This window comes from Apodemus sylvaticus, chromosome 4, assembly GCF_947179515.1.
Source record: "Apodemus sylvaticus chromosome 4, mApoSyl1.1, whole genome shotgun sequence".
Taxonomy (NCBI): Eukaryota; Metazoa; Chordata; class Mammalia; order Rodentia; family Muridae; genus Apodemus; species Apodemus sylvaticus.
This window is the reverse complement of record NC_067475.1, coordinates 98,721,583-98,793,671: the sequence shown is the minus strand read 5'-3', so window position 1 is coordinate 98,793,671 and position 72,089 is coordinate 98,721,583. Positions and strand designations below refer to the sequence as shown.

Sequence of the window (72,089 nt, the reverse complement as noted above, 5' to 3'; positions counted from 1 at the left end):
TCTCCTCTCTGCTGGCATCATCATCTCTCCTCTGCTGATATCATCATCTCCTCTCTGCTGACATCATCATCTTCCCTCTGCTGACATCATCATCTCCTCTCTGCTGACATCATCCTCTCCCCTCTGCTGACATCATCATCTCCTCTCTGCTGACATCATCATCTCCTCTCTGCTGACATCATCCTCTCCCCTCTGCTGGCATCATCCTCTCCTCTCTGCTGACATCATCATCTCCCTTTTGCTGGCATCATCATCTCCCCTGTGCTGACATCATCATCTCTCTGCTGACATCATCCTCTCCCCTCTGCTGACCTCATCATCTCCCTCTGCTGACATCATCTTCTCCCCCTGCTGACATCATCATTTCCTCTCTGCTGACATCATCATCTCCCCTCTGATGACCTCATCATCTCCCTCTGCTGACATCATCTTCTCCCCCTGCTGACATCATCATCTCCTCTCTGCTGACATCATCATCTCCCCTCTGCTGATATCATCCTCTCCCCTCTGCTGGCATCATCCTCTCCTCTCTGCTGACATCATCATCTCCTCTCTGCTGACATCATCATCTCCCCTCTGCTGATATCATCATCTCCCCTCTGCCGACATCATCATCTCCTCTCTGCTGACATCATCATCTCCTCTCTGCTGACATCATCATCCCCCTTTTCCTGACATCATCATCTCCTCTCTGCTGACATCATCATCTCCCTTCTGCTGACATCATCCTCTCCCCTCTGCTGGCATCATCTTCTCCCCTCTGCTGGCATCATCCTCTCCCCTCTGCTGACATCATCATCTTCCCTCTGCTGACATTACCATCATCTCCCCTCTGCTGACATCACCATCATCTCTCCCTTGCTGACATCATCTCCGCTATGCTGATATCATCATTTCCCCCTGCTGACATCATCATCTCCCCCCTGCTGACATCATCCTCTCCCCTCTGCTGACATCATCATCTCCCCTCTGCTCACATCATCATCTCCCCTCTGCTGACATCATCATCTCCCCTCTGCTGACATCATCCTCTCCCCTCTGCTGACATCATCATCTCCCCTCTGTTGACATCATCATCTCCTCTCTACTGACATCATCATCTCCCCGGTGCTGACATCATCATCTCCCTTCTGCTGACATCATCATCATCTCCCCTCTGCTGACATCATCATCTCCCCTCTGCTGATATCATCATCTCCTCTCTGCTGACATCATCATCTCCCTTCTGCTGACATCATCATCTCCTCTGCCGACATCATCATCATCTCCCCTCTGCTGACATCATCATCATCTCCCCTCTGCTGACATCATCATCTCCCCTCTGCTGACATCATCATCTCCTCTCTGCTGACATCATCATTTCCTCTCTGCTGACATCATCCTCTCCTCTCTGCTGACATCATCGTCTCCTCTCTGCTGACATCATCCTCTCCTCTCTGCTGGCATCATCCTCTCCTCTCTGCTGGCATCATCCTCTCCTCTCTGCTGGCATCATCATCTCTCCTCTGCTGACATCATCATCTCCTCTCTGCTGACATCATCATTTCTCCTCTGCTGACATCATCATCTCCCCTCTGCTGACATCATCATCTCCCCTCTGCTGACATCATCATCTCCTCTCTGCTGACATCATCCTCTCCTCTCTGCTGACATCATCATCTCCTCTCTGCTGACATCATCATCTCCCTTCTGCTGACATCATCCTCTCCTCTGCTGACATCATCATCATCTCCCCTCTGCTGACATCATCCTCATCTCCCCTCTGCTGACATCATCATCTCCTCTCTGCTGACATCATCATCTCCTCTCTGGTGACATCATCATCTCCCTTCTGCTGACATCATCCTCTCCTCTGCTGACATCATCATCATCTCCCCTCTGCTGACATCATCATCATCTCCCCTCTGCTGACATCATCATCTCCCCTCTGCTGACATCATCATCTCCCCTCTGCTGACATCATCATCTCCCCTCTGCTGACATCATCATCTCCCCTCTGCTGACATCATCATCTCCTCTCTGCTGACATCATCCTCTCCCCTCTGCTGACATCATCATCTCCCCTCTGCTGACATCATCATCTCCTCTCTGCTGACATCATCATCTCCCCTCTGCTGACATCATCATCTCCCCTCTGCTGACATCATCATCTCCCCTCTGCTGACATCATCATCTCCCCTCTGCTGACATCATCATCTCATCTCTACTGACATCATCATCTCCCCTCTGCTGACATCATCATCTCATCTCTACTGACATCATCATCTCCCCTCTGCTGACTTCATCATCTCCCTTCTGCTGACATCATCCTCTCCTCTGCTGACATCATCATCATCTCCCCTCTGCTGACATCATCATCATCTCCCCTCTGCTGACATCATCATCTCCCCTCTGCTGACATCATCATCTCCCCTCTGCTGACATCATCATCTCGTCTCTGGTGACATCATCATCTCCCTTCTGCTGACATCATCATCTCCTCTGCTGACATCATCATCATCTCCCCTCTGCTGACATCATCATCTCCCCTCTGCTGACATCATCATCTCCTCTCTGCTGACATCATCTTCTCCCCTCTTCTGACATCATCATCTCCCCTCTGCTGACATCATCATCTCCTCTCTGCTGACATTATCCTCTCCCCTCTGCTGACATCATCATCTCCCCTCTGCTGACATCATCATCTCCTCTCTGCTGACATTATCCTCTCCCCTCTGCTGACATCATCATCTCCCCTCTGCTGACATCATCATCATCTCCCCTCTGCTGATATTATCATCTCCTCTCTGCTGACTTCATCCTCTCCTCTCTGCTGGCATCATCATCTCTCCTCTGCTGATATCATCATCTCTCCTCTGCTGACATCATCATCTCCTCTCTGCTGACATCATCCTCTCCCCTCTGCTGACATCATCCTCTCCCCTCTGCTGACATCATCATCTCCCCTCTGCTGACATCATCATTTCTCCTCTACTGACATCATCATCTCCCCTCTGCTGACATCATCATCTCCTCTCTGCTGACATCATCCTCTCCCCTCTTCTGACATCATCATCTCCCCTCTGCTGGCATCATCATCTCCTCTCTGCTGACATCATCCTCTCCCTTTTGCTGACATCATCATCTCCCCTGTGCTGACATCATCATCTCTCTGCTGACATCATCCTCTCACCTCTGCTGACATCATCCTCTCCCCTCTGCTGACCTCATCATCTCCCTCTGCTGACATCATCATCTCTCCTCCGCTGACATCATCATCTCCCCTCTGCTGACATCATCCTCTCCCCTCTCCTGACATCATCATCTCCCCTCTGCTGACATCATCATCTCCCCTCTGCTGACATCATCATCTCCCCTCTGCTGACATCATCATCTCCCCTCTGCTGACATCATCATCTCCTCTCTGCTGACATCATCCTCTCCCCTCTGCTGACATCATCATCTCCCCTCTGCGGACATCATCATCTCCCCTCTGCTGGCATCATCATCTCCTCTCTGCTGACATCATCATCTCCTCTCTGCTGATATCATCATCTCTCCTCTGCTGACATCATCATCTCCTCTCTGCTGACATCATCTCCCTTCTGCTGATATCATCATCTCCTCTCTGCTGACATTATCATCTCCTCTCTGCTGACATCATCTTCTCCCGCTGCTGACATCATCATCTCCTCTCTGCTGACATCATCATCTCCCCTCTGCTGATATCATCATCTCCTCTCTGCTGACATCATCCTCTCCCCTCTTCTGACATCATCATTTCCTCTCTGCTGACATCATCATCTCCCCTCTGCTGACCTCATCCCCTCCCTCTGCTGACATCATCTTCTCCCGCTGCTGACATCATCATCTCCTCTCTGCTGACATCATCATCTCCCCTCTGCTGATATCATCATCTCCCCTCTGCTGACATCATCATCTCCTCTCTGCTGACATCATCCTCTCCCCTCTTCTGACATCATCATCTCCCCTCTGCTGGCATCATCATCTCCTCTCTGCTGACATCATCCTCTCCCTTTTGCTGACATCATCATCTCCCCTGTGCTGACATCATCATCTCTCTGCTGACATCATCCTCTCACCTCTGCTGACATCATCCTCTCCCCTCTGCTGACCTCATCATCTCCCTCTGCTGACATCATCTTCTCCCCCTGCTGACATCATCATTTCCTCTCTGCTGACATCATCTTCTCCCCCTGCTGACATCATCATCTCCTCTCTGCTGACATCATCATCTCCCCTCTGCTGATATCATCATCTCCCCTCTGCTGACATCATCATCTCCTCTCTGCTGACATCATCCTCTCCCCTCTTCTGACATCATCATCTCCCCTCTGCTGACATCATCATCTCCCCTCTGCTGACATCATCATCTCCTCTCTGCTGACATCATCCTCTCATGTCTGCTGGCATCATCCTCTCCTCTCTGCTGACATCATCGTCTCCTCTCTGCTGACATCATCCTCTCCTCTCTGCTGGCATCATCATCTCTCCTCTGCTGATATCATCATCTCCTCTCTGCTGACATCATCATCTTCCCTCTGCTGACATCATCATCTCCTCTCTGCTGACATCATCCTCTCCCCTCTGCTGACATCATCATCTCCTCTCTGCTGACATCATCATCTCCTCTCTGCTGACATCATCCTCTCCCCTCTGCTGGCATCATCCTCTCCTCTCTGCTGACATCATCATCTCCCTTTTGCTGGCATCATCATCTCCCCTGTGCTGACATCATCATCTCTCTGCTGACATCATCCTCTCCCCTCTGCTGACCTCATCATCTCCCTCTGCTGACATCATCTTCTCCCCCTGCTGACATCATCATTTCCTCTCTGCTGACATCATCATCTCCCCTCTGATGACCTCATCATCTCCCTCTGCTGACATCATCTTCTCCCCCTGCTGACATCATCATCTCCTCTCTGCTGACATCATCATCTCCCCTCTGCTGATATCATCCTCTCCCCTCTGCTGGCATCATCCTCTCCTCTCTGCTGACATCATCATCTCCTCTCTGCTGACATCATCATCTCCCCTCTGCTGATATCATCATCTCCCCTCTGCCGACATCATCATCTCCTCTCTGCTGACATCATCATCTCCTCTCTGCTGACATCATCATCCCCCTTTTCCTGACATCATCATCTCCTCTCTGCTGACATCATCATCTCCCTTCTGCTGACATCATCCTCTCCCCTCTGCTGGCATCATCTTCTCCCCTCTGCTGGCATCATCCTCTCCCCTCTGCTGACATCATCATCTTCCCTCTGCTGACATTACCATCATCTCCCCTCTGCTGACATCACCATCATCTCTCCCTTGCTGACATCATCTCCGCTATGCTGATATCATCATTTCCCCCTGCTGACATCATCATCTCCCCCCTGCTGACATCATCCTCTCCCCTCTGCTGACATCATCATCTCCCCTCTGCTCACATCATCATCTCCCCTCTGCTGACATCATCATCTCCCCTCTGCTGACATCATCCTCTCCCCTCTGCTGACATCATCATCTCCCCTCTGTTGACATCATCATCTCCTCTCTACTGACATCATCATCTCCCCGGTGCTGACATCATCATCTCCCTTCTGCTGACATCATCATCATCTCCCCTCTGCTGACATCATCATCTCCCCTCTGCTGATATCATCATCTCCTCTCTGCTGACATCATCATCTCCCTTCTGCTGACATCATCATCTCCTCTGCCGACATCATCATCATCTCCCCTCTGCTGACATCATCATCATCTCCCCTCTGCTGACATCATCATCTCCCCTCTGCTGACATCATCATCTCCTCTCTGCTGACATCATCATTTCCTCTCTGCTGACATCATCCTCTCCTCTCTGCTGACATCATCGTCTCCTCTCTGCTGACATCATCCTCTCCTCTCTGCTGGCATCATCCTCTCCTCTCTGCTGGCATCATCCTCTCCTCTCTGCTGGCATCATCATCTCTCCTCTGCTGACATCATCATCTCCTCTCTGCTGACATCATCATTTCTCCTCTGCTGACATCATCATCTCCCCTCTGCTGACATCATCATCTCCCCTCTGCTGACATCATCATCTCCTCTCTGCTGACATCATCCTCTCCTCTCTGCTGACATCATCATCTCCTCTCTGCTGACATCATCATCTCCCTTCTGCTGACATCATCCTCTCCTCTGCTGACATCATCATCATCTCCCCTCTGCTGACATCATCCTCATCTCCCCTCTGCTGACATCATCATCTCCTCTCTGCTGACATCATCATCTCCTCTCTGGTGACATCATCATCTCCCTTCTGCTGACATCATCCTCTCCTCTGCTGACATCATCATCATCTCCCCTCTGCTGACATCATCATCATCTCCCCTCTGCTGACATCATCATCTCCCCTCTGCTGACATCATCATCTCCCCTCTGCTGACATCATCATCTCCCCTCTGCTGACATCATCATCTCCCCTCTGCTGACATCATCATCTCCTCTCTGCTGACATCATCCTCTCCCCTCTGCTGACATCATCATCTCCCCTCTGCTGACATCATCATCTCCTCTCTGCTGACATCATCATCTCCCCTCTGCTGACATCATCATCTCCCCTCTGCTGACATCATCATCTCCCCTCTGCTGACATCATCATCTCCCCTCTGCTGACATCATCATCTCATCTCTACTGACATCATCATCTCCCCTCTGCTGACATCATCATCTCATCTCTACTGACATCATCATCTCCCCTCTGCTGACTTCATCATCTCCCTTCTGCTGACATCATCCTCTCCTCTGCTGACATCATCATCATCTCCCCTCTGCTGACATCATCATCATCTCCCCTCTGCTGACATCATCATCTCCCCTCTGCTGACATCATCATCTCCCCTCTGCTGACATCATCATCTCGTCTCTGGTGACATCATCATCTCCCTTCTGCTGACATCATCATCTCCTCTGCTGACATCATCATCATCTCCCCTCTGCTGACATCATCATCTCCCCTCTGCTGACATCATCATCTCCTCTCTGCTGACATCATCTTCTCCCCTCTTCTGACATCATCATCTCCCCTCTGCTGACATCATCATCTCCTCTCTGCTGACATTATCCTCTCCCCTCTGCTGACATCATCATCTCCCCTCTGCTGACATCATCATCTCCTCTCTGCTGACATTATCCTCTCCCCTCTGCTGACATCATCATCTCCCCTCTGCTGACATCATCATCATCTCCCCTCTGCTGATATTATCATCTCCTCTCTGCTGACTTCATCCTCTCCTCTCTGCTGGCATCATCATCTCTCCTCTGCTGATATCATCATCTCTCCTCTGCTGACATCATCATCTCCTCTCTGCTGACATCATCCTCTCCCCTCTGCTGACATCATCCTCTCCCCTCTGCTGACATCATCATCTCCCCTCTGCTGACATCATCATTTCTCCTCTACTGACATCATCATCTCCCCTCTGCTGACATCATCATCTCCTCTCTGCTGACATCATCCTCTCCCCTCTTCTGACATCATCATCTCCCCTCTGCTGGCATCATCATCTCCTCTCTGCTGACATCATCCTCTCCCTTTTGCTGACATCATCATCTCCCCTGTGCTGACATCATCATCTCTCTGCTGACATCATCCTCTCACCTCTGCTGACATCATCCTCTCCCCTCTGCTGACCTCATCATCTCCCTCTGCTGACATCATCATCTCTCCTCCGCTGACATCATCATCTCCCCTCTGCTGACATCATCCTCTCCCCTCTCCTGACATCATCATCTCCCCTCTGCTGACATCATCATCTCCCCTCTGCTGACATCATCATCTCCCCTCTGCTGACATCATCATCTCCCCTCTGCTGACATCATCATCTCCTCTCTGCTGACATCATCCTCTCCCCTCTGCTGACATCATCATCTCCCCTCTGCGGACATCATCATCTCCCCTCTGCTGGCATCATCATCTCCTCTCTGCTGACATCATCATCTCCTCTCTGCTGATATCATCATCTCTCCTCTGCTGACATCATCATCTCCTCTCTGCTGACATCATCTCCCTTCTGCTGATATCATCATCTCCTCTCTGCTGACATTATCATCTCCTCTCTGCTGACATCATCTTCTCCCGCTGCTGACATCATCATCTCCTCTCTGCTGACATCATCATCTCCCCTCTGCTGATATCATCATCTCCTCTCTGCTGACATCATCCTCTCCCCTCTTCTGACATCATCATTTCCTCTCTGCTGACATCATCATCTCCCCTCTGCTGACCTCATCCCCTCCCTCTGCTGACATCATCTTCTCCCGCTGCTGACATCATCATCTCCTCTCTGCTGACATCATCATCTCCCCTCTGCTGACATCATCATCTCCTCTCTGCTGACATCATCATCTCCCTTCTGCTGACATCATCATCTCCCTTCTGCTGACATCATCATCTCCCCTCTGCTGACATCATCATCTCCTCTCTGCTGACATCATCATCTCCCTTCTGCTGACATCATCATCTCCTCTGCCGACATCATCATCATCTCCCCTCTGCTGACATCATCATCATCTCCCCTCTGCTGACATCATCATCTCCCCTCTGCTGACATCATCATCTCCCCTCTGCTGACATCATCATCTCCTCTCTGGTGACATCATCATCTCCCTTCTGCTGACATCATCATCTCCTCTGCTGACATCATCATCATCTCCCCTCTGCTGACATCATCATCTCCCCTCTGCTGACATCATCATTTCCCCTCTGCTGACATCATCATCTCCTCTCTGCTGACATCATCATCTCCCTTCTGCTGACATCATCATCTCCTCTGCCGACATCATCATCATCTCCCCTCTGCTGACATCATCATCATCTCCCCTCTGCTGACATCATCATCTCCTCTCTGCTGACATCATCATCTCCCCTCTTCTGACATCATCATCTCCCCTCTGCTGACATCATCATTTCCTCTCTGCTGACATCATCCTCTCCTCTCTGCTGACATCATCGTCTCCTCTCTGCTGACATCATCCTCTCCTCTCTGCTGGCATCATCCTCTCCTCTCTGCTGGCATCATCCTCTCCTCTCTGCTGGCATCATCATCTCTCCTCTGCTGACATCATCATCTCCTCTCTGCTGACATCATCATTTCTCCTCTGCTGACATCATCATCTCCCCTCTGCTGACATCATCATCTCCCCTCTGCTGACATCATCATCTCCTCTCTGCTGACATCATCCTCTCCTCTCTGCTGACATCATCATCTCCTCTCTGCTGACATCATCATCTCCCTTCTGCTGACATCATCCTCTCCTCTGCTGACATCATCATCATCTCCCCTCTGCTGACATCATCCTCATCTCCCCTCTGCTGACATCATCATCTCCTCTCTGCTGACATCATCATCTCCTCTCTGCTGACATCATCATCTCCCTTCTGCTGACATCATCCTCTCCTCTGCTGACATCATCATCATCTCCCCTCTGCTGACATCATCATCATCTCCCCTCTGCTGACATCATCATCTCCCCTCTGCTGACATCATCATCTCCCCTCTGCTGACATCATTATCTCCCCTCTGCTGACATCATCATCTCCCCTCTGCTGACATCATCATCTCCTCTCTGCTGACATCATCCTCTCCCCTCTGCTGACATCATCATCTCCCCTCTGCTGACATCATCATCTCCTCTCTGCTGACATCATCCTCTCCCCTCTGCTGACATCATCATCTCCCCTCTGCTGACATCATCATCTCCTCTCTGCTGACATCATCATCTCCCCTCTGCTGACATCATCATCTCCCCTCTGCTGACATCATCATCTCCCCTCTGCTGACATCATCATCTCCCCTCTGCTGACATCATCATCTCATCTCTACTGACATCATCATCTCCCCTCTACTGACATCATCATCTCCCCTCTGCTGACTTCATCATCTCCCTTCTGCTGACATCATCCTCTCCTCTGCTGACATCATCATCATCTCCCCTCTGCTGACATCATCATCATCTCCCCTCTGCTGACATCATCATCTCCCCTCTGCTGACATCATCATCTCCCCTCTGCTGACATCATCATCTCCTCTCTGGTGACATCGTCATCTCCCTTCTGCTGACATCATCATCTCCTCTGCTGACATCAGCATCATCTCCCCTCTGCTGACATCATCATCTCCCCTCTGCTGACATCATCATCTCCTCTCTGCTGACATCATCTTCTCCCCTCTTCTGACATCATCATCTCCCCTCTGCTGACATCATCATCTCCTCTCTGCTGACATTATCCTCTCCCCTCTGCTGACATCATGATCTCCCCTCTGCTGACATCATCATCATCTCCCCTCTGCTGATATTATCATCTCCTCTCTGCTGACTTCATCCTCTCCTCTCTGCTGGCATCATCATCTCTCCTCTGCTGATATCATCATCTCTCCTCTGCTGACATCATCATCTCCTCTCTGCTGACATTATCATCTCCTCTCTGCTGACATCATCTTCTCCCGCTGCTGACATCATCATCTCCTCTCTGCTGACATCATCATCTCCCCTCTGCTGACATCATGATCTCCTCTCTGCTGACATCATCCTCTCGTGTCTGCTGGCATCATCCTCTCCTCTCTGCTGACATCATTGTCTCCTCTCTGCTGACATCATCCTCTCCTCTCTGCTGGCATCATCATCTCTCCTCTGCTGATATCATCATCTCCTCTCTGCTGACATCATCATCTTCCCTCTGCTGACTTCATCATCTCCTCTCTGCTGACATCATCATCTCCCCTCTGCTGACATCATCATCTCCTCTCTGCTGACATCATCATCTCCTCTCTGCTGACATCATCCTCTCCCCTCTGCTGGCATCATCCTCTCCTCTCTGCTGACATCATCATCTCCTCTCTGCTGACATCATCATCTCCCCTCTGCTGATATCATCTTCTCCCCTCTGCCGACATCATCATTTCCTCTCTGCTGACATCATCATCTCCTCTCTGCTGACATCATCATCCCCCTTCTCCTGACATCATCATCTCCTCTCTGCTGACATCATCATCTCCCTTCTGCTGACATCATCCTCTCCCCTCTGCTGGCATCATCTTCTCCCCTCTGCTGGCATCATCCTCTCCCCTCTGCTGACATCATCATCTTCCCTCTGCTGACATTACCATCATCTCCCCTCTGCTGACATTACCATCATCTCCCCTCTGCTGACATCACCATCATCTCTCCCCTGCTGACATCATCTCCGCTATGCTGATATCATCATTTCCCCCTGGTGACATCATCATCTCCCCCCTGCTGACATCATCCTCTCCCCTCTGCTGACATCATCATCTCCCCTCTGCTGACATCATCATCTCCCCTCTGCTGACATCATCATCTCCCCTCTGCTGACATCATCATCTCCCCTCTGCTGACATCATCATCTCCCCTCTGCTGACATCATCATCCCCTCTCTACTGACATCATCATCTCCCCTCTGCTGACATCATCATCTCCCTTCTGCTGACATCATCATCTCCTCTGCCGACATCATCATCATCTCCCCTCTGCTGACATCATCATCATCTCCCCTCTGCTGACATCATCATCTCCCCTCTGCTGACATCATCATCTCCTCTCTGCTGACATCATCATCTCCCTTCTGCTGACATCATCCTCTCCTCTGCTGACATCATCATCATCTCCCCTCTGCTGACATCATCATCATCTCCCCTCTGCTGACATCATCATCTCCCCTCTGATGACATCATCATCTCCCCTCTGCTGACATCATCATCTCCTCTCTGGTGACATCATCATCTCCCTTCTGCTGACATCATCATCTCCTCTGCTGACATCATCATCATCTCCCCTCTGCTGACATCATCATCATCTCCCCTCTGCTGACATCATCATCTCCCCTCTGCTGACATCATCATCTCCTCTCTGCTGACATCATCTTCTCCCCTCTTCTGACATCATCATCTCCCCTCTGCTTACATCATCATCTCCTCTCTGCTGACATTATCCTCTCCCCTCTGCTGACATCATCATCTCCCCTCTGCTGACATCATCATCATCTCCCCTCTGCTGATATTATCATCTCCTCTCTGCTGACTTCATCCTCTCCTCTCTGCTGGCATCATCATCTCTCCTCTGCTGATATCATCATCTCTCCTCTGCTGACATCATCATCTCCCCTCTGCTGACATCATCCTCTCCCCTCTGCTGACATCATCATCTCCCCTCTGCTGACATCATCATTTCTCCTCTGCTGACATCATCATCTCCCCTCTGCTGACATCATCATCTCCTCTCTGCTGACATCATCCTCTCCTCTCTGCTGACATCATCATCTCCTCTCTGCTGACATCATCATCTCCCTTCTGCTGACATCATCCTCTCCTCTGCTGACATCATCATCATCTCCCCTCTGCTGACATCATCCTCATCTCCCCTCTGCTGACATCATCATCTCCTCTCTGCTGACATCATCATCTCCTCTCTGGTGACATCATCATCTGCCTTCTGCTGACATCATCCTCTCCTCTGCTGACATCATCATCATCTCCCCTCTGCTGACATCATCATCATCTCCCCTCTGCTGACATCATCATCTCCCCTCTGCTGACATCATCATCTCCCCTCTGCTGACATCATCATCTCCTCTCTGCTGACATCATCATCTCCCCTCTGCTGACATCATCATCTCCCCTCTGCTGACATCATCATCTCCTCTCTGCTGACATCATCCTCTCCTCTCTGCTGACATCATCGTCTCCTCTCTGCTGACATCATCCTCTCCTCTCTGCTGTCATCATCCTCTCCTCTCTGCTGGCATCATCATCTCTCCTCTGCTGATATCATCATCTCTTCTCTGCTGACTTCATCCTCTCCTCTCTGCTGGCATCATCATCTCTCCTCTGCTGACATCATCATCTCTCCTCCGCTGACATCATCATCTCCCCTCTGCTGACATCATCCTCTCCCCTCTCCTGACATCATCATCTCCCCTCTGCTGACATCATCATCTCCCCTCTGCTGACATCATCATCTCCCCTCTGCTGACATCATCATCTCCTCTCTGCTGACATCATCCTCTCCCCTCTGCTGACATCATCATCTCCCCTCTGCTGACATCATCATCTCCTCTCTGCTGACATCATCATCTCCCCTCTGCTGACATCATCATCTCCCCTCTGCTGACATCATCATCTCCCCTCTGCTGACATCATCATCTCCCCTCTGCTGACATCATCATCTCTCCTCTGCTGACATCATCATCTCACCCTGCTGACCTCATCATCTCCCTCTGCTGACATCATCTTCTCCCCCTGCTGACATCATCTCTCCTCTGCTGACATCATCCTCTCCCCCTGCTGACCTCATCATCTATCTCTGCTGATATCATCCTCTCCCCTTGATGACATCATCTCTCCTCTGCTGACATCATCATCATCTCCCCCTGCTGACATCATCCTCTCCCCTCTGGTAGCAATATCACATCTCCCCTCTGTCGATTAGATTTGTCTCCCCTGAACTATTGGGAAACATTATGCAGAGAAGCGGGGACTGCAAAGGCCCCTCAGATGGCTCAGTAGCTGAGTGGCATGGGCAATGAGCAGGGTTACAGCACTGGCTATTTTCTACAGTGAATTCCATTGCCCATGTATTACACAGGCATGGTCTGTGTGCTGCACAGCCGCATGATTTTGTCTCGTGTTCCTGGTTGCAGGACTCTAAGTCTGCTCTGTCATTCCCACTCCTCTGCATTTTGGGATCTACTGAAATTGTATTCACAATTTTTTTTCCTGCTACATAAGTAGGAGTCCATTTCTACTGCTTAGAAATGAGAACATTAGATGATGGAATGACTAATTAACGTTTTAAGAAGCCTATGTTAGGTCCAACTCCCCCCCCTCCCCCCAAATAACCGATCAATTAGATTTGGTGTGCTGTGTACTAATTTGAAAACTCTGTATTAAATTACTAAAGTTGGGGGGGGATACACATGGAGCCCATTCCAGTTATATTTCCTTTTCCCACCTCTCCTCATTATCAAAGCAATGTCTTTTTGAAAGGGTATAGTTTTTGTTCTCATTATGTTTTACAGATGCTATATAGTCTGAGGGAAAATCAGAGTTTGGGGTGGGGAAAAAACTATTTCATAGAACACATCTAGTTTAAGGTCTTTTCCCCACTTTGGATTTTATTTTATTTTATTTTTGACAGACTTTCATGTAGACCAGGTTGGCTTCAACCAAGGGTGCCCCTTGAATTTCTGATTCTCTCACCTCCACTTCTTACATGCCTTTCTTTTAAAGATTTATTTATTTATTATATGTAAGTACACTGTAGCTGTCTTCAGACACTCCAGAAGAGGGTGTCAGATCTCATTACAGATGGTTGTGAGCCACCACCATGTGGTTGCTGGGATTTGAACTCAGGACCTCTGGAAAAGCAATCGGTGCTCTTAACCAGAGCCATCTCTCCAGCCCCCTTAGGTGCCTTTCTTGTAGGCATACGGTCCACTCCAACTTTAGTTTAAAATCTTGTAACTTTCACAATACAGTACCTGTGGCAAACTGGCGGGAAAATCCTTATTCCACAGTGCTGAGAGTAGTGGTGCAGCTGGGAGAAGAAAATGCTTGAGGGAAGACAAAGGAACCTTTCCTTTTTCTCCTTCAATACTCTTACAGACCAGCACATGTTCACAACAACCTAGAGACACTCAGCGTATGGGCAGTCATATAACTACCCTTAAAAGAGATACATTTGTTCGCTGATTTACTCACTGACAAGGCATTTCACTGGGCCTTTTAGATGTGCAGATACAAGAGGTGGCGCTCTTATCCCCTGCACTGTATAACCCTCCTCCACATTTCACCTGGGTAACACCCTGTGCAGTGTCACACTGGCCAAGAGATTTAGTTATGCATTCGTTTATCTACTTACTACCACACCCTTGGAGTTAATGTTTACCGGGATTTGTTTGGTATCTTGAGTCTAGAGAAATAAGCAGTATATAATCAGGTTCTATAAACTCAGATTATATTGGGAAAGATATATTCTCCTGGGTGATAGGTATATTAATTAGAAGAATGCACTTTAAAAAAAAAAGAATGCACTTAAAATTATGACCAAGTTATTTTTAAAATGAAGATTGTGAAATTATGCCTTTAACAATAGAGTGCTTGTATTCTTCAAAGACAAGATGTAATCTATTCATAATGTCTTTTATCAAAGCAAAACAAAATGCAAGAGCTGGCATGAATATGAAAAAAGAAAAATAAGGGAACTCCCAAACATTGTTGGGAGTGAAAACAAGTGTGGCTGTGTGGAAATTACTTGGATGTTCCTTTAAAAATACAAAATAGGTTTATCACACAGCTGTATCGCCCAGAGAATGGACCTACAGGAATGGAAATTGCCATAACTTTTAGATACCTGCATTCTCATGTTTATTGTAACACTCACTATCCACAGATCAAGTAGTAGAGGAATCAGTGTAGAGGAATTTTAATCCTGCTCTGGCAAGGGATCCTATCGTAGACCTTCTAGGTCGCTGTGATCTGGCTGGAATACAGACTTACCCTTAGTACATCCCTTTAATCCCAAACAAGGATGTCTAATTGAGGGACAAAGGGATGAATCAGAGAAAGATTCCACAGAATGAGTCAGAGATAAGACATGTCCAACTCTCTCAAGAAGCTGTGTAAGAGCAGTGCAGGGTGAGGGAGAGTGAGTTAGGAGTTGAGTCAGCTGGGAGTCCATGCAGTGAGTGCAGGACAGTGCAGTGCAGGGCAGTGCAGTGGAGTTTCTTCCCGAGGTCATGCAGGTCAGTGAAGGTCAGCAGAGGCGGTTGAAGCCAGAGAATAAGGAATCAGAAGATTAGAAATGTCCCCAGCGACAGCATACTGTGACATGCATAGCATCTGGGATCCTGAGAAACAGGAGACACATCCCTTCAGGGGACCCACCTTCAGAAATAAGGAACTGCCCACAGCAGGCCTGGATGGAGACATCTCAGAAGCCTGCAGGAAGCTCTTTGTAAAAAAGTTGTTCTCACTTCTCCTAACCTTAGCCCTGGCCAGGGGTGGTATGGATTTCATTAGTGTGTGACTGCTTTTCAGCTGGCCTTGGTGTGCATAGTTATTCTTTTATATCTGACTTTCCTACTCCCTTCTCCTTCTGCTCTGGTGAATTCTGTGAAACTATATGTTTCTTGATATAATTCTTCCTTTTTTTAAAAAAAACATTTTTTAATTGAAAAAGGAAGTAGAAGCATTTTATGATACAATTGAAGATTTACATGGAAACTATTTCTGATAAAACTGAAGAAATATATAGAAAAACATGTTAAAATTGATAATTTTCATGGAAAATTAAAGAGTAAAAGTCCCAAGTATACTCTTTCTTCTGTAAGTTGCTTTGATCAGGGTGTCTTATCACAACAACAGAAAAATAACTAAGACACTGTAGAAAAATATACATTAATAAAAATAAGACATGGGGCTGGAGAGATGGTTCAGCGGTTAAGAACACTGACTGCTCTTCCAGAGGTCCTGACATGGTGGCTCACAACCATCTGCAGCTCCGTTTCCAAGTGATCTGGTACCCTCTTCTGACCTCCACAGATACCAGGCATGTACATGGTATAGACATACATATAAGCTCATCTACATAAAAATACATCTAAAACAAAGTAAGTCCACATATATGGGATTGTCACAAAATAAATAAAAGATAAAAATCCTTCCTCCAATATTGAAAATAAAAAGAGTTTAGGGGAAAAGATGAGGCCTATAGGTAATTATCTTTGTATTTTCCCCATTGCCTAAACAACAGAAGAGATAATATGATACCTACAACTGAATCATCTAGCTGACATTAGAAACATGCGGCAAGATATAACCCAGCTGAAAGCCGTCAAGCCGCGGATTAAAAATCTGCTAGGTTCAGATTAAAATAAGGAATGTTTGGCAGAAGAAATGGCTCTGTAATGAAGAGTGCTTACCTCTCTTCCAGAGGACCCTAGTTCCATTATCAGCTCCCATGGGGGGGGGGCATGTCACAATTGTTTGGAACTTCAAGTCCAGGGATATTTGACACCCTCTTCCAGCCTCAGAGTCTTTACTTACTCTTACCTACATTATACTGTTGCAACTCTGATTACGAAATACATAGTATACAAGACTCAATCTATAATGTTTGCTTCTTTTTTTTTTTTTCTGGACAAAGAACACCTTTTTTTTTTTAAGATTTATTTATTTATTTATCTATTTATTTTTTGTTTTTTTTTTGAGACAGGGTTTCTCTGTGTAGCCCTGCCTGTCCTGGAACTCACTCTGTAGACCAATCTGGCCTTGAACTCAGAAATCCGCCTGCCTCTGCCTCCCAAGTGCTGGGATTAAAGGTGTGTGCCACCACTGCCTGGCTTCCTTCCTTCCTTCCTTCCTTCCTTCCTTCCTTCCTTCCTTCCTTCCTTCCTTCCTTCCTTTCTTTCTTTTTTAAATGTAAGCACACTGTAGCTGTCTTCAGACACACCACAAGAGGGCATCGGATCCCATTACAAATGGTTGTAAGCCACCATGTGGTTGCTGGGAATTGAACTCAGGACCTTCAGAAGAACAGTCAGTGCTCTTAACCACTGAGCCATCTCTCCAGCCCAAAGAACACCTTTTTATATGTTACTAGTTAATTTTTTTTTTCCTAGAAGATAAATGTGAAGAACTCTAAGTCTGGCTGAGGAAATACTTTGGACTGTGAAGGCAGCATTCTGCCCCAATTCTGCAGATATACTCTTGCTTTCAAGGGCTGTCTGGCATCAGTTCAGCGGATCTCCTTTAGCTCCCCCTTTCTGTTTAGCCGTATTTTGTACCATCGTGTTGAACACAGCTGCTGAGTCATTTCTTAACGTCAGGAAGTTTCTCTCCGGGCCACTAAAAATAACAAAAACAAGCGAACGATCAATATAAACATTACAACATAGAAGGAGCTTGAAATATTAAATTGTTAAGTTGAATTTAACTTTCCCAGTCCATCAGCTATACTCTCCAATGATCCATTTCCTGACAGTCCATGCACTTGTTCTACAAACATGTGATTAATATCTGACCATAATTTCAATATTTGCTGAGTTACTATGAGTTAATAAATGTTTTCTAACCTAATCCCAAGGGAACAAGGCCTCATCGCAATGCACAGAGCTGAGTCATGTTCCAGTCATATCTTAATGAGAGCGCTGTCCTTGTAAGCTGACAACTTGATCCCCTTACATAACCAGGGCTGATTCTAAATCAGCGACTTCAGCGTGCAGCATACTCTCTACATGTCATTGAGTGTTTCACAATTTTTCTGAATCAGAATGTCACTCTAAAATATAAGGTGCAGTTTGGATGTGTTGACACAGGGCTACATCAGCAGTTGCAGCAGTGGGAGTAAAGGCATCAACTACCAACACAACAACCATCCTATAATCCTGTTCTTCATTCCATCCAGTTTTGCATATGAAAAAGCACAGACATGGAAAGAGATTCTTCCCAGGCACGAGCCACCTCTACAGGCATCCAGACACCAATCTGGGCTTAAAGTTCATAAACAATGACCTGAAGCTCAAATTATCAGGAACAAAGAACGCTTGGAATAAGACACATATCCTTCAGATTGATTCCGAGTACTTTTGTCAGTTATAAATGAGGAAGACTTAGAGACACCATAATATTATGAGATACATATTTTAAAAACTGTTGATTCTTTGTGACTCTCATATCATGCACTCCAATCCCACTCATGTCCCTGTCCCCTTCACATCTGCCCTCGGTCCTTGCATCACCCCCCAAGGGAAAACAAAACCAAACCAAACAAATCATAAATAATAGAGAAAAACGCAAAACGAAATAAAGTAAAAAGCACCTCGCTGCGGACGGAAACTGCAGTGTGCCACTGTGTGTCACACAGTATGCCCTTTTGTCCACACTTCTTTGTTTGTAAATGTTCTCTGCAGTGAGTCATTGGTCTAGTTCAAGGCCTCTGGCTTCTGCTACACTAGCAATACTGGATCCTCACCGGGACTCCTCTTGGATACCCTGTTGTTGCCTTGAGTCATGGACCTCTGCAGCTTTGGATCAATAGGACTGCCCATTCATATGCTCCAGCAGTTCATATATGGGGTAGGTGTTGGGGTGGGCCAGCTCAAAGCCCTGGATTTGGATCTAGGTAGAAGCTGACTTGGTTAGCCCTCCAGTTCTCCTGTACCCATGCTACAATGGCCGGCTCTCCTGCTTTACCCACTGAGGGACAGGGCCAGCTCTCCTGCTTGTGGCAGTGGGCAAGAAGCAGGGCCAACTCTCCCACCCTCCAGCTGATTCTCCCACGCCCATGCCACCAGGGCCAGCTCTATTGTGCTGCCTAGGCAGGGTTGAGGCCACTATCCCAAGCATTGTAGATGGGAAGGGGTGGGGTCAGCTCATCTGCTCTTATGTCCTTGGGGCCGGCTCTCTCATGCTGTTGAGGCAAGGGGCAGGGCCAGGTCTCCTGCTTGTAGCAGTTGGCAAAAGGTGGGGACAGCTCTCCTACCCTCAGGACAACTCTCCCACGCCCATACCACCAGGGCCAGCTCTACTGTGCAAGTGTGGGGCCTGCTCTACCAGGTGATGCAGACAGCAAGGGGTGGGGCCACCTCACCTGCCTGCCAACAGCCACAAGATAAGATACATTTAAAAAAAATAAGAGAGAACATAGTTTCATTGTTAGAAGTATTTTTCTATATATTCCTTTTCCAGGCCCAAATGTTACACAATGCTGATATTAATGACCAAAGATGGTTATAAGTAGCTCCTCCCTTCGTATGAAGAGAGGAGGTGCCATTCTCTCCCACGCCATACTAACCCCCCAGATCCATTGCTATGGGTGGTGATGGCATTTATTATGATAGAACTATCTTAATTCTGTGTCTTTCTGCACCTTTGGTGCAAGCAGAGTCTGTAGGTGCCCGTCTATGACATCACCACAGCAAGAATTAATAACAGCTCACAGCTCTGGTCCTCTACATCGTTCCCAAGGAATCCATTCATTTACCTCTGAGACAACAGGAATGTGGCAAGGGGGGGGGGAAACGAGGTGGGATGGAAAGATTATTAGTAATATTTCCTTTAAGCCTGTGATGGTTTGCATATGGTCAGCCCAGGGAGCGGCACTATTAGAAGATGTGGGGTCCTGTTGGAGTAGGCGTGTCCCTGTGGCTGTGGGCTTTAAGACCCTCACTGTAGCTGCTTGGAAGCCAGTATCCTGCTAGCAGCCTTCAGATGAAGATGTAGAACTCTCAGCTCCTCCTGTACCATGCCTGCCTGGATGCTGCCATGTTCGCACCTTGATGATAATGGATTGACTCTCTGAACCTGTATGCCAGCCCCAATTACTTTTTTTATATAAGCGTTGCTTTGGTCATGGTTGTTTATTCATAGCAGTAAAATCCTAACTAGTACAAAACCTCTCACCTATTAAAATGAATAGGTTCTTGTATCCATTTTTGTTCAATTATGAATAATATATAACTCTTCTTTATGTATAACTTTCAAATATGAACTTCACTTCCAATCCAAAAAGGAAATCCTCCTACTTCTATTTGATAAGATGAATTCAAATTTAAGCCCTCTTCACTGGGGAACAAAGACCCTCTATTCTTAGAGGGGCCTGGAGTCCAATCAGAGTCATCAGTCTAAACTGTAATAGTGTGGTGCTCCAGATGCGCCCCTTGGCTTAAAGGAGTGTTAGTAAGAAAACCTCTTTGCCTCATTTCCCTGAATAGTGGTGAGGGTTAACATGAGTTCAGGAGCCCACAGAAGACGGAGGAATCCCCCTCAGGGATTGGGAGTCCCCCCTCTGGGAATCCCCTCAGAGCTGGAGTTACAAGCCATTGGAAGTTGTTAATATGGGTGCTGGGTACTGAACTCTAGTCTTCTGCAAGAATAGTATGGGCTCTTAGCCACTGAGCCATCTCTACAGACCACTTCCCCGTATTTCTGTGGGTGCTGAGTATCCAGACTCAGATCCTCATGTCTGAGTGGCAAGCACCTTACTGATCCAGCCATCTCCACAGCCTCTAATTCTACGGCTTCTGTTGGAGTTCTTAGGACTCTCATGAATAGGCTCATAACATCTGCAAATCAGAATATTTTTATTTCTTCCTTTATTTGTATTCCCTTTATTATTTCTCTTGTCTTACAGCCCTAGCTAAAACTTCTAACACACTATATTAAAAGTGGAGAACATAAACACTCTTTGCCTGTTTTGGTAATTGGGCATATCTCTTAAAAAAAAGTAACCATAAATTATATGTTAAATTTCAATGTTTATTATAAATGTTTTATAGAACACATATGGTTTTATGGAGCTGGAAGGGTGGCTCAGTGGTTAAGAACATCTGCTACTCTTTCACAGGACCAGAGCTTGGTTCTCAGCCTCTGTGTTGGGCAGCTTAAAACCACACGTAACTCCAGGGCATCGGACGCCCTCTTCTGGCCTCCACATGCACCCGCACACATAGGGCAGACACTCACAAAGCCACACACGGATATGAATAAAAATATATCTGAGCAATTTTTTATGTTTTTCTTGTATCTTGAGATCCTGATGAGGTCACATATTACTTCTAGAAACTGTTCTTGGGATTTCCAACATAAACAATAGTGCCATTTGCTTTCGGAGGTAGCTTTATTTGTTCTCATTTAATTTTTTTTTTTTTTTTTTCTGAGACAGGGTTTCTCTGTATAGCCCTAGCTGTCCTGGAACTCACTCTGTAGACCAGGCTGGCCTTGAACTCAGAAATCCACCTGCCTCTGCCTCCCAGAGTGCTGGGATTACAGGTGTGCTCCACCACTGCCTGGCCTCATTTAAATTTTATGTAGATACTTTTAATTTCTTTTTCTCCTCTTATTGCAGTGGGTTGGACTCCTACCATGCTGACTAAGAGTGACAGGAATACATATTTTTACTTCTCCTAATCTTAGGGGACAGTATAGGTTGTCACTATTCTTTATTAAATTAGGGACACTTTTCTGTTTCTATTTTTTTTTAAAGAATTTTTATTTTACATGTCAATATATGTATTAGTTTTATATTTTGCTAAATGCTTTTGTGTTAGTTGGTATGAGTGTGTGCTATTTTAGCCTCTTAAATCCATTAATGGAGATAATGTGTTGATTCTTTAATACTGATAATATCAATCCAGCTGGACCATTCCTCATCAATCACAAATTAAGAATGTGCCCTATAGGTTTGCCTAAAGCTCCATCTTATGGAAGCATTTTCTTAACTGAGGTGCCTTCTTCTCGGATGACTCCGTGATAAAAATGGCAATATTGGGGCTTGAGAGATGGCACAGAGGTTAAGGAATTTGTGCTTACAAGGCCCATGCACCAGTTCCCAGCACCCACGAGGTGGCTCACAGCCAGGTTCTGCCCTCTGATCTCCTCTGGCATCCAGCATGCATTTAGTATAGATACACATGTGGGCAAAACACTCAGAATAAACCTAAAAAACCTTAGAAATGTTAGGGTCTGTCTTCCGTTTGAGACCAGTTTTTACTACAGTTGCTGATATATCTATTTCGTGACTCCACTTCTGAGAAAAATATGTCCGGATTATTTCTTTAAGAATAATACTTTTCTTTAATGAAAAACGTATTTTTTTCTGCTTATCCTTAAAAGAAGTACAGTGTTTGCAATATAGTAGAAAGTTTTCATTTTTTTTCTTTTTTTAATATCAATTGTTTAGAAAACAGCGATGTGATATTCTTAGGTTATCCATGGTGACATTTATAGTGGCCATTTTTTAAATTTTTATTTTATTTTCTGTATGTGAATGTTTTGCTTGCATGAATACATATGCACCAAGTTTGTGGCTGGCTGGTGCCCTCAGAGAGGGCGGCAGATCCTTTCCAACTGGAATTCTAAATGGCTGTGAGCCCACCTTGTGAGTGCTGGAAATTGAACCCAGGTCCTTTGTAAGAACAACTGCTTTTTAACCGCTGAACCATCTCTCCTGGAGCTGAGAAGAGCTTTTTAAAGGTATGGGGCGGGTGGAACCGGTGGGCCTATTACAGAAACCAAGTCGCTGTCTATAATCACCTTTCCGAGCCAGCTCAGCTCGCCCCGCCTCCCATATCCCTGCCCACCCCATAGGCCCCGCCCTTTGCTGCACGTGTCTTCTTTGACTCCGCCCACCCGCCTCTTCGTCCACCTCCTGCAGCACGCGGGATTTCCGGTTTTCCTATCGCGAGAGCTTCCTAGTGGCGTTGGGAGGCGGAGGTAACAGATAGTGCAGCCGGTCGGCGAGTTGCCGGCTGTTCGTGTACGTTGGCCTGTCACGCAGGTGCTGGTAGGTTCTGGGAGGGAGATCCGGCTCCTGCGCCAGCAGCGGCCAGACGGGGGAGCCCGCGTGGGCGCTGGGGCTCGGGTGCGGGGCACAGGCCGGCCCTGGCGCTGGGGAGGGCGGAAGGGCGGTGCGGGGCGGCGGCTCGCGGCCCCGGGTCACGTGTGCGGGACGCCTGTCCCCGAAACTCAGGAGACGGGACCAGATCTTAGTCTCACGGGTGGGTCCATCCCTCTGCTCCATAGGTCCCGAACCATGGAGTACATGACGGAATCCATTGACCGCAGCCCGGGACACATGTGAGTTGCCAGCCCTCCTTGATTGATCCCTTAATGTTTCCAGATCGCAAAGTATTTACTGAGAAAACTTTTCCTGGCAGGGGGAGACGTCCGCTAGGTCTTGATCCCATAGGAAGTCTAACCCATCCTAGGTGCGATGTAGGAAATAAGTGCTGTGAGAACAGTTCTTACCGAGAGGCGCGGCCGCGCGTGGGCTCCGGTCACGGGGACACTAAGCTTGTCGCTCAGCTCCTGTCCTGCCAGCCGCACGGTGCTCGCTCGGTGCCCACGTGCAGCCCGGGGCCGCCACCGGAAGGTGATTCGAGTGTTCCTGGGCAGCCGTGAGCCGCGGTGACAGCGGTTCACAGCCTTCTTCTGTGGAGTCAGCCCTGTCACGGAGCCCCGGTTGGCCTGGGATGCACTCTGTAGCCGAGGCTGACCTTGAGGGCCCGTTCCTTCTGCCGTAGCCTCCCAAATGTTGAGATTATGTCAGGCCTGCTTCACAATTTCTTTTTCCTGCCTCCAGTAGGCTAGAGTTAGAGTCCTGTAGCGTAGAGCATCAGTAGGGCATAGATGTGCTTCTTGGCCTGTATTTAGTCTATTTTTCCTTTTAAAAGTTTTTTAAGGGAAGATACTGGGTTTCATTATGTTTTTGTGTATATATGCGGGTCTGTATATTTAACATTGTACAGTGTTCGTATTTACCCTACCGTTGTGCTTATCTATTCTTTCTACCCCTTCAGGACCCCTTTCCTTAATTATCTCCTTTGTGTTTTCATGTAATAAATATATCTGCTGTTCATTGTGGGTCCCAGTGAAGGGGACCTACACATTGTCGAGACAGTGCTCAGAACAAAGAGGGCTTCAGTTAACTAGCCTAGTCAGATGTGTCTTAAGACTGGAGAGAAACTGATCTTATTTATGTATGTTGTTTCTTTTGGTTGTGTACTTTTGCTTTTGAGACAGTCTTACCATGTTAAGTCCTGCTTTTTGGGAACTCAGAGATCTGCCTGCCTCTGCCTCCCCAGTGCTGGGTAAAGGTCGGCACCATCACGCTTGACTGTCTTACATATTGTTGAAATGGAATGCACTTTAGTTTTTGGTATTGGTGTTATACTATTTGCATTGGTAATTTCTTTTTTTTTTTTCTCTTAGTTTTCCATTTAGAGAAGAGATGATGAGGGACTAGGATATTTCTATCATTTGCATGGCAAAGTTGCTTAGTGCAGTGTTGAAGCATTTTCAGAATTGATTTTTGCAGATGTTCCAGGGTTCTTCACTCTTGTCTTTAGATTGTCTTTTTCTGCCCCCTTTTCCCTCTTTGGGACAGGCTCTCCTTATGGAGCTCTGGCTGGCTTGGGACTCAGATCTATGCCCTGCTTCCTGATTGTTAGGACGAAAGAGATTTCCCACCACACTCAACTTGTCTTTTAAAAACAAACAAAGCAACTTATTTTATGTGTGTGTGCTTGGGTGTATGTGTGTGTGCCCAGTGCATGCAAGAGGCCACGGACATCAGCTGAGGGGTAGAGTCTCCTGGAACTGGAGTTACAGATGCTTGTGAGCTGCCTCTTGTGTGCTGGAAATTGACCTGTTTGCTAAAGAGCTCGAAGTACTTTGACCCATTGAGTGTCCCCTCCCCCACTCCTTTAAACAGTAGTCTTGAAGGCTTTGGTTTGGTAGGTTTTTTATTTATTTATTTATTTATTTATTTATTTGACTAGTAAATTTATAAAATATAATTGGAAAACTTTATGCTTTATTTTCTCAAGCTTGTGCTGTGAGTGTGGTGTCCCAATTAGTCCAAATCCTGCCAATATTTGTGTGGCCTGTTTACGAAGTAAAGTTGACATCAGCCAAGGTGTTCCCAAGCAGGTCTCCATTTCTTTCTGCAAACAATGTCAAAGGTACGTTACGTTACTTGTTTAGCTTCTTTAAGCTGGTGTTCATAGAGAGAGCCACTGTGGTATGCTGAGATTACACTGAAGTACACAGAAATGTGTTGTTGAGATTTAATTTTTACCTAGTTGATGTTACCAAGGATTTGGTAATTTGAAATTTTATACTGTGCTTTGTACTGTCCTACTAATCTGGAAAGGATAGTAAAAGATTTGCATAAAAGTAGAAGTGAGATACTGACTCTGACAGTAGAAGATGCCTTCTGAGAGCTGATGGTTCATTCCTTCTTCAGTTCCATTCCTTTAGTTGTTGGCACAAGCCGTTTACATCTATCAATATGTCTATTGAGAGACATAAACCTTGCCAGTGAATATAAAAATTATATGCCTGTGACTTCCCAAATAGGTTTGGCACTTGCTTTGTGTATGTGGAGGTTGTCTGTCGACCTCTGTAAGAATTCAAAATGTATTTCCCCAAATCTTTGCACATATATAAGCCCATAAATTTAGTATGCTATTTTAGGGAGTTTACAGTGTGTGAGCCTGTAAGTATGAGGCTTTTGGTCTGTTATAAATATTTATTATTAAATACATGGCAGGGTTTTATAAGTGCTAGACAAAGAAACAGGACACCTAGTTTCCTGTTGAATTTCCTAACAACTAGTTTTCTGTCATGCTTTGGTACAGTCTCAGGTTTCTCATGAGAATGAAGGGTTTTTATTAGATGATAAATAGTATTTGAAACACCCTTTGAAAATACTGTAAACAAATGGTTTTTATTGAACCTTGAAACAGGAAAATCAAAGTGTTTAACCATTTAATAATTATGACAAGAAAGCATTTACATAACTTGTGAAAATATCTAACAAACATCAATAACTACTGTGTACTAGGCCTTGGAAGACTGGGTTAAAAGGTTCTTAATTTACAGAAAGGATTTGTATTTTACTTTATGAAGTTTAAGTAATTCTGTTTTTTTCAAGACAAACTTTCTCTGTAGCCCTGACTATCCTGGACTATCCTTGCTCTGTAGACCAGGCGGGCCTGGAACTCAGTCTGTGTCTGCTTCCCAAGTGCTGGGATTAAAGGTGTGCACCACCATGCTTGGCTTACTGAGGTTTATTTTGGAAACTTGTGTTTTTCAGCTTAAAAACTGAAATGAAACTTGATGACTGAACTTTTGATATACAATTCTGTGTGTACTAGTTTTCCTATTTTTGTGTGAGAAAAACGTTTCTCAAAGATTTTAGAAGTATAAAATAAATAATTTTAGTTTCAGTTGAGATAATTCTTAGCTGTTGGTCATTGTACCTTCAAAGAAATTTTGGAAATATTGCCATCTTTACTGGGATTTTTTTTAAAAAATGTCTTTAATTACATATGTGTAGCTGTGTGCACGTTTGGTGTCCCTGAAGGCCAGGGCCATTGAACCCCTTAGAGCTAGAGTTCCAGGCACTTGGAGCTGCCCCACAGAGAGCTGGGGCTTGAGTCCCCGTAACTGCCCGGCTGTCTCCCCAGCCCTCCTTACTGGGGTATTGTGTTTGTTTCTTTCTGACGCTTACTGTTTATTTTGCATGTGTGTGCACGTTGCCACACTGCCTCGGTTCCACACTGGACCGGTCACAGGACGGTTCCTAGGGCTTGGCTCTCTCCTCTCACTGTGTGCACTCGGGTTGTCAGTCTGGCAGCGAGCCCTTTCCTCTCTGAGCCGTCTTCATCGCTCTCTTCATGTCAGTGTTTACTAAATGAAATGACACAATACGTAACATGACTCAGATAGGCTTTCTTCAACTCTTAGAAGATTAGGTTTGAACTAAAGACACTGGTCTCATGGACTTTTAATCTCTTTGGGTTAAAGTTTTAGCTTTGAGTATTACTCCTCTTTTAATATTCAGTATTGTTTCTGTCTATTAATGGAAATTGCTGTTTTTTTTTTTTTCCCTGAAAAGTGGCAAACTTTGGAATTGTTATCTTTCAGATATTTTCAGCCACCAGCATCATGGGTACAGTGTGCTTTAGAATCCAGGGAGCTTCTTGCTCTGTGTCTGAAAAAAATTAAGGCTCCTCTGAGTAAGGTAGGTCCGTCGTCACAGTTGCTGCTCTTTTTCACTGGTGCACTCATTTTCAGAAAATCCTTTGCTGTGAGTTTTTGCTTTATTTTGGTGGCTGTTGTTTGTTTTTTCTCTTACGTTCTTTTCCTTCTGTTTTTTGGGGCTGGAAATTGAACTGAAGGTCTTTGCCATAAATTGTCAGGTACTCTACCACTGAACCATTTTGCTAGTCTCATACAGTATTATAATACACAAATACACACACACACACACACACACACAACATACACACACTCTCTTACTTTTTATATTGACCTTTGTTGAGCAGTAGTATTTTTATTTTATTAGAACAATTTGTTGAGATTTTAAAATTTATTTCTGTGGATGCTTTGCCTGAATGTGTCTGTACATTGGGTATGTGCAGTGAGTGCCTTTGGATGGCAGTAGAGGGTGCTGGCTCCCCTGGAACTGGAGTCACAGATGGTTGTGATCTGATTTGTGGGTGCTGGGAGTCAAACTTGGGTTCCCTAGAAGGACAGCAAGTGCTCTTCCCACTAAGCCTTCTCTCCAGTCCTAGCTGTATTATGTTTAAGTTCTGAAATCTTTCAAGTTATAGATTCATCTTGCCCTTGGACTTTTTAATTGCACGGAGTGAAGCAGTACAGTCAGGATGACTAGAAAGGGAAAGGAATGCTCCCCTGATTTGCTTTTTCTTTCTTTCTTTCTTTTTTTTGTGTGTGAAAGTAGAGAATGGTAAATGGGTACAGAAGACACTGAAGTACCATATGGAAATTGGATTGGAGGAAATGAGAGGGAGGGTATCTGGAATTACATTAAAGGACAAAGGACTCAGTTGGCAGTTGCTTCTCTAAGAACAAGTGTGCTGAGTCTGTTAAGGGAACGCTGAAGTGGCTGTGAGGGTCTCGGCATGTTTGCAGATGGAGGCGAGGGCTTTAGGAAGAGGAGGCAGGCTGACTTAGTGCTCTGTGCATCTGTACATTCCCAGTAACTCCTGCAGATACTAACTGGGGGTGGGGTCAGGGTGCAGGGTGTGGGGCGGGGAGCGGGGGCGGGGGAGGGCGCGGTGCAGGGGCAGGTCAGGGGCATGGGGTGCCGGGCCGGGCCGACGCACAGGGGTAGGGGAAAGAGGGTGGTTCGGAACTGCTTATCATTCTGACTTAATTTCTTGACTACTGGGATTTGCTGTAGCTCACTCAGTCATATTAGGGGTTTATTCTTGAGTACTGCATCTGCCTTGGCTAGTCTTATTTATTCTCTCTTTGTTTTTGTTTTTGTTTTTTCGAGACAGGATTTTTCTGTGTAGCCCTGGCTGTCCTGGAACTCACTCTGTAGACCAGGCTGGCCTCAAATTCAGAAATCCGCCTGCCCCTGCCTCCCAGAGTGCTGGGATTACAGGCGTGCGCCACCACCGCCCGGCGCTAGTCTTATTCTCATCAGATAGTATTTGATAGAGTTATAATCTGCTTGCTCACACTTTTCAGTCTGTTATTTAATAGATTTTTCTGTGTTCCTCCAGACCAGTATCATACTGTCTACTTATGCATGTCATAGATGCCAGGAGGGGGTCTTTCTCTATTAAATCTTTTGTTTATTTGTATCAAAAAAATTTGAAATACCTAGCTGTTTAAGCTCGATACTTGGGTATTGTACTAGTGTATGTTCTCTTCCTCTTTCTAATATATAGGTATTAATGAAATCCTATAGAATTATCCTCTAAGTAACTCTAGCTTTGCTTATTTCTGGCTCCTCTTAGTTTGGGTTTCTACTTTGATTATTACAAAACCTCCATTCTTGTTCTTTCTGTTTCTTTATTCTAAAGCCTTGTTGCATTATGTTTAGTGTATCAAGAATAGCAAGCTGTTTTTAGCTCCTGATCTTGCAGTATTACAATTATGTAGTCAGTATGTGAACATTTCCCAAAAGAATGTCCATCCCTCTAGCCACAGACAGGATTTCTCTGCATAACCTTGAAATTCATTCTGTAATTTTTATTTTTTTTTATGGTCATTGATGTTTTGCCTGCATGAATGTCTGTGAAAAGTGTCAGATCCCCTGGAACTAGAGTTACAGACAGATGTGAGCTACCATGTAGGTGTTGAGGATTGAACCCAGGTCCTCTGAAAGAACAGCCAGTGCTGGGCTGGAGAGATGGCTCAGTGGTTAAGAGCACTGACTGTTCTTCCAGAGGTCCTGAGTTCAATTCCCAGCAACTACATGATAGCTCACAACCATCTGTAATGGCATCCAATGTCCTCTTCTGGTGTGTCTGAGGACAGTGATAGTGTACTCATATAAATAAAATAAATGAATTTTTTTAAAAAAAAGAACAGCCAGTGCTTGTAACCACTAAGCCATCTCTCCCCTAAATGTCCCTAAAAATCAAGAAGCCACAGACTAATGTAGAAAGGTATTAACTTGAGTAGAAGCTGATGTTTTTTTTTCTTTTGGTTTTTTTTGGATTTGGCTTTTTTCGAGACAGGGTTTCTCTGTGTAGCCCCGGCTGTCCTGGAACTCACTCTGTAGATCAGGCTGGCCTCAAACTCAGAAATCTGCCTGCCTCTACCTCCCAGAGTGCTGGGATTACAGGCATGCGCCACCACTGCCCGGCATGTGTGGTTCTTTAGGGTAATAAAGACACCAGTTCATTTTCTTATGAAAAAGTAAATTTCTTTTTGAAGACCAGTACTTTTTTTTTTTTAATAATTTTTTCCCCTCTGAAAATTCTTGCTTGACTCGATAGTAGTCATTGGCTTGTCCTTTCATTTGCTGCTATTGTTGCCATGGTTTTAGTGATAAACCTTTCCTTTTTTATGCTGATCGATTGTAATGACGTTAATCACATGTTCCTTCAAAGATCTTATGAGTCTTATTTAATTTTTTTTCCTTTTTTTACTCTTTCATACAATCCATCCTGACAGAAATTTCTCTTCTTTCCACTCCCCCAATTCCCCTGCCACCTCCTTTTTTCCCTAGATCCACTCCTCCTTCATTTCCTTTCAGAAAAGATCATGCTTCCCATGGATATCAGCTGAACATAGAATGGAATAACAAGATATAGTAATACTAGGCACATATGTCCATCAAGGCAGAGCAAAAACTCGGAGGCACTTCACACTCCCATTGTTAGAAGCCCCGCAGAAACACAAGCTAACAACCATAGATGTATGCAGAGGACCTAGTGCAGACCCATGCAGGCTCCCTGACTGTTGCTTCAGTCTGTGTGAGCCCCTGTGACCTGTTCAGTTGATTGTGTGGGCAATGTTCTCCTGCTCTCTTCATGCCTCTGGCTCCTGCAGTCCCCCACCTCTTTTCCAAGGGGTTCCTGGAATGCCATGGGAGGATCTGGTAGAGCTCCAATTTTGGCTTGCTCTCTGCCTGATGCTTGGCTGTGGGTTTCTGCCTCTATCCCCATTAGCTATGGTTTAAGCCTCTCTGATGTGAGTCTTTATTGAGGTATTCAGTCACCTTTCTACCTCTCAGGTGGGGACTTATATTTCCTTTTTCCCCATTATTAAAGGTTCGGCTTGTTGATGCAGGCTTTGTTTGGACTGAGCCCCATTCCAAGAGACTTAAAGTTAAATTGACAATTCAGAAAGAGGTAAGCTGTTCATTTTTTCTAAACATGGTTAAGGTGCAAATAGTGAGAATGAGACTAGTGTTAAATTATTTTATGGATTAAATGGCTTAAGAGGAAGAATATAATCTAAATCTTAGTCATTTGTTATCTTTTGGTCATTTGACATGATTAGGTGACTAGTAACTACAATTGCTCAGAATTAGTGTGTGCAGTAGTCTCTTTAAATTAAGGTTTTATTGTTGTTTAAGATAGGTTCTTACTAAGTAGTCCTTGGTGGCCTACAGCTTAGTAGACTAGGCTGGTTTGGAATTCAGAGATCCTCCTGCCTTTACTTCTGAGTGCTGGCATAAAGGTGCTGTGCATCGCCATGATTAACCCTTGGTTGTTTGTATTACCCATGTGTCCTTCTAAAAGTGAATTCTTTGTATGTCACATAGACATACATGTATATCATGTACATGTGTATACAACTTAAAAATGTTTTTAGATTTAGTTCTCAAACTCCGCAAATAGGAGTGAGTTTGAGTTTTTGATCATCCTGCTTCTACTTCCCAAGTATTGGAATTGTAGGTGTGTGCCAGCATGCCTGGCTTTGTGTGGCGATGAGAATCAAACCCAAGGCTTCAAGCACGAGGGACAAGCACTGTACAATCAAAACACCTTCCTACCTCCACATTATTAAAAGAATATGTTCACATTTTCATGAGGTAAACTTAAAAAGATAATCTAATCTTTAGAATTCCACATGTCCCTTTCTTAAAACACTAAGCATGGAGGACATGGCTGGGGTAGAGAGCTCGATCAGCGTGCATGAGGTCCCATATTTAACCCTTGGTTGTGCTCTCCCCACATACGTAGTATAACTTAGTTTTATAATTTTAACTTGGACTTATTGATGTTCTTAATGCATTTATAGAAAACATTTTTATTCTATTTTTAAATTAAAGTATTCACTATTGAACAACTAGGAGTGAAGGAGTGCAATTGCTTTCTTTTCCAGGTGATGAACGGTGCTATCCTGCAGCAAGTGTTTGTGGTGGATTATGTTGTTCAGTCCCAGATGTGTGGAGACTGCCACAGAGTAGAAGCTAAGGACTTCTGGAAGGCTGTGATCCAAGTCAGGCAGAAGGTACTGAAGACAGATGATGAGTGACTCCTGAATCTTGAATTTCATCATGAAATTCCATTTTCATTAGGTGATAAAATATTGTCAGTTCCCTAAGTCCTTTATGCATAACTGGAGTCTAGGTTAGTGGAGCATTCAACTTTGGAAATACATTTCTATTTTATGTGTTAGGTAATTTTTTAAAGGATGTTTTGTTTGAAAAATCAGTGCTCTATATCTGTAGATGATATATGTATTTATACTATATTTCTAAATGCTTTTTTTTGGAATGTAATTTATTGATTCTGTAATGCATGGATATTTAGACTCTGCACAAGAAAACATTCTATTATCTGGAGCAGTTGATTCTAAAATATGGAATGCATCAGAATACACTACGTATCAAGGAGATTCATGGTAAGTTCAAATTTAAAAGAATTTGAAACAGTATCAAAATTTTCTTTCAGTTACTCAAAATTATCTTTCTCAGAAGTTGAAATGGTTAAAAAATTCTTTAAAAAATGTATACAAATATATGTATAAGAAGAAAGCAATGTTAATTTTCTGTCTGCACTGTCCAGTGGTAGTGACTGTCCACACGTGGCTAATATTTGAAGTATAGCTAGCTACTTTAACTCAGGAATTGAATTGTTTTCTGTTAGCCAGTATTAAACTCATATGACATTAGTGGCTATTCTGGATAGTACATATCTAGAACTGTCCCATGTCATCCCTACACCCCTCCTGTATTCTGCCCTGATGTTCTTCTGTCCCATTTCATTTATTAAGCTTTTAGTTTATGATAGATGCCATTCTTTGTGCTTGGAATATAATGATATATTAATATTGATTCTTGTTCTCTGTGTTGCTTATCTTGCTATATAAAGAATAAGCCAAGTGACTCCACTAATGTGTTATAAAATACCTCAAAAATTTTATCAAATAAAGTAAATAAAGAGGGATGAACAAATAATGAAATGTCTGAATAGAATTTTAAAACTTGAAAAATCTCATAGTAGTTTATAAGATCTGCCTCAGTTTACTGTCTTTTGTTTGGTGTGTTTTCTGTGGTGGTTGGAATTGGCATGTGGGCTTTTCATGACTCTGTCTCTGAGTGACACTGCAGTCCAATAGCAGTCACTGTAGATGAAGCATACTTAAGTATTTGATGGAGATGCCATACATAGTGACTTTCGACTTAAACTATTATTTTCCTTATCTTGTATATTTGTAACTCAAAAATAATAATTGGAGCTGGAGAGATGACTCAGCAGGTAAGAACTGGTTGTTCCTTTAGAGGATTGGAGCTTGGTTCCAAGCACCCATTTTCAGTGGTTCAAAATCCACCTGTAATTCTAACTCCAGGGAGTCTAGTAATGCTTTCTTTGTCCTATTGGTACCTTGCACACATGTGCATAAACACACACACACACACACACACACACACACACACACACACAAAGACAAAGGATGTATTTAATAGTTTAAAAATTCAAAGCATGTGTAAATAAGGAGTCCCTGCCCCACTTTATCCACCTGTCATCTAAAGATTATGTAGTTCCTTAAAACAAAATACACTCTGAAAGTTCTAAGTAGTTGTTCTCATTTAGTGTTCCAAGACTTTGATTTTCTTTTCTTTTTTGTTTTGTTTTGTTTTTTGGATTTTTCGAGACAAGGTTTCTCTGTGTAGCCTTGGCTGTCCTGGAACTCACTCTGTAGACCAAGCTGGCCTCAAACTCAGAAATCCACCTGCCTCAGCCTCCCAAGTGCTGGGATTAAAGGCGTGCACCACCACTGCCTGGCAACTTTGATCTTCTTTTAACACATTTGGAAAACATTTACCAACAATGCATATAGTTCCACTTAATTATTTTTAATTGCTGTCTAAGAGTCCTTAGTCATTGGATATATAAATTGATATCTTTATTAATGGACTTACAGTTATTTTTTTTTTTTTTTTACCAAGAATAGCACTGAATAATTATTCATATGTTCATCCTTGTGCATGTGTAGTAGTTTTTCTTGGGAAGTGGTTTAATTCTTGAGAATTGATTGAAGGAATTGGAATTGCTGCACAAGAGAATCCGAATATAAACTTTGATGTCCTACAATAGTATTGGTGTACTTTTTCAGTGCTAATAAGCTTTCATTGTCCAGACACGTCCTGGTATGGATAAGAACTGGATTGGCCTTTCTAAGTTTTGGACAAGATAATGGCAGTTGTATTAATCTGTACCTCTTGATTAGTAATGAGGGCTAACGGCTTTCTTATGCATCTTAATCATTTGGTTTCTAATGTGAGCCATCTGTTGTTAGTTATCTTCGCTCACGGATCTGTTTTGCCGAGTTTTGCATGTGTTTTTAGGATGTTGGTTACCTTCAAGATGTAAATATAGTATTTCTTGAAGTCTTCTTTTCCTTTTCTCTTGTTTTTAAACTTTTAAAATATTTCGTGCAATATATTTTATTCATATTCTTTCCCTCTCCTGACTCTTCCTAGATACTGCCCTCCAACTTAATGCTCTTGTTCTCAGAACAACAAAGCAAAAGCTCACCAGCACTGCACTCCATTCCCTCTCAAGCACTGAGAGCATGCAGACCCGCATGCGTTGGAAACAGGGTCTGTGCGGCCCGAGACTGTCCTTGGACACTCAGTGCTCCTGCCCCATTCTCCTTAGTTCTGGGACTTTGGTGTGAGTGGTTGTTGAGGTTTCTAAATGATATATGCGGATGTGTATGCATAAATGTGTTTAGGGACTCTGTCCAGTTTTGTTATCAGTTAACTGGAAAAAGTTACAGTGTTCGCCTTTTTTTTTTTTAAAAGGTGTATTTATTTATTATATGTGAGTACACTGTAGCTGTCTTCAGACTCACCAGAAGAGGGTGTCAGACCCCATTACAGATGGTTGGAGCCACCATGTGGTTGCTGGGATTTGAACTCAGGACTTTCAGAAGAGCAGTCAGTGCTCTTAACTGCTGAGCCATCTCTCCAGCCCAGAGTTCTCCTGTTTTGTTTTCAGTGTTTATTAACTGGTTTGGAAGAACCTGTCCATTAAGCTACTTTGTTAGGCATCTCCAGGCATAAGTCATTTCCTTTCCCTTTAAGACACTGATTGCTTTCAGATAGTTCTCTTGAATAATTTTTCATGACATTTATTTATGAATTTATTTTTGTTGGGCCATATGTCACATGGAATTTAGGTAACATCTGTCATCTTCAGGCAGTTTTTGACCTTTCAGGCAAAGTTCTGACCTGTCTTTGAGGCTATACTGAAAGGCAGAAGTGCTGAGTTATATGGGAAATTTCTGTTGATGATTATGTTTGAGAAACTTCCTTAGTGTTTTCAAATGGCTGTGGTCCTTACATTCTTGACAGAAATGTTGGAAGGTCCCAGATTCTGTACTTAAATTGCTTACCATCCTGGTTTATAGACATTGCGGAGGGAAGTCTGTAGTGCTATCTTCCTGTGGCTTTCTTTTTCATTAAAGACTAATGATATGAGGCATATTGTACATATAAATGTATTGCTTGTATGATTTGCTTTGTTTTCTTCTAGACTGTCTTCTCCTTTTCTAAATGTTGTTACTTTTTATTGCAAACATGTATATCTTGTTTTCTTTTAAATGTATTTTCTGTATGTATGAATGTCTTGCCTGCATGCATATAAATGCACCACATGTTTGCAGTGCCCGCAGAGGCCAGAAAAAGACATTAGATGCTCCTGGAATTAGAGTCACAGATGTACACCATCGAAGTCCAACTTAATGGAGCAGAGTGTTTTACTGGGGTTCCTTACAGGAGTAGAAATGACTCAAGGTCAGCCGCATCACCAAAGCTCACCTAAGCATGTGTGATAGCTCACGAGGCTGGAAAGCAGGCATGTACTGCACATACTACACAGTCTGCAGGCAGGCAGCTCCGCAGATTGGAGAGGGTTTGCTCTAAACCTCTTCTAGGCAGTTGAAGTTACAAAAATATCCTATTTTTTATGAGTGTTACAATTTTAACTCATAGGTCTTAACTCTTGAATTGATGTGAAGTGCCTAAATTCATCTTTGTGGGGGGGATTGAAGAGCTACTTTTTCTCTATTTAAAAATGCCTTTAATTGTTAAGTTCTGTTGATTAAATGTAATAGCCTATTTCTGCAATCTCAAGTTTACATGAACTTAAAATTTTATGCTAGTTCCCTGTCTTAATATTTCTAGAAATGTAAGTTCTGTGACTTTGTTTATTTTCCTTGGTATTATACTTTTAATGGGTAAATGGAGTTCTTATTTAGGTACATCATAAGTTCTTAGCAGTAGATTTGCATTGGCCTGTTCCTTTGTTGACAGTGTTAAGTGATACTGCTCTGGGATAGATAGATATTGTTGTCCAGTGACTACTTTGTTCAGTCGCAGTATGTAATTTTTTTCATGCATGTCAACTACATGAATTTTTGTCATTTTCTTGGCAGATTGTTTCATTTATTACATAAAATATTCTTTTCCTTTTCTTTTGGCCTTGAATTTTGTTCTTGTGAATTATGAATCTTGTTTTTATTTGTTAACTTTGTCTCCTTTTTTTTTTTTTTTTTTTGCCAAACAAGTCTTAATTGATATTCTTAAACTATTTTGTCTATAATATTTTCTAATAGTATGTTTTCTTATGGACTTAAGTGATTTTGTGATATGATCATGTAAGAAAACCTTGTTTTGCAGAACTGTTTTTATTATATTTTTAGATGGTCTGGATTTTTATTATTCTTCAAAACAACATGCTCAGAAGATGGTGGAGTTTCTTCAGGGTACAGTTCCCTGTAGGTACGTTGTAACCTAAATTTGTAAGTCCAAGGATAAGGAAACAGGAGACATATAGGTCACATCTGTTCTTCAGGCTTAGGTAACTTACTTTGTTACAAATACAATTTTAGTATGCATATTTAAACAGTCATGAAACATGGAGTTACCCATTTTATATCAGCCAAAGAGTGCTGATGAATCTTTTGGTAGCTAAACCTAACTGTAGTAATAGGCATTATATTGCTGAACTATAGAGATGGGTAGAAGAGCTAGGCCTTCAAGATGGGAGAAATATTCATAAGCTGAGTTTATATTGAAAGGTAAGGTTAGCAGGAACAAAGACCCAGGAGGTACTTTAGTATGGCTTAGACTATAGTCATTCTGAAGAAGGTTTGAAATATGGGTAAAATTAGGCTTTGGCCTGTGTTCCATGTCTGTTGCTGTGATAAAATCAGTCTGACAGAAAGCAGCTTAAAGGAAGGAAGGGTTCATTAGGTTTACAGTTGTTATAGTCTACCATCATGGACTAATTAATCAGCGAGTCACATCATATCCCAGGGCAGAGAGAAATTAATGTGTCCATGCCTGCTCACCTGCTTGCTTGTTTATGCTCCTCTAGATTTCTTTACTTTAAATAGTTCAGGACCCTCTGCCTGGAGAAGGAGCCACTGTGGGCCTGGGTCTTCCCACAGCAATTTACTTAAGATGTCTTTCCACAGATATGTCCATAGACCAACTCAGTCCTTTCTGGGCTGTAGAAGATCCTTCTCAGGTGATTCTAGGTTATATCAAGCTGACAATTAAAGCTAACCACACCACCAGGAAGCTGTTTGAAGGCATTGACCTTTGATTGGATAAAACGAAGGTTATATAAGTATGGACCTGTCCCTTTCTATTGATAATGTTTTTTTTCTTAATAGATATAAAGCATCACAAAGATTGATCTCCCAGGATATTCATAGTAACACATACAATTACAAGAGTACTTTTTCTGTGGAAATTGTTCCAATATGCAAGGTACTTCTTTTCATGTAATTCTTATTTATAAGAGAATAAGTAATCTATTGTTTTTGATTTCCTATTGGCTGGCTAAACATTAAGAATAACTTCTTAGCCAGGCAGTGGTTGCACACACCTTTAATCCCAGCACTTGGGAGGCTGAGGCAGGTGGATTTCTGAGTTCGAGGCCAGTCTGGTGTACAGAGTAAGTTCCAGGACAGCCAGGGCTACACAGAGAAACCCTGTCTGGGGGCGGGGAGTGGGGGACTTCTTTCAGTGACTTCTAACATGTTCAACTTTGTTAAAAAGATTCAAAATATGTGTTTATAAATGGAATCCCCTTTATTTTGGTTTATTATGATGAAAAGATTGGGCTGGTGAGATGGGTCAGCCTTTAAGTGGTTGGCATGCTAGCCTGCAGCTTCAGTTGGATACCTAGAAGCCATGTAAAAGGAGGAGAGGACCAAGTCTATAATGTTCTCCTCTGATACCAACATGTAACGAACATGTTACGAACATGCATTTACACACACGATCTCTTTCTCTCTCTCTCTCTAAGGGCAGCTTTGACATCACAAGGTAATCAGTCTGGCAGCGAGTTGTGGCATTAGTGATTGGTATCAGTACTGAAAGCAGCTGACCAGGGGAGAAGGGCTGTTGCCAGTGATTAGAGAGAAAGAAAAGGGGGGAAATTATACATACACAGAGTGGTTAAAGCAAAGGCAGGCCCCAGTGTTTTATTTTTTTCTCTTAACCCCTTTCATGCCCCTTAAGACAAAGTTTTTCTGTGTGAGAAAATTACTTCATAGCTACAAGTTACACATTTTCTTTCATTCTTTCTTTTCTTTTCTTTCTTTTTTTTTTTTTCCTGAGACAGGGTTTCCTGGCTGTCCTGAACTCACTCTGTAGACCAGGCTGGCCTTGAACTCAGAAATCCACCAGCCTCTGCCTCCCAAGTGCTGGGATTAAAGGCGTGTACCACCATGCCCGGCTAAGTTACACATTTTCTAAAGATAATTACCACAAATACAAATTCTTAAAAAGCAGATTTAAAATTGTCACATGAGAGGAAATTACAACAGGATTGTTGAATATGTGTTTTTTGGAAGCATATCTAACTAAACAATTTTCATCTGTCTTTCTTTCTACATGCTCATTGTAATCCCAAAAGCAGTAATTCTTTTGTAATAAATTAACAAAGTTTAATCAGGCCAAAGTTTCCCTCTATGCTAAGAAGCAGGTCACTATTTTTGACATCTTGATCAGCTATACTGGCTAATCATGTTCTCCGTTCTTACACTTTGTCTTAGGGTTTCTCTGCTGTGAACAGGCACCATGACCAAGGCAAGTTTTATAAAGGACAATATTTAATTGGGGCTGGCTTACAGGTTCAGTCCAGTATCATCAAAGTAGGAATATGGGAGCATCCAGGCAGGCATGGTTTAGGAGGAGCTGAGAGAGAGTTCTGCATCTTCATCTGAAGGCTGCTAGCAGAATACTCACTTCCAGGCAGCTAGGGTGAAGATCTTATAGTTTACACCCTCAGTGACACACCTATTCTAACAAGGCCACACCTACTCCACACCTTCTAATAATGCCACTCCTTGGGCCAAGCATATACAAACCATAACACACTCATAATAGAGTTGCTTCTTCTTTACTTTTAACCTTTCTATTTCATGGTGTACTTCTAAAACCACCTCCCTAGATCACAAGACCAAGGAATGCAGGCTCAGCCTAGAGTGAATGCTTTCTTTGATTGTTAACTTGTCCTGAGCCTATTTTTCTCACTTTTACAGTTACGTTCTTGCACTGCATGAATTCTCACTGTGTGTTCCTTTCTCTCTTGTCTTGCTATAAGGAAGGGGTGCAGTCTATTCTTTTTTTTTTTTTTTTTTTTTTTTTGGCTGTTTCCTCCAAATTTACTTTATAAATTGGGTGGATATAAATTAATGAACAGAAATTAAGCAAGATATATGAGACAATTTAACAAACTGATAATCTAATTTCAGTATTTTCCAATTTCATTTTTAAATATTTCCATCATGGGATCCACTGGGAAACTAAGTAGTGTATGAATGCTTCAACTGAATGTCAATTAACTATTTGACATAATTTCTTCTATAACTCAATTATGAAGAACCTTCAAGAAACTTTTGTATGTAAAAAAGTGTTAGTCAAGTACTCAACACAATATAAAAGAACATTTCTCATTTGTAAAGTGGAGAGCGCTTCTGCTCATCATTTTTTAACTACAATGTCACTGAGTGGAAGGAACAAATCACCTCGAGAACATAAGAAAAAATAAACACATGCTAAATAGATAAGATATTACATCTTTACTAGAACATTTCTACCTCTAATCCTTCAGAAGTGTAGAGATTTAGAGTATTCTTACAATAATTGCAAGAAAAAGTAAAGGAGAAGTTCCTTTGTGATCGCAACTATGAAGTCTTGTGGTTATATAAATCCTGCTGCATTGGTGTACAAAACAACACATTTGCCTTTCCTGTCAGTCACCTAGCAAGACACTTTAACAGATACTTTTCTATGAAACAGACTAGATGTGTTTCTGTAACCTAAGCACTACAGTAACAAGAGATGCAGTATCCTTTTGCTATAGTTTCAGACGGTGGGAAAAGAGGTCACAGGAAAGAGAATCAAAACTGTCACAGCTGAGAAACTATTTCTCTACGTGTCATCATGGTGCCACCTTCATTTTTATATAGGCATGGTGGCATAGTTCAAAGCTCAAAACTTCAGAAATATTATTTGAATTTCAACGACTTGCAACTATCACCATATTAACAACCAAAACAATAAGATAAGACACACAGGACGGGGTTATCAAATCCACTTTGCTAGCCTTGTTTCCTGACACATCAACTCATTTTTAATAGAAAAGTGACAGTGCATCTCAGTTTGCTTACAAGTTAGGAGATCACTTTGAATTCTGCATTTCTTAACCGCAAACAGAATATAGCACTTACAACAGGTTATAAATAAACTGGCTTTCAAGCACGGAGCAAGCCCTAACGATGATAATACACTATTTAAAAAGAACTAAGGCAATGAATTCCATTTCCAGTGGGAAAAAAGAACTGCACAAACGAGCTTAAAACTACATTTTTTTGTGCCAGTGTTATAAAATGTAGCTTTTAATAAAACCTTGACCCGAATGTCAGTAACTTTTCAGAAAAGAATTTGGGTGGGAGAAGAAACTTACTTCCTAAGCTTTCTAAGGAAACTTTCCTAAGCTTTAACTCACACAATTTAAACATGTTCAGTTGCTGTAACACTTTACACAATTCCTATGTACTGGAGCAAGAACTAGGTCTAATAACAATTATACTTTAAACACTGGGTCAAGGCTTTACATGAAAATACCATCCATCCTACTTTCCCCCTGAATTTCTAAAATATCACATACTTTCTTCAACATCTACAGCCATGCAGGAATTTTAAGGAAACTTTTGTGCATGATCTTAATTCCTAATCCCTGGCTCTTTGGGCTCAGTGAGAAAAGATCAAAACCACCAAACTGACGGTTCCCTTGAAGTCAGATGGGAGACCCTGGCTCAGTTAGTCTCACAGGATGAGAGCAGCGCTGCATCAACTGGCTCCATGCAGGAGGGCCATGTGAAGGATCTCATCAACCAGTCATCTGTACAGTCCAGGTGACCGATGTGCATGCACGGCAGAAATCGAATCGGGTCCCCATAGACAAAGTCCATCAGACAGATCACACGCTCTCGGATCTTTTTTCTGATCCCTCTCTTCCAGGGTCATAAACTCCTTTAGGCAGATGCTGCCCAAGGCCTATTCTTTGAGCTGTTCTATAGCCGAGTCTGGTTAGGTGTAGGATGAGGACGATAGATGGGAACGGGAACTTGTTCCTGATCGGGCTCTGTCACCTTGTCAAAGCTAGCCCGTTCGGACTGAGACTCGTGAAGCAGGGAGATGTCATCCGAAGTCGGGGATTTGAGGCAGTTCCCCATCTTCTGGGGCTGGGGTGTATGCTTGAGATCTGTGCGGTGTCCTCAGACTGTTCATGCTGTCTGCAGGGCGATGTCTAAGCATGAATCGGAATGGATCAGGCAGGTAGCTGAGGTGTTTTAAAAGCTTCCTTCTCCTTTATCCTTTCAGAATAAAGTCCAAACTAGTAATGAGCATGCCCTACCCTCCCAACATCATAGCTGAGAGATTATCACATTGTCCAGTTCTTCCTAGTCCCACCTCCCTAATTCAAGCCACCCCACCCATCACTTCTCAAATTAACATTTGCAGTTGATTCTCAGTCTCCCTATTCACCATTGTCCCCTACCTTGTGCAGTCTATTTTTGATTCTGACTTTTTAAACTTTCTATCAACTGTCCTACCATACCAAGATTATTTATATTAAGCTAAATTTCCAAAAATTACTTATATCAGTAATTCTATAAAATCATTAAATCATCTAAATAGTATTATCTCAAGAACTTTCATCCTCATGTTGATCTGCAGAAAACTTGCCCAACAGAGTGGGCTGTCACCCAGGAAGTAATTTCACCAGGCTACAGGCAGTGAGGACTACTGGTATCCACTCAGACCAAGCCAAATAAACGAGTGTGGCATTCACAGTCACGAGAAGCACATTAGTAGCAAGAAGCACTCCTGGGATGAAGTCTCTAGGGCCATACCTTTGCAGAGTGCACCCCAGGTAGCCTAGCAAGTTTCTCCAGGGAGCTCACCTGCCCACTGTAGCACTTCTTACATGATGCCCATCAACATCCCCCAACCCCCTCACACTAAAATTAGCAAAGACAAGTTGATTGTAAATTTTAACAATCTCCTTTTATTAAATATTAGAATCCTAGTGAACACAACAATTCCATGACTTAACATTATAAGAAACGACAGTTAAAAGATAGCCATTTTGAAATATGTGTGGGTAAGAGTTTTGTATATGTACCTGGTGTATGCATAGATGTGGACGATAATATGAAAACAAGTGATGCTAGCTGTGTTCTAGCCAAAAGTAGTTACCGGAGTTCTACTTTTTGCCAGTCCTCATTTAAAAAAATAAAAGCCTGGACAATACAAATTTAGGTATGACCGCATATTTAGGCCTGTGTATTAAGTACAATGAAAGGAGATATAGTAATGTGGCATGTGTAGGTAATTAAAGAGTCCCTGTATATGCTGAACTACAGGGATTTACAAGTTCCTCATAAAATTGTGGTAGTATGTTATACTTAAACCTAATATATAGCATAGCATATATTATATATATGCTATGTAAATGGTTATTAGTCAATCTTATTTTTAAGGAAAACAAAGAAGAAGACTACCTGTTTAGTACAGGTGCAGTGCTTAATAAAAAAACATTGATCCACAGTTGGGTGAACTAGCACTTATGGAACACATGGATATAGAAGGCTGATTATATATTTGGGGAGCTCCTTAGTTCAGACCTAAGAGTTGGAGTAGCTGTTAATGTATAGTCCACTTCAGTGGAAAAGCCTTGAATGTGCAGTTTATTTTCAGTTGTTAAGGTCTTGTCTTTGATGGATTGGAACTCAGAGATTCTCTGACTTTGCTTCCCAAGTATGGGATTAGAGGTGTATACCACTATGCCCAGTCACTTGTATCTTTTAGTACAGTTAAGAAACATACAAGTAACTTTGTGGGTTATGTAGTATCTTCCATTGAAAATTGTACATGTAGATGTGACTTTTTCAGTCACTAAATCTTTGATCTTTAACTATAGACTCAAACATTTAGCTATTTTAAGAGAAACATATTTTCTATTGAAACTTGGTTTTGTGAAGATCAAAAGAAGTCAGTCACAAGGAGATTTAGAAAGTCACTGTATTCTTAATGTTATACTTTGATTAGAATATATAGTATATTAACATACAAAATGACAAGCAGGTATTCATATTACAATTAAATTGAAATGAATTTAACAAACACATGGATGTGGAAGACTGATGATAAAAAAGATACTTAAAAACATTTCAGGTGAGACAAATGGGCCCATCTTGAGACTGTGTAAAGTGTGTAGAGAAACCATAAAGTTCGAAGTTGTGACTCTTAATCTGCAGGTCATTTGTTGACCCAAGAATGAATGATAATCTCGTGGATCCAAGCATGGTAGTAGCATCCTGTAGGCTGAATCATGAGGCTTGGTAAATCTACATATGTTCAGACAGACAGTTTGGTTGGGCAAGGCCGATTTTATCAGGTTTATTAATGAGTGTTTATCAGAGGTTGCTAATTTAGAATTAGCCTTATTTTCAATGTTATTTCTTTTTGCTTAGGATAATGTGGTCTGTCTATCACCAAAACTGGCACAGAGCCTTGGAAATATGAGCCAGATATGTATTTGTATTCGAGTAACTAGTGCCATCCATCTCATAGACCCAAACACCCTACAAGGTAAGGTTTGGAACTAAATTTAGCTTTGGAACAAAATCTTAACAATTTTGGCCTTATGGTTAACAGTAATTGCTTTATTTATTTATTTATTTGTTTGTTTATTTATTTATTTATAGACATGGTATCATGTAGCCTAGGCTGTCCTTGAACTATTTTTATATTCAAGAATGACCTTCAGTTCCTGACCCTCTATCTCCCCAGCACTGGGATCACAGAAGTATGACATGATACCAACTTACATAGTACTGGAGATTGAGTCCAAGGCCTGGTGGATACTAGGCATGCATTTTTCCAAATAAGTTGTATCTCTAGTCCCAAATGTCATTCTTGATAATATTATTTTTGAAGACTAATAGTTAAAATTTAGTATTTTAAAAATAATAGAATTATAAAACATAGCCAGTTGGTGGTGGCGCACACCTTTAATCCCAGCATTTGGGAGGCAGAGGCAGGGGATTTCTGAGTTCGAGGCCAGCCTGGTCTACATAGTGAGTTCCAGGACAGCCAGGGCTACATAGAGAAACCCTGTCTCGAAAAAACGAAGAAAAAAAAAAAAAAGAATTATAAAGCATTATATTCTTTCTCTTTTAAAGAAACAATTTTGTGAACTTTTAGATATTTTATACTTTTATTCCTTTCATTATTATGAAAAATTTCAGCTTAATGCAATTTTTGTCACTAAGTCTTTTGCTAAGTCTATGTACAAGCATTGAACCCAGAGTCCTGTGCCTGTTAAACTGTATGCCTAGCCTGCAAGTTTTAGTTTTTAAACAGCTATATTAAATTTGGGGACATTTGGGCTGGGATTCATTGGGAAGCATAAGTTAAATTAGAATTTTAACTTTTTATCATTATTATGGGCCATTTTTAGGATATCATTATGTAAATCATTTTTTAAAAAAGGAAGACTCCATAGTTATAGAAGTTTTGGTATTTGTCTCCATCTTTTTCTTGTTTCTTATCAGTTTTCTGTTATTTTGCTATTTTTCAATAACCCAGTGATTATATCAAAACTAAGGTCTATTTGAAGTAATAGTAATTATCTGTAGAATGCAGAAAAGGGCATTCTTATCTGTTAGACAAAAGTAGGCTTTGTGTCTTACAACCTAAGCAGCTGAGGTGACTAATTGCTTTCTGCCATAAAATTTCAGCAAATGAAATCACCATCAAACTGACTGAATTTGTTCTGTGGCATTCAGATTGTAGTAACAACGTAAGATGTAATATGTTTGACACCTGACATTTCCCTTGTGCCATGGGGGGTTTGGAGCTCATGTATGGAAGTCAGTGATGACTTACCGTGACTTCAGTTCTTGTTGTCAAGTTACTTCCTGCTTGATACCTACATACTTCTGGTTAACACAGTAGATGACTCCGAATCTGTCAGTTATCTTGTTTTGAGCGTTCTGTTTATTTAGTTGCAGATATTGATGGGAACACTTTCTGGAGTCATCCTTTCAACAGTTTATGCCATCCTAAACAGCTCGAAGAGTTTATTGTGATAGAATGCAGCGTAGTCCGAGATCTGAAGCGCAGTGCAGGGGCTGGAGTGATATCTAAAAAGGTAGGCAGCATCTACCCGCTTTTACTCAGTTTGTGACAGTATCGTTTCAGTTCTTTTAAAAATTTTGGTTTTTAATTGTTGTTAATTATAAATTGTGGAGACCAGCTACAGTAAAACATCCATGAAGTTAGTTAGTGAGGGGCCAGAGAGATCACTCAGCAGGTAAAAGTGACCTCTAATGACCTGAATCCACATTACAAAGTTTTTCTCTGATCTCCAAGTGTGTACTGTGTGCTATGGCATGTGCCGGTGTCCCTTGTCATAACACTAAACACACACACACACACACACACACACACACACGAAATAAAATTTTTTAAAATGGAGTCATCATAGCAGGGTGTGGTAGTGCGTCCCAGCCTGGTCTACATGTCTAGTACCAGACTGACACCCTGTCTCACAAAAATAAAACAAAATTTAAAAGTGGACTCACTGTGGTAAGGTTGCTGGACTATAGACTACATTCTGATAACTTTTTTTCCTTTTGTTATGGGAAAAGGCCTTTTTCTTTTTTAATTAAAATTTTTTTAATGTTTCTCCTTTATTTTGTTAGAGGGGAACCAATTGGATAGTCTCTTGACTTTCAAATCATTACTAAATATGGAATCATCCATAGATATTTGTACATCATAGAGATCCTTTTGAGTTAATCAGATTATAACTATAAGAACTACATTTGGTCTATGAATAGATTTCTTTTTTTTGGTCTCAGAAGTGTTTTGAGGTTTTTTTCAGACTAGTATCTAGGTGTGGAACACACATTAAGTTACATGAATGTTGTACTTCTTAAATCTTTCTTCAGTCATAATGCCTCCCTGTCTTGTTATGATACCAACTTCTTAACCTGAAAGTGCACATATTTTGTAGAATATGCTACCTTTTGGATTTCTATTACTGTTAGTTTATAATGCTATTTGACTTCATTTATTGTATTTTCTCTAAATTAAAAGGGCATATACATTTTGGTAAACTAAACATATATATACATATATGTTTATATACATACACACATATACAGAGAGAGAGAGAGAGAGAGAGAGAGAGAGAGAGAGAGTTTCTCTGTGTAGCCCTGGCTGTCCTGGAACTCACTCTGTAGACCAGACTGGCCTTGAACTTAGAGATCCGCCTGCCTCTGCCTCCTAAGTGCTGGGATTAAAGGCATGCGCCACCACTGTCTGGCAAACTAAAATATTTCCTGAGAGTGTTTAAGAGATGCGTATTTTTAATTTTATTTAGGGGGGGGGGGGGCTGTGAATATGCACATTAGTACAGGTAGGCCTTCCAGGGCAGTTTGGAGGAGTTGCACAGAGGGTCAGACTCAGATCATCAGACTTGTTGCAGCAGAGTTTACCCACTGACCATCTCTCCAGCCCACTGGGTGTGCCTGTGTTTCAGGGTCAGTGATTTGGTGAAATTCATAGGTTTTTCTGAACTCTTGTTTCTTTTCTCTTTTAAGTCTTGGATCTTTCAGGCATTTGTTTAGACTGTTTTCTTGCTTTAGGATTCTTTTACCTTTTTAGTTAATTTTTTGCTCAGTCTGAGTTAGCCAGTCTTTACGAATTTCGTGTGAAAATGCTCTGTGTGTGTGTGTGTGTGTGTGTGTGTATACTTTTCAGGAGGCATGTTTTTTTTTGTTTTTGTTTTTTTGTTTTTTTTTTTTTCAGGAGGCATATTTTAATGTTTTATATAAGTTTTATATTGTTTTATGGTTTCCTTTGGAGTAATTTTCTGCATTCCTGATTTGGTAATTTGTTAGTTTTGACTGTTTTAGAATTCTGGAAAGTTGAAAGCTGTTTTCATATTAAATGAGAAAAAAGTCAGCATTATATTTAATTTTTCTATGAAATGATTTTCTTCTTTTCTGTAAAGCATACTCTTGGGGAAGTCTGGATCCAGAAGACATCTGAAATGAATACAGATAAACAGTATTTTTGCCGGACTCACTTGGGACATCTTTTAAATCCTGGAGACCTGGTGCTGGGGTTTGTTTTATTTTGTTGTATTTTAACTTGCCAGATAGCATTGCAGGCTTTCTTTAGAAGCCAATAAATATTTAAAATAGTAAATTTGTTAATTTCAAAAGATTTAAGAGTGTTTAAGAGCCTTTCAGCTTACTTTTATTATTGATAACTATAAACCCATGGATTGAGTAGAAGCCCATAGTTGTTCCCTTTGGGACATCATCTGAGTGTCATTTATTCAAAGATTTTTGGCAATTAAACATTGAATTTATTTTATATAGTTAGATAAATAGTTTCAGCTTTTGATGAGACTGGGTAGCTTTTATAGCTGTGAAAATACTTCACTTTTTGGAAACAGCTAGGGCTGAAGAGTCTGTACTGTTCTTGCAGAGGACCCAGGCTCTGTTACTAGTCCTCTTATCAGGCAGGTCATAGCCCCCAATAGCTCCAGTTCTAAAGGATCTAACACTTCTCACTTCCAGGCACTTACACACACGCAGACATACAGACACATAGACACAATAAAAAACTTAAAAAAAAAAAAAACCCAAACAACAACTGCAGCCTGTATGCTAGACATAATCCATAAAAGCAAATAACAATCTTTATGCATTTGAGGTCATCAGTGTGTTCTAGACATCTAGTGTGTTTTGTTCAGAGTTTGAGTTCCATTTACGAGAGAATGAAAGGTTATTACTTCTTGTATTAACTATGAGGGCTCATTCAGTTGAGTTGTGAGGTTAAGGCTGCTGTGTCTGTCTTATTTCTTTAACAAGTATATGGGAAAGAGGAGCAACAGTGAACAACGTACAGTGCAGTGTGACCCTGTCATGAAATATTTAAATTGTGTGTGTATGTTTTGCCTGTATGCATGTGTGTGCCTTAGTGTCCACAGTCTGGAAGAGGATTTTTTTGAGTTTTCAAGATAGGGATTCTCTGTGTAGCCCTGGCTGCCCTGGACTCACTCTATAGACCAGCCGGGCCTCGAACTCACAGAGATCTGACTGCTTTTGCCTCCATAGTGCTGGGTTTGAAGGCATGAGCTACTACTATGTTTCAGCTTCAAAGCATTTAACTTTTTCTTAGAAAGATAGATGTGTATGTACACTGCTATTAGAGAGTACAGTGAGTGACACACAAAGGATACTCCTTAACTCATTGTTTATATTTCAGATTTGATTTGGCCAACTGTAACCTAAATGATGAGCATGTCAACAAAATGAACTCAGACAGAGTTCCGGATGTGGTAAGGCTTTAGATTGGTTATCCTTGTTCCTAGTTAATTCTTAGGATTTATTCATCATGATCTCCCCCAGTCAAATTTTCGTTTTCATGGCAAAACACTTGATGCCACTAGCCTTGGTGGCATAGGCCTACAGTCTCAGGTACTCAGGACGCGGAGTTGGGAGGATCACAAACTCAAGACCTACCTGGATTAGCCAGTGACTTTAAATATAGTTTGTGAAAAAAAAGACCCTTCTCAAAAAAACCCAAAAATAGACAAGAAGACTTATAAAAATGAGGTGCTCACCTAGCATAAGGCCCTATCTTCCATTACCCAGTACTGCCAAACAGAACTGAAATGCTGGTGATACAATGCAAATAAATTTGTACTTAGAAATGATAACTTATAAAATTTTTTCAGACACAGTTTTAAATTATAAATTATATATTTTCTCTGCTTCACAGGACATTTAGAATTGAGGCCACTATTCAGTATTAGTAAAAATTAGAATTTAAAATAATCTTCTTAATGTCAACTCTTAGATAAAGTTTTACCTGTGAAAAGTAAAGAGTTGTAATATGGTGAGTTTAGAGTTCATAAACAGCAGTGAATGAAATGAAGGATAATAATCTTACTCCCACTTGCTTAATCTTTTTAGAATAATTATGACTTTCTTTATCTATGAGCAAAAATGAAGCTCTGGTAATAGGTTTCTATTTCATCGGTTGATAAATAAGTTAATAAATTTGAAAAAGGGTATGAAATAAGAATGGGTATTTTTTTTAGATTTATTTGTCTCACTTAATGTGTATGAATGTCTTTCCTGCATGTATTGATATGTAACAGGTGTGTGCAGTGCTGGTGGAGGTCAGAAGAGGGTGTCCAGGTCTCCTGGACCTGCAGTTACAGATGGTTGTGAGCCCCCATGTGGGTGCTAGGAATGGAATCCAGCTCTTTGGCAAGCGCAGCAAATGTTCTTAACCATTCAGTCCTTTCTCCAGCCTCAGAGTTGGTATTTCTTAAAGGTCACATGAGGAGATCACTGGTTTTCTTAAAAATGTTAAAACTATTTCACTAATACATATTATTATATGTTATAAAAGACTTGTACGTTTTCTAAGTGCTTATTACTATGAAAAACAAAGTGTCTGTAATGTTTCAAAATGGGCTGTGTGAATGGTGGCTGAAAATTGAAGTTTGAGGAGAAAACAATGCAGGTTTTGGGTATTAAAAGTTTAACGTTTAGTCGTTTGAAATTTTCAGTTAAATAATGCTCAAATGCATCCTCATACATGGTAAAAGTTTTAAAAGTTCTCTTGACACTGCCTCTTGACCTCTACACCTTTCTCCTGAAATGTAACTGCTGCCATCATTTCCTGGCATGTCCAAGTTTTGAGTTTTTCCCCCTACTGTGTATTTCAGTGTTTCATAACTGCATATATTTCTGTTTGCAGGTGTTAATTAAGAAGTGCTATGACCGTACCAAACGCCAGCGCCGTAGAAACTGGAAACTGAAAGAGCTTGCGAGAGACAGAGAAGTCATGGACACAGATGATGAAAGGTCCTGCTTTCCTGAACCCTTAAAAGTAGTTGCAAGGGGAAGCCTTAGATAATAGTTTTACACTGTAAAGAAATTGCTATTACCCAGTAGATTTTTGCAGTAAAAATTAACTTAGAAACTATAAATGGAATCTATATAAGAGAATCCATAAAAAGATATAATGATATTATTCAAGCTCAGTAATTATTTCCTGGGTCATAGTCTTTGTAATTATAGTGTTACTGTAAATAATATAGTTAAGAAGTTGAAGTATAATGAACAGTTACCTTGTGACTATCACAAATAGATGATTTGCTTATGTCTTAAGCCTAAAAAACTAGTGCACTCACATTAGATATTACTTTTCAGATAGTGAGCAGAAGTGAAAATGTTTTTTAAAACAATGTTTATTGAATGATTTAAATGTGGCCTTAATTCTGTGTGTGTGGGGTGTGTGTGTGTGGGGGAGTGTGCACATGTGTCTGTGTGTGGCCTGAATTTGTTTTGTTTTGAGATCTTTATTTTTATGTGTATGAGTGTTTGTCTCAATTTATATCTGTGCACCATGTGCATATAGTACCCATTGAGGCCAGAAGAAGGCACCTGGTTTTCTAGGACTACAGTTACAGTTTCATTGTCTTAGATTTAACATCACCATAATAACAGCAGTTATATAATATTGCAAGGAAATTTGTTTTCCAGTTTACCTACTTAATTAATATCCATATTTGAGAATACTATAATTCTTAGTGCAGTGCTCAAAGTTTCTTTTTCTTACAGGCAATATCAAGATTTTCTTGAAGATCTTGAAGAAGATGAGGCAATTAGAAAAAATGTCAACATTTACAGAGGTTGGTGCTTTAGGAGTATTGAAGTCATGTTGTAGATGGTATCAGTGAGGGTATTTGATGTCTTAAAACTTTGGTTTTCATAAGTGACTTCTATTTGTCTTATAAACTGTTGTAGTTGGACTTTTACCTAACAGATTATAAAGAGCAGTAACATTTATTAAATGTTGTTTGATATATATTTTATATGTAGTTGATTCTTAACCTGATCCTGTAAGTTGCTAGCTCTTGTACATTTAATCAGCTCATTCAGTATTTGAAAACTTGCTGTAGATAAGAGCGGAGAGCTTCCACTACTGCATGATTGCTTAGTAGTGATTATGTAGGCGTTATTGTGTGCATTTCCGTATTTGTTTATGGGACCAATTAATGTCTGCTTCCTTAGATACAACCATCCCTGTGGAAAGTGACACAGATGATGAAGGAGCACCCCGAATTAGTCTGGCTGAGATGCTTGAAGACCTTCAAATTTCTCAAGATGCCACTGGTGAAGAAGGTGCATCAATGATGTCATGATGAGTCATATGCTGTTTGCATATCTGTGGCCTCAGGAAGTTGGCAAAAACCTTTATTGTTTTTTTGTTTTGTTTTGGTTTTTTGTTCTTTGCCAGATGTTTGTTTCTAGTGAATTGACCATTAGATTTACAAGTTTCTGAAAATGGCCAACAGACCCTAGAAAGACATTTCTTTAGGCTCCTGCTTGAAACCAACAGCTTCGATAAACTGCTGGCCTTGATTCAGGGCCAACCTTTCTTGTGTACTACATGTATTCCCTTATATTTTGAAAGGAGAAAATTGACCTTAAACTTGAATAAATTGCTATTTTGATTGTTCACTTAAAGTGTTGTAAAGGTTTCATAATTTGATAGACTATAAGAGATTAGATGGAATATAATTGTGACTGATGTTTAGGCCACCTCATGTATGCAGTTTTATTGGCTTGATTATTAATATAGGAGGCACTGTAGTATTTCCATTACTTTAGATTATTTAGATGACTAAAAGTTAGGATTCTTTGGGTATTAACCAAATATTGGAGTATAAACCAACCTCTTACATTGGTTTTATTTTGATTGCCCTGTGAACATATAAAATATGTTTTTTAATTAACATGTTTTAAAGAATCCAAGATGGATATCTTACAGAGTGACCTATGTTTGGCTTTGTCATTTTTTCCTGTGACTATTTTATGTCCTTTTGGCAGTGGCACTCAAGTGATGCCAGACACGGTGCATTATCATAGGATGTTTGTGCTGCCATGAGTCCAGATGCTCCCAAACTTTGCGTTGTTTTCTGGCTTCTTGTTCTGACGACAAGCTCTTTTTTCCATGGAGAATTGTGTGTTCATTCACTTTTTTTTTTTTTTTAAATATTATTGTGGACTTTTAAGTCACCCCACAAAATCTAGTATGGTTTAATTATGTAGAATCATTATTATTACTTGTTCTTTTTAAAATAATAATAAAAAAATTTATTTTCTCTATGTGAGTACATTATAGCCGTCTTTAGACATGCCAGAAGAGGGCATTGGATCCCATTACAGATGGTTGTGAGCCACCATGTGGGTGCTGGGAATTGAACTTAGGACCCCTGGAAGAGCAGTCAGTGCTCCTAACTGCTGAGCCATCCTCCAACCCTATTACTTGCCCTTTTAAAAGTTCATTGTCAACATAAAGCCAAATTCACTCTGATATATCTGAAGGTTTAACGTGTGCAGATTATATAATCACAATCAAAGTTCAGGTCAGCTCTAACACACAAAAAATCCTCATTCTTTGTTTTTAAATTTTTTCTCTATTCTCTTAGCAATATCTAATCTGGTTTCTGAACTTAGTTTGCTTCTCCTAAAGTAAATGAGTGACATCACACAGTATGTGGGCTTTTTTTTTTTCCTCACTTAGCCTAGTTACTTGAGGTTCCCAAGTTAAATATATCCAGCATTTCCGTTTATTTCTGATAGTACACTGTAGAGTTGGACCACATTTATCCATTCCTATGTCAAGATACATTTGTTTTTAGCTTTCGATCTTAAAACTGCTATTAACATTTCTGTATAGGTTTTTGGGGTTGGGTTGGTTTGCTTTTGCTTTTTCCCTTAGTAAAGAATTAGAAGTTGAAAGTGAGTTTGTAGATACTTTATTGGTAGTATACTTACTTGGCATGTGTGAAGCCCTGGCTTTGATTCTCAGCAGGTGAAAAACAATGGCAACTTAGAATGGGATTGTTACATCCTGTAGTGAATGAATATTTAATCTTACTTTAACAAAGTGCCTGTGCCATTGGGTTTTCAGACGAGCAGTGGGTGAGGGTTCCAGTACTCTGTATCCTTGTCAGTGTTTTAAGATAAGCCTGATAAGTAATGATGGTATCTTTTGTGACCTTTTTTGAGTGTGTATGTGATAATGAGGACTGGTTAGGGCTACTTACTTTAGGCAAGTAGTCCAGCATTGAGCTATCTTTCCAGCCCTCTTTTTGTGATTTTTATGGGTATTTTCTTAGTACTATCTTTTCTTTTTTTTTTTAATTTTTAATTTTATTATAGTCAATACTATATATTTTTAAACCAATTATAACAATGATGGACATGTTATTAAATGAATATAAAAATATGAGGTCTTTTTATTTATTTGTTTTGTTTGTAGTAGAGCTTAAAATCTTGACTCTTACTGTGGTACAAACTCATACATTGTTATTTTAACAATGTTTAGACATTGGAGTTCATTGTAATAAGGCTGTACTTCAATGTCCCTCACATCACCGAAGGACTTTACCTCCATAGTAGCTAAGCTAAGAGTTGACAGTTCTGCTGTGCCAAAGAATAAATTGTAGGCACAATTATTTGGATACAGAATAACTGCTGTGGTCAAAGCTATTTGACTTGAGTGATTATCATCATTCTCAGCCCACAGGGAACAGGTCACATTCATTTAAGAAATGGCGTGCGTATTAAGATGGTTTGTCCATGAAGTCATTCACCAACTGTTTCAATGAACAATGGTTCTGCTTGGAGGGTGGCACAGACATAGGTGAGGGTAAGATTCTGGTTCATTGACTGTGATGATTTTTAAAAGCATTCATCTCAGAAAAAGAGTAACTTTTAAGGTCATCTTCAAAATTGATGCAATAATTATAAATATCAAGTAAAACATTTAGTCTTTTTGTTGTTCTCTTATAAGCTACCTCCCAAATTAACTATCTATGTTTCTTTTGGCTGTACAAATAATTTTAAAATATGTAAGCTGTTCTGAAAACCGTAGTATAGTGTAAAAAAGTATAGTATAGTATCAGATAAACAATCTTACTAACAGAGAGGCCAAGATAGGAGAAGCATGATTTCAAGACTATTATGTGGTACACAGCAAGACACTGTCACATACAAACAAGCAGAAAGTGTGTATGGATTGTACAATATTTCTCCAATTACCGAATTAGAGAGACAGCTAAGAAATTTATAATTCCTATTTTTGAATTTCAATTGATTAGGATAGGTTGGTAATACTAATTTTCATATTAAGAGATATTAAGGAAAAGTGATTGTTACTTCCTGTTATTTTTGTTGTTAGACGTAGAATTATGTTTTTTGAAGGATTACTTTCTTGCTTTTTCTAGGTGTAGTTTCCCTCATTGCGCTGGTGTTTTCCATCTATTATCCTTTGTAGGGCTGGATTTGTGGAAAGATAATTGTGCAAATTTGGTTTTGTCATGGAATATCTTGTTTTCTACGTCTATGCTAATTGAGAGTTTTGCTGGGTATAATAACCTGGGCTGTCATTTGTATTCTCTTAGGGTCTGTATGACATCTGCTCAGGATCTTCTATCTTTCATAGTCTCTGGTGAGAAGTCTGGTGTAATTCTTATAGTCTGCCTTTATATGTTACTTGACCATTTTCTCTTTACTGCTTTTAATATTCTTTCTTTGTTTGGTACATTTGATGTTTTGATTATTCTGTGACGGGAGCAATTTCTTTTCTGGTCCAGTCTGTTTGGAGTTCTGTAGGCTTCTTGTATATTCATGGGCAACTCTCTCTTTAGGTTAGGCAAGTTTTCTTCCATAATTTTGTTGAAGATATTTACTGGCCCTTTAAGTTGGGAATCTTCATTCTCTTCTATACCTATAATCCTTAGGTTTGGTTTTCTCATTGTGTGCTGGATTTCCTGGATGTTTCGTGTTAGGAGCTTTTTGCTTTTTGCTTTTTTTTTTTTTTTTTTTGATTGTAGAGTCAATGCTTTCTATGGTATCTTCTGCACCTAAGATTCTTCTATCTTTTGTATTCTGTTGGTGATGCTTGCATCTATGACTTCTGATCTCTTTCCTAGGTTTTCTATCTCCAGTGTTGTCTCCCTTTGTGATTTCTTTATTGTTTTTAGTTCAATTTTTAGATCCTGGATGGTTTTGTTAATTTCCTTTGCCTGTCCTTGTTTTTCTATAATTAAGGAATTTTTGTGTTTCCTCTTTAAGGGTTTCTAGCTGTTTACCTGTGTTCTCCTGTGCTTCTTCAAGGGAGTTATTTATGTCCTTAAAGTCCTCTATCATCATCATGAGAAGTGATTTTAGATTCGAATCACAGCTGATTCTTCAGCCCCAGCTAACCAAAACCACAGAATCTTCACAATCAAAACATGGCCCCTTTAAGAGTCTTTAATCTTCCCTCTGAAATTTCACAAGCCAGACCTCCATTTTCTGCAATGTTCTCAACATTATCTTCCAAGCTCCTATAGAACATTCCACAGATCTCTTCACACTGAATGGATCATCTAGCTCAAAGTTCCAAAGTCCTTCCACAGTCCTCTTCAAAACATGGTCAGGTTGTAACAGGAATGCCCCACTTCTGGTACCAACTTCTGTATTAGTTTGGGTTCTCTAGAGTCACAGAATGTATGGGCAGTCTCTATATAGTTAGGGAATTTGTCGATGACTTACAGTCTATAGTCCAATTCCCCCAAAATGGGTGGCAGCAGCAGCCGTGGATGGAAGTCCAAGGATCTAGCAGTTGCTCAGTCCCACGAGGCAAGCAGGCAAGGATGAGTGAGTAAATCTTCCTTCTTCCTATGTCCTTATATATCCCCAGCAGAGGGTGTAGCCCAGATTAAAGGCTGTAGGTCTCCAACAGAGGTTGTGGCCCAGATTACTGGCGTGTGGGTCTCCAGCAGAGGGTGTGGCCCAGATTAAAGGCGTGTGCCTCCATGCCTTTAATCCCAGATGATCTTGAACTCAGAGATCTCCTTGTCTTAATCTGAAATTCATTGCCACTATGCTTCAAGATCTCCATGCCCAAGATCCAGGTCAGAAACTTATATCTCTGAGCTTCCAGATTAGGATCATAGGTGAGCCTTCCAATTCTAGACTGTAGTTCATTCCAGATATAGTCAAGTTGACAACCAGGAATAGCCACTACACCTCCCAAGTGCTGGAGTTAAAGATATGTACCACCATGCCTGGCCTTTTGTCATGTGTTCAAATAACATGACCAGTTCCAGGAAGGCAGGCCTTGATGAAGGCAAGAGATCTGTCTAGATATCTCTTACTGTAAAGTAGTGTGATGAAAATTCTCAGTGAATTTTAATGAAGTTGAGGCTAGGGAAAAGGCATAATTTTCATTGATTTTAGGGGTTGGGTAGTCTGGGTAGCCACATTTCTCTAGCATGGCTGCTTGCTTTTAATGTGCTGGGGTTGGCACATCAGGTACGCTTCTCAGACATTGCTGTCTTTCAGTTTCATATAAGTGGGTACCTATAACTTCACAATCCTTCAAGTAATATGAAGTATTAAATTCTAGGCAGGGCTTGTGATGCAGAAAGAGAAATAATAGGGTAGAGATCAGTGGTATAGTGCCTGTCTAACGTGCTTGAAGGCCCTAGGTTCAGTCCACACCAGAACGAGACAGAAAAAGAAACCATTTTTTTTTTGAGTTATTTAACCTTCTACTTTTTGAGTGTGTGTGTGTGTGTGTGTGTGTGTGTTTGCGTGCGCGTGCGTGCGTGGCTTGTATTTTGTTAGGGATCAAACCCAGGGCCTTAAGCATACTAGACAAATTTCTTATTACCCTGTAAAGTGGCTCCTCCCCCTTTCCCTTCCTTCAGAAGAAAATCACTGTGTACAGCTCATAGCTAAGAGGTAGTGAGGTTTTCTACTCACTCCTTAGAATAAAGTCCAAAGACTGAAATTTATTTGCATGGAAGATTTGTCCTGTGTACTCTTAAATCATTTAACTCGGTACCGATTCATGGGTATGTCTTAGAATTATCCTAACTTTAGCCATTGAGAAGTCAATAACTTTCTGTACTCTTTTGTTTGGCATAATGTGTTTGTACTGAGCATTTTCTTTCATTTTGGAGTTACAAAATGCCAGTGCTTGTCTTGTGTATTTTACCCACTAGAGTCAGCAGTTGTCCCTAGATCTTAGTATACTTACTGGAAAACAGTTCAATAAACCATTATCTAGGCAGTAGGTATACAGGAATCCAGGAATCCACTTGACTATGCATATACCCCTGTTCTAAATACACACTTGATATCCTAAGACTATTACCCACATGTGTACACACACAGACTTCACCTTGCAACCTAGGCCCCTTACCTGCATTGAGCTACACACTCCATTCTAAACAGTGGGATACGTGTCTCCTGCCCTTAACAGCTATCAAATACACACATCCCATTCAGTCATATTCCAATTATATCCTGATACAAGAGGGTCAGATCTTGCCTAACCCGAGTTTTGGGGCTTTCCATAGCACTTTGATTCCCCATAATATGGCAGCCTCAGCTAACCCTCACCCACGGTAATTTGACTTGAAGACATTCAAGCAAGACATGTCTTGGCATCTCACCCACAGAAACTAAGATAGCAAATGCAATTTTAATTATTAAATCTGTGGAGGGTGGGCTATGACTGTTGCCTAGCAAAACTATTATATGTACACTCAAGGTCGCAGAGTTTTCCACCATCAGTATGCAAGGGTTTCTCTTTCTTGACTTTGCCAAATACTTTTATAATATTAGAGTTTTTAATTTTAATTTTTTGTCAGCTTGGAAGGTGATGAAAGTGGTATTTATTTTAATTACATTTGTTTGATTACATATTGAATAACCATTATCCAGATACTTGAGATTCCATTTCTGAGTGTTGATTTGAAGACATTTTTCATATAAATGGCTCTTCAGTTTTGGATATTGATATGTCCTGATGTTTGCCTTTCCTTGCTAAACAAGTTTCACTTTGATGTAGTTAACAGTCATATGTTCTTTTTGTTAAGATTTATATCTTATTAGGTAGGACCACTGTCATCTGAAATTTAGATTTTCAAATAGTACAAAAAGGCCTCTTTGTATTATATATTGTTAAGAATGTGGCTGGATTTACCAACCCTACATTTGACAGAGGGCCAATATCCAAGCTATACAAAGAACTCAAGAAGGTAGACTCCACAGAGAGCCAAATAACCTTATTAAAAAATGGGGTACAGAGCTAACAATTTTCACCTGAGGAATATCGAATGGCTGAGAAGCACCTAAAGAAATGTTTAACATCCTTAGTCATCAGGGAAATGCAAATCAAAACAACCCTGAGATTTCACCTTACACCAGTCAGAATGGCTAAGATCAAAAACTCAGGAGAAAACAGGTGCCGGCGAGGATGTGGAGAAAGAGGAAGACTCTTCCACTGCTGGTGGGGTTGCAAGCTGGTACAACCATTCTGGAAATCAGTCTGGCAGTTCCTCAGAAAACTGGGCATGATACTACTGGAGGACCCTGTTATACCACTCCTGGGCATATACCCAGAGGATTCCCCAGCATGTAATAAGGACACATGTTCCACTATGTTCATAGCAGCCTTATTTATAATAGCCAGAAGCTGGAAAGAACCCAGATGTCCCTCAGTGGAGGAATGGATACAGAAAATGTGGTTTATTTATACAATGTAATACTACTCAGCTATTAAAAACAATGAATTCATGAAATTCTTAGGTAAGTGGGTGGAACTGGAGAATGTTATCCTGAGTGAGGTGACCCAATCACAAAAGAACACACATGGTATGCCCTCACTGATAAGTGGATATTAGCCCAGAAGCTCAAAATACCCAAGACACAATTAACATATCAAATGATGCCCAAGAAGAAGGAAGGAGAGGGCCCTGGTCTTGGAAAGGCTCAGTGCAGCAGTGTAGGGGATTACCAGAACAGGGAAGTGGGAAGGGGTGCATTGGGAGGGAAGAGGGCTTATGGGACTTTTGGGGAGGTGGGTTTCAGGAAAGGAGAAATCATTTGAAATGTAAATAAAGAATATATCGAATAAAAACAATAGCAACAAAAAAGAATGTAGCTGGAGAGCTGAGATGCCCAGTGGTTAGAGAATTGGTTCTATTCCCCAATATCCACATAGTAGCTCACAACTCTAACAACCCTGTACTTGCAGTTCAGGAGATCTGTTACCCTTTTCTGGGCATCAGGCATACATGTGGCACACAGACGTAAATGCCAGCTAAACACCCATATACAAAATAAAAAATAAAAGTAGTTGAGAAGCCAGGTGCAGTGGTGCATGCCTTTAATCCCACCGTGGGGAGGCAGAGGCAGGCAGATATTTGAGTTCTAGGATGGTCTACAGTCTATATAGCTAGTTCAGGCCAGCTACCTATTACGCTGGTACAACAAACAAAATGTTGAGGGCTGGTATGTCCTGAATTCAATCCCTGGGGCCCACATGTTGAAAAGTTAACTCTGATTATGGAAGTATGCATAATAAAAAATGGTTGGGAATTACTTGCATAATTTGAATTTTCATGTGTGTTACCATGCTGTCTTGCTGAATACCACTGCCTTGTGCTTTATAAGTAATTTGAAACATTCACAGTTTGTATTAAAATGAAGTATATAGCCTTTGAGTAAGTGAATGGTGTGGATTTTGTCCTTCTGAAACTAAAATAATGAAATATGTTACCAAATAATAGAAATGTTTTCCTATCTTTTTTTTTTAAGCGAGCCCCCCCCCCCCCTTAGGCAATGGTTTTAGGGTTAGTTAGAATGTCCACTAGGTGGCAGTAGTGACCGCCTTTTGATACCAAAAGGCACATTACCAGTCTTCAAGAAACACTGGGGTTTGCAGCACCATTGGAGGAACAAAGATATGAGCCACGCAATACTTCCAGAGCTCCCAGGGACAAAACCATCAACCAGTTAGTACACATGGTGTTACCCATGGCTCCAGATGCATAGGCTGGACGGCCTTGTTGGACATCAAAGGGAGGAGAGGCCCTTGGTCTTGGAACGGTTGGTCCAGGAAAGGCTTGATGCTGCAGTGTAGGGGGATACCAGGATAGGGAAATGGGAGAGGGATGGTTGGGGAACAGGGGGAGGGGAGATGGCTTATGAGATTTCTTTTCATGGTGGTGGTGGGGGACCAGGAAAGGGAAAATCATTTGAAATGCAAATAAAGAATATATCTAATAAAGAAAGAAGGAAAGAAAGAAAGAGAAAAAGAAAGAAAGAAAGAAAGAAAGAAAGAAAGAAAGAAAGAAAGAAAGAAAGAAAGAAAGAAAGAAAGAGAAAGAAAACCATGTGAGGCTTCATCCTGGAGGAATCTTTCGTGCTCCTGTGGCTAACAGCACTCACTTGACCCCTCTGTAATAGCGTGAGTCTCCACCATGTGGACTAGGGATCAGGAATTTTGGAGTTTCACTAGGCTAGGCTTTGGGCACTGGGGCTTTTTAAATTTTTTTTTTTCTTAGTGACTTTTGGGTTATAATTTAAAGCTAAGTTTGGAAGAAAAAATTGAGAGTGTAGATTATTCAATTCAGGTTTGTCTTTGTATTTATATAAACCCTAAAGGTTTACAGAAAAATTGGAAATATTTTACTGCTTAATTTCATATGGTAAATTGATGATAATCAATATTGTTTACCTTATTTACTAGACAATTTACTGCTCTACATAATATGTAAGTCCTCTGTCTTCATCGGATAGGACCGTAAAGATGGCTCTTGAAAAGACAAGTTCATTAGCGATTCATATGTCCTAGGATCATGAAAACTGACTTCAGTCTCTTGGACGTCAATTAATAAGTCAAAAAGCCACGGAGCATCCATGGCACCAGCAGGAACCAGACTGTGATTACAGTAGAGAGATCGCCATTCATTTCCTGCCCTCTGGTGACCATTAGAGTCCCCACTCATGAGAAATAAATCTCCAGATTCTTCTGGTCGCTGTTCCGCTTACAGATGGTACTCTATAAATTAGTTGATGGCTACACGTTCAGAAATTATATCCACATTTTCCAAGTGTGGCCAGTGAAGCCGTAGTCTCCAAAAGGCTACTTTGGTGGGGAAGGGGAGGGAAGGGGGAAGGAATTGGAGTTAAAAAAAAAAAGGTAGTTTTGTCTTGGCATCTTTTCAGCTCCTGTTATCATGTTAAAGGCACTCTGAGGCCCTGCCAAAGAAAGGCACTGCTCCCTGAGGAACACTTATTTTACCATGATGACACTTGTGACAGTGGCCTGGAAACCTCAGGTAGATGCTAGATAGTGTATGGTCCCAAAAAGAGGTTCATAAAAACAAGCGTTCTCCTTCTTTGATGTTAGCTCACCTTGGAAGTCTTGTGGCAGTATATAATTAAGATTGCTATCTGAGTCTGTTTACATTTAAATATAGAGTAACTGAGATTTTATATAGCTGCAAGATAATGATTATGTAAATCAAGTTGAGGCTTTTATTTTGCTTGGGACTTTATCTCGAATTGCTCTCTACCCTCAACCCGGCTGCTGGCACATACATGAGTGACTGATGGAGGCTGGCTGTGTTGCTTAGCTGACATTTGTGGCTGTCACCTTCATGATGAAACTCAGTACAGATGAGCCAAGATGACTAGAACTGTTGCTGCCCTTTGTTTATTTTGGAAGTTAAGCTGATGTAGAGTTTACTTGATTTTTATTTTTATTTCAGGGTAGTAATTGAGGTGTTAAAAGCCACTGACTGCAAGGGTGCTTTGGGTCTGATAACTCTGCGAGATAGTATATTTAAAAGTCTAGAGAATTCTTCCTAGGTAAATTTATAATAGAACATGTTATTTGATGCCTGCTGCCAAGTTTTGTTAAGACATTCCCTGGGTTTTCATTTGTCCTTTTGACCACAGTATAAATGTATTACCCATCCAACATGGGGCCTACCCATAGTTTCAAACTTGGACTACAGACTAGCAGAGAGACTAGGTGGAATGGGGGAGAATAGGCGGAATTTGGACAAAGCAAAGCTACAACTAGAATACCCTGCAGGTGTATCCACCCAGGAAGGGTGGCACATGCCCTGTCTTAAGGTAGAGGATGAGTGCTTGGAATTGCGGGGACCAGTGGACAAGCACTGACCAAGCGTCTCTCCTCCTCTTCCTCTTCCTTCTTTTCCCTCCCTCTGCTCCCAGGGTCTTCACCCAGGCTGGTCTCACATTTGTAGTGAAACACTACACCCAGCTCTTCCCCTTCAACTTTGCATAATTAATATACTGTTCAGGTAAGTAGATACTTTGACCTACAGATTGTTGGGAGAGGTGGCCTTCTAGCTTTCTCATGTCCCCATAGCTTCTTACTGGGTATGCATGGATAGACTTATTCTCATATGAACTTTGTCTCAGTCTGTATATAGATTACTTAAGTACTGTAGGTCAGAGAACTCCATGGTTTATGTCTACACCAACGTGTGCATACCAGCCTGGGTCTCCAGAGAACCTATGCTGTCTGGTCACCTACAGAACTGGAGGAGATGGTGCAGGAGCCTCAGGTAGTTCTAGGTCCGCCCTGATCCAGGATTCTGAATAACACAGCCAGACAAGGTCACTAGGACTCACCCAGAACACCTTGGGAGTTCCTTGAGGAGCCCTAGAGTGAGGAGGCACAGGTCAGCTGAGCTCTGTGAGTCATTAGTAGGCCCTCGGGGAAAGCTGGTCTTAAGGCCACTTGCTCCTTGTCACTGCCCCTCTGGTTCTGATAGGGCCTCTTTGGTGGATCTTGGATGTTTGTGATAGACGGCAGTGGTCAGCAATTGGCCTAGTGAAGCACCAGGCTTTCTTTCTGAATCAAGGGCTGGCTGTCAGTCTTTGTAATGAGGTCAGTTTTGTTCGTTTTAAATGTCCCCAACCCTAAGACACTTCTGTTTCAAGTCCCAGTTCAGCTGTCACTTTTTTCTATAGGTTCTTAATTTTAATAAAAAATTGTGCTATAAAGTGTTGCCTGGGTGTCATAGCATTTTATGTGTATTGCTGATCAACCCCACAAACATCTAAAATGTGTCTGCCTATATGTTTTTTTTTTTTTTTTTTTGGTTTTTTGGATTTGGTTTTTTTGAGACAGGGTTTCTCTGTGTAGCCCTGGCTGTCCTGGAACTCACTCTGTAGACCTGGCTGGCCTCGAACTCAGAAATCCGTCTGCCTCTGCCTCCCAGAGTGGTGGGATTGCAGGCGTGCTCCACCACTGCCCGGCTCTGCCTATATGTTTTGAAGGAGCTATAAATTTACCAAGAGTAAAAGTTGCTTACCTCTTCTGTGTGTGTGAGAGAGAGACAGAGATCAACTTTCAGAGTAATTTGTTAGGCACCATTCATCTTGTGTTTCGAAATGGGGGTCTTTCATTGGCCTAGAGCCCACTGAGTAGGCTAGGCTAGCTGGCCAGTAAGCACCAGAGGTCCGTCTGTCTGTCTTGTCTAGCACTGGCATTGCAAACAAGTATCACTATGCCTGAGTTTATAAATGTGGGGTTCTGTAAGTATCACTATGCCTGAGTTTATAAATGTGGGGTTCTGTGAATGGAGTCCTGGAGGTGAGCCCTTCCCATTATGAGTAGAGTAACATGCTTATTAACTTACTTTCCTCAGGACAGCAAGTGGAAGACCAAAGGCTGCTACTTTCCTAAGTCATTATTTCAACAATATCTTGAAAGTCCTAAGTCTAAGGCACCCATGTTTCTTACCCTCACCCAGCTGACAGACCTCTCCACTTTCATATTTGTTTCCTTAGTTCATCTCACTGTTTCTGATAAAGCAACTGTTGCCTCAGGTGATGGCGAGCTGAGCTGGAACCTTGATTCTTGCTCACCTGACAGGTGCTGCTGCTGGCCCTCAGCAGAGGGCAGAAGGCACCTGCTCCCGCAGCATTCAGCGCGACTGTCGTACATCTGACGCTCCCTGATGGCTTGGAACGGGAATGAGCCCAGCAGTGGCCTTGGGTACCTACCTAGGCACAGTCTGGGTGCTAGGAACATAGGTCGGATGATCTGGAGTAAGTTCCCAGGGTAGATCAGACCAAGGGCGAAGGAGGATCATGTATGTTTTTTTAAAGCCATGTTTATTTATTTCCAGTCTAATGGGATAGGAAATGAGGGGCAGTTTTCAAAGTTCAGACAGGGAGGGAGTGCAAGGTTGTAGGGATGAAGCCAAAGCTTGGACAGACAGGGAGAAGAGGGAGAGAAACAGAGAGGGAGGGAGGCACACACAGCAACAGAGAGGGAAGAAGGGAGGGAGGGAGGGAGAGGGGGAGGGAGGGAAAGAGAAGGGGAGGGAGGGAAGGAGAGGGATAGGGAGGGAGACAGATACACATGGAGGGGATCTAGGCTGATTAGGGTCTTAATATGGAGCTCACACTGGCTTGTAACTGGTGATCCTCCTGCCTCAGACGCCTGTGTGCTGGGATTGCAAGATGTGCCATCATGCCCAGCTCAGAGCTCATTCTGTGAATTGCTCAGTTTGATTATTAAAGATGCGATGATGTCTATTTTTGTGTACTAACCCTTCCTTTTTTAAAAAAAAGTCTTCTTAAATGTATTCCTGCCTGGCTATAGGCTAAGAACCTATAGCCCACTATGAGAGAGGAATGACATCTTTTTAAAGAATAGAGTAGGGAGAACTTGACTCTACTTAGAAACTGGAAGACTTGAGTGATGGCCTCCATCACTCAAGTGGGAGTCTGTGAGAGCTAAAAGGGTGGGCAGGCTGTGCAGGCGTTGCCACAGGCGGAGTTCAGAAATCCGTGCTCACTCCCAGCCCAGCCGGCAATCTAGAGTACACAGAACCCATGGGGAAGCCTGTGTTCTGGCCACAGCCCACACAAATGAAGGTGACAGCGACAGAGTATGGAGTCGAACGCAGCTTCATGCTTAATATTTTCTCCTTCTGCACATCTTAAAAATAGGATTTATTGGGAAACTATTCCAGACTCGTGTACTTGGACATGGGAAAGCTCACGGCTTCTCAAATCCCACTGTTTGGCAAGGGAGAGAGATAGGCGCAATGGCCGCTGCACATGAATTGGCTTTGGGACTGACTGGGCGAACTTCCCAGTCCCACCTGCGCTCTGACTCACTCTGTCTGCCTTTGATACCCTTTGTGGGGCACGTTTTCTGTTCTGCTAGATTGCTCCTCACCGGCTGAAAAGATGCCCTCTCACCCTGGCCTGTGCAGGCGTGTACCTCTCATGAATAATCAGGAGCCCTGCCCCCCACCCCCTGGCGCCTCTCCAGAGTGTGCACCTTTCTGAGCTCCTGTAGTTCACACTGGGGAGCCTGGGATTCTGAGTGTCTCCAAGGTGCCTGGTGCCTGAGGTGCCAGCGACTGGCGGCCCTGCCTTTGTCCGGTGCCAAGGCAGAGCTACTTAGACCAGCTGCATCAAGAATTGGCAGCTCTTTATTAATACAGTGACCTTACTTCTCTGAATTTGTTAAAAACAAACAAACAGACAGACAGACAGACAGACAGACAAGTATATTTAAGCTGGGCATGGTGGTATATACCTTAATTCCAGCACACAGGAGGCAAAGGCAGGAGGATCTTTTGAGTTCAAGGCCAGCCTGATCTAATAATAATAGACCCTGTCTCAAAAAACCAATTCTGAGTAATTCTAGCCCTGCCTTTGTAGGAAGTGATGTTACTCACTAATTCTAAGCTCACTTGAAGACTGAAAAATGATTTCTGCCTCCAGAAATCATAACACAATTTGCTTTTCTCATCACTACATTCTCTAAAACTTCCAAAGTCTTTTGGAGTTGTTACTGCAGGCCTGAAAAGGCTAGGAATGTTCTGGGTCACTGTCTGAATGACGTTGCTGTAGGCATGCGAAGGGTCGCCTGCATCAGCTGTGAGGTGGCACAGCTGTTGTTGACTACCTCTGTCAGACTGCTGCGTTAGCTGTTAGGGATAGACAAGTATATACGATAGAAATCGCTCTCACTTAATGGAGGAAGGTAGATAATGTTGTGAGGGTATTTATCAGAGAGGACTGCTTGGACATAGTTTAAGCCAATACAGTCTTTATTAGCCAACTAATGACTACACTGGGTGGTTGCGACCTCAGGGTAGACCTGAACCTTTCTCAGGGTGAGCTCTTAGGCACAAAACACATGTTCTGGGTGGATATACTTCAGTTAGCAAGGAGGGTTAGCCAGAAGCAGAACAACAGAAGCCAGACACCAAGGTCAAGTACATTTAGAGAGTTTTCCAGAACTATGGATTTTGATGGTTTTGGTATTTGTTTTAGTTTTAGCAGTTGCTACTGTCTCTGTGCTGAGTTTTGTGGCCTGAATGGTACTTCCATCATGGAGTCAGTAGCGCTAAGGTCTGGGGGGCCTTGTTTCAGATAAGTAGAGCAGTTGCTTATTAGAAGATCAGAAGTGCTATAGAGAAAAGAGAATCAGGGCAGGGGAGGTTTGCTGCCCATCTGCACAGGCGAGTAGGAAAAGCAGGTGTATTTTTATCTTTTTGACTAGATAAGAACTCTAGTACCTGTTGCCTCAGCTCCGAGCATTTTGATTTTCAATGTTCTGTAGGAAAACCAAGGTGTTGTGAGAAAGGAGAAGGACTTAGCCACATATCTCAGTCCAAGAGAGGGGGACTGAGGCAGGGGGCATGTGGCATGTTGAGAAGCAGGCCGGTGACAGCATCGGTATGGGTGAGTGCTGTGGCCTCTTGCTGGGCAGACACTGTGAGAAAGGCGTCACCTCCACTATCTCATAAACCCTCCAGGATTGTCATTTCCCATTCACAGAAGAACAGACTGAGGCCAGACCGGTTGTGTAAGGTGTGGAGACAGTCTGGCTCCAGAGTCTCTTGCCACCGTGTCATGATGAAGGGGTAGCTGGGATTGCTATAGGCTGCCGCTTTGCTTTTAGGAGAGAATACCCTTCTGGTCGTTAAGTTGGGCAGTAGCTGGGTTCATCTTGAGCAGCTGGTTCATTTCAAGCTGTTGAATTTTGTTGCGGGCAGTGACTGCAGATCTTGACTTTACGTTAATCACTGGCTATTTAAAGACCCTCTCATTTCTTCTCCTTTTTTTTAGGATTTCTGTATATGGGTATATGGCCTGCATATATTTCTGTGTATCACACGAGTGTCTGGTTGTAACCTCGGAGGCTGAGAGGGCATCAGATGTCCTGAAACTGGAAGTGTAGACATTTGTGAGCTGCCACGTAGGTGCTGGGAACTGAACCCAGGTCTTCTGGAAGACCAGGCAGTGCCTTTAACTGTTGTGCATCTCTCCAGCTCCTCTTTTTGTTTCTTTTTTTTTTTTCAGTTTTTAATATATTTTTAAATATCATTTTTGCGTGATTTGGATCATATTATTAATCATTTCCATTCATTCCTCCGACTCCCCCCATATCCACATCCCACACTGTACCAATCCCATCTTAATATCTTCATTTTTTCTATTTTCACTTCTTAATATGATTGTGTTTTGTAGGCCAGGATAAATCCTTCATATTCTAGAAGTAGGGAAAGAGGAATGAATAGAAATCTACTTTATTTTTAAACAGGGTCTCATTCTCTAGAACTCACTTTGTAGACTAGGCTGGCCTGGAACTCTCAAGGATCTGCCTGCCTCTGCCTTATGAGTGCTGAGATTAAAAACATGTGCTATGACACCTAGCCAGAAATAACACTTTAAAAGAAAGTACAGAGCACTTAACGGTTTAGAACTAAGAAGCTTGTCGCCCTGGTTCTAGCAAAAGCCACTGTTCAGTCCAACCTGACAGGGCAAGGCTTCCCGTTTCTCCATTCTTTCAGTCAAGCACAGCCTTTCAAACACAGGGTCTCCTCTAGTGCTTGGGCCGGGGTGGGATTTGGGGAAAGGCACCAGCACATGATCGCTGAGTCTTCTGTGGGTCCATGAGGCAGCTGCATCATGGGAGCTGCTTTCGAGCTTAGGAGCCTGGCCTGCCTCAGGACCTGCCTCCTGCATTCTCAGCACCACGGGCTGTGGGCGTGTCTCCCCTCTCCCCTCCTTTACCTCATTCATTTCTTATTTCCCAATCCTGTCCGTCTACTGACTAAACCAACCCTGGCTAAAGAGAGAAGCATCTTTTGGGGCAGGCCCGTAGAGAATGTGTAGAGGGGAAGGTCACTTGTAAACTGCTCATCCTCCTGTGCTGTCTCCAGGTCCACTCTGGGATGGCCAGCATTCTTTCCTGAAGGATGGAGCTGACACAAGCTCCTAAAACCGTAGAGGGCTGGCCACCGTCAGTCCTCTAGACCTTCTCAGGGAGGCTCATCTTGCTGCTGGTGCTGGAGAAAATCAACTCCTTCTGGGGATGGAGGGACGGGGCGGGGCGGGGCAGGGCGGATGGATAGCGAATAATCCTTTTGCTGTTAGCTCTTTCCCGAGTAGTTATAAGATCAATAATTCCGTCCTTTTCACACATATTCCAGAATTTTCTTTCCTTTTTCCTCATTTTATTTCCCCTCAAATCGTTTATAGTTATTGTCTGACTGATAGTGTATATTCACTTGCTAACACTGACGGGCACACTCCCTGAGGAGAGGAGATTTTCTTTTCTGAACTTGTTGAGTCCCAGACATAGAGCACAAGCTGGTGCTAGAAGCACCTGGTAAGTATTTATAGATTATATACATTAAAATAAATCCATGCAGTGTGTGTGTGTGTGTGTGTACTGGGACTTGAACCCAGGGTCTTGTGGATGCTAAGCAAGCACACACTACCACTGAGCTATATCCACAAATAAATCCTGGAACATCTACTATATACCTGACACAATCCTTGTCTTTAGGCTTATGTGAAAGGAAAACAAGTCAACAGCACAGATAAGAGTCACTATGCAAAGAGGCTGCATGCAAAGAGATCAGGGCTGGTATTAGAAACACAAAAGTCCTGCAATTATGGGAGATGGGACTTGGGGTTGCAGAAGGGGGTCATATGACACTGACTGCTGGCCTGTATTCTGAGGTCGTGGGGTATGGGGCACTCTAAGCAGGAATTTGACGTGAGCAGATTCTCTTACTATCCCCTCTGTCAGCATTTGAGTGGAAGGACAAGGCAGCAAAAATCAATCCTCACATCAGATGCACAACGTCAGGGAGTCGGTGGTTTGATGCTCAGAGCTCTTGAGTCAGATGCCGGGCATGAGATGAGGCTGTCCTCAGCAGTTAACCTATCTAGTGAAGAAAGCAAATCACAGGCACAGCCTCCCTCAAATGCAAGGCTGGACTGCCCTGTGGGTCTGAAGAAGCAACACTTGGTGAGAGTTCATGTGGGTCTTTGTCATGCCTTCTGGAAGTTTCCTCCTCACTGTCAAAGTCAGAAGGAGGACAAGCTGTGAAACTCTGAACAGTTTAACAAGTTAGCCTCCCCTACTCAGAACAACTCTAGAGTGCCAAGGGAAAAGTAAAAGCCCTGCTTTCCCCCACTTATTTCAAGCATACAATTTGATATTATGATTTTGAGACAGTCTCATTATGTATCCCTGGCTGGCTTGGAACTCACACAGGTCTGCCTGTCTCTATCTTCCAAATTCTAGGGTTAAATTCATGTACCATCACACCCAGCTCCTATGTATACAATTAAAAATAGTACACACAGTGCCTTTAACAGTTGGAGGCGATTTCTTTTTTTCTTTTTGAGTCAGGCCCCTTCATGTGAGTGGTTCACAACTGTCCTAATGCTGTGACCCTTTAATACAGTTCCTCATGTTGTTATAACTGTAATTTTGCTACTATTATGAATTGTAATATAAATGTATGTCTTAAGCAACCCCTGTTAAAGGATTGTTCAACTCCAAAGAGATTGTGACCCACAGGTTGGGAACCACACTGCTTTACCCAGCCCTGACTGTCCTGAAACTCATGATGTAGATCAGGCCTTGAACTCACAGAGATCCACCTCTGCCACCTGAGTGCTGAGAATTAAGGTCATCATTCCAGGCCTTGAGGAGGTTTTGTGGTGGTTGTTGTTGTTGTTGTTGTTTTGCATCAAGGGTTAGTTAGGGTTTTAATGCTGTGAGGAGACACCGTGACCAAGGCAATTCTTATAAAAGAAAACATTAATTGTGTTTGGCTTGCAGTTTCATAGCTTCGGCCTATCATCATCACCATCATGGTGGCAAGCATGGCGGCATCCAGGGAGACATGGTGCTGGAGTTGCTGAGAGCTCTACATCTTGATCCAAAGGAGACTCTGATTCCACACTGGGCCCAGGAACATAGAAGACCTCAAAGCCTGTCTACACAGTGATGCACTTCCTCCAATAAGGCCACACCTACTCCAGTTGGGCCACATCTCCTATGTGTGCCACTCCCTATGGCCAAGCATTGAAACACATGAATCTATGGGAGCCAAACCACTCAAACCATCACCGTGAGTAAGCAGAAAAATGAAAAGTGATCAAAGGACCGGACTTGGACCAAATCTGTAAGTTGTTGAGACCCAGCTATTGGACATTGTGTGTCATCCCTCGGTCAATGGGATGGCGCTAGCACGCCAGCCCATCCAAGCCCACTTGGATGGAACAGGAGCTTGTGAATGCATGTTGGGGTCAAGGATCTGTGCCACAGATGAGATTGCCCAGACAGGAGGAACACACTGGGTGTCCTTTACTGGGCTCTCTTTTGTTGGTCCTATGTGACATCACAAAGGTAACTACATGCCTACCACCCCAGAGGTGCTGTCGGGCCATGTAAATTTATTCTTTTTTTTTTTTAAAGCAGAAATGAAATTCACATAATATAAAATGTGCTCAAACTTAACAATTCAGTGCTGTAAGCCTTTCTGGTTCCAAATGTTCCTCATCCAGGAAGAAATCTGGAAGCCGCTTCCTGCCTCACTTGGTCACCAATCTTTGCTCTGTCTCCATGGAGCCATCTGTAGTGGATATTCCATATAAATGGGATGGTAGTGGATATTCCATATAAATGGGATGGTAGAAGCTGTCGCCTTTTGTGTCTGTTTCCGTTCACTCACCAAAGCATTTCTGCTCATGTACATCAAGACTTTTCTTTTTAATGATCAAGTAATGCTGCATTCATCTTTCTCTCCACCATCAATCCATGGCTCCAGAGTGGATGTCCTGGATGACGCTTTCAAGAGCGTGAATACTGAAGAGAGAGGACCTCACAGGGCTTCTTCCAGGATGTCCGGCTTCTAACATTGGTAGTGAAGAATGGCTCCATTGGTGGATTTGGGCTGAGAAATCCCAACTGTTGTAATCTCATAGGCAGGCCATGGAGCCACG

At 42.3% G+C, this 72,089-nt stretch overlaps 1 protein-coding gene, 1 non-coding gene and 1 pseudogene across 6 annotated transcripts; 1 reads left to right on the top strand and 2 right to left on the bottom strand.

The window, feature by feature from the left end:
- Nucleotides 1-23,223: 23,223 nt before the first annotated feature.
- On the top strand, nt 23,224-52,442 carry Nmd3 (NMD3 ribosome export adaptor). Of its 5 annotated transcripts, none has more exons than XM_052180357.1 (16): nt 23,224-23,337; nt 23,577-23,630; nt 25,382-25,516; nt 27,486-27,582; nt 31,097-31,177; nt 32,157-32,285; nt 32,588-32,678; nt 36,987-37,065; nt 37,965-38,061; nt 44,346-44,463; nt 45,882-46,027; nt 47,897-48,009; nt 49,162-49,234; nt 50,668-50,774; nt 51,534-51,604; nt 51,987-52,442. In XM_052180357.1, exons 2-16 carry the CDS (start codon nt 23,587-23,589, stop codon nt 52,115-52,117), a joined length of 1,512 nt encoding a protein of 503 aa, XP_052036317.1. In that variant the 5' UTR covers nt 23,224-23,337; nt 23,577-23,586; the 3' UTR covers nt 52,118-52,442. The 5 variants fall into 5 exon arrangements, with proteins under 5 accessions (XP_052036317.1, XP_052036319.1, XP_052036320.1 ...); XM_052180359.1 differs by having other exon boundaries at nt 23,240-23,331; XM_052180360.1 differs by having other exon boundaries at nt 23,246-23,310.
- Nucleotides 41,503-42,067, bottom strand: LOC127683264 (RING finger protein 11-like; annotated as a pseudogene).
- On the bottom strand, nt 52,211-52,348 carry LOC127683879 (small nucleolar RNA SNORA2/SNORA34 family). The gene has a single exon (XR_007977665.1). It is a non-coding gene; the product is annotated as a small nucleolar RNA SNORA2/SNORA34 family (small nucleolar RNA).
- Nucleotides 52,443-72,089: the final 19,647 nt, after the last annotated feature.

Coding starts and splice junctions, on each gene's coding strand:
- Nmd3 (XM_052180357.1), top strand. CDS start 23,587: ATGGAGTACATGACGGAATCCATTGACCGCAGCCCGGGACACAT. Junction 32,679..36,986: donor ACGTATCAAGGAGATTCATG/GTAAGTTCAAAT, acceptor TTATATTTTTAG/ATGGTCTGGATTTTTATTAT. Junction 50,775..51,533: donor ATGGACACAGATGATGAAAG/GTCCTGCTTTCC, acceptor TTTTTCTTACAG/GCAATATCAAGATTTTCTTG.